The 72089-nt window shown below is 49.0% G+C and overlaps 1 protein-coding gene, 1 long non-coding RNA gene and 1 pseudogene across 3 annotated transcripts; 2 read left to right on the top strand and 1 right to left on the bottom strand.

The window, feature by feature from the left end:
* Positions 1–10876: 10876 nt before the first annotated feature.
* Positions 10877–11374, top strand: LOC123050408 (uncharacterized). Its single transcript, XM_044473210.1, has one exon. It carries the CDS (start codon positions 10978–10980, stop codon positions 11218–11220), a length of 243 nt encoding a protein of 80 aa, XP_044329145.1. The 5' UTR covers positions 10877–10977; the 3' UTR covers positions 11221–11374.
* Positions 11375–43945: 32571 nt separating this feature from the next.
* Positions 43946–52840, bottom strand: LOC123054969 (uncharacterized). Of its 2 annotated transcripts, none has more exons than XR_006426421.1 (9): positions 52659–52840; positions 50792–50884; positions 50236–50681; positions 46432–46651; positions 45161–45253; positions 45012–45062; positions 44640–44814; positions 44450–44509; positions 43946–44338 (listed from the first exon to the last, which is right to left on the bottom strand). It is a non-coding gene; the product is annotated as an uncharacterized lncRNA (long non-coding RNA). The 2 variants fall into 2 exon arrangements; XR_006426422.1 differs by having other exon boundaries at positions 46432–46631; positions 52659–52822.
* Positions 52841–53362: 522 nt separating this feature from the next.
* Positions 53363–60523, top strand: LOC123056056 (uncharacterized; annotated as a pseudogene).
* Positions 60524–72089: the final 11566 nt, after the last annotated feature.

The following is a 72089-nucleotide window of genomic DNA, read 5'->3' as shown; positions in this document are numbered from 1 at the left end:
TCATTCCCATTTTTGAAGGTGATGTCTTGTTCACTCATGGCATCCCCTGTGTCGGATTGAAGACCTTGGTTATCGTGTTGGTTTGAGCTGCTTTTAGATCATGACCGCGCGCACTTTTAGATCATCCCAGCGGCCATGTCGTGGCCCTTGTTTTGGCGCTCCAGCGCGCGGGAAAGGTTCGTGCGCGGGGGAAAATCGGCCTAGCGCGCGGTGGCTTTGGTGCTCCAGAGCGCGGGAAAGGTTCGCGCGCTTGTTTTGGCGCGCCGCGGCCGGCACTCGTTATAAGAAGGCGCTCCCTCCACACTCAGTCCACCGCCCACTCGTCTCGCCCCCTCTCACTAGCCTCGCCGCCTCTGCGCCACCATGTCGATGCGCCGCCTCGGCACTTCAGATTTTCGCGGAGTCCGCGAGCGCCCCTTGTCGGTGTGAAAACCAGCGGATCTCGGGTAGGGGGTCCCGATCTGTGCGTCAAGGCCGATGGTAACAGGAAACAAGGGACACAATGTTTACCCAGGTTCGGGCCCTCTCGACGGAGGTAAAACCCTACTTCTTGCTTGATTAATATTGAAGATATGGGTAGTACAAGAGTAGATCTACCACGGGATCGTAGAGGCTAAACCCTAAGAGCTAGCCTATGATGGTATGATTGTAATTGTGATCGGCCTTCTAAGGACCAACCTCTCCGGTTTATATAGACACCGGAGACGGCTAGGGTTTACATGGAGTCGCTTACAAGGAAGGAAACACAATATCCGGATCGCCAAGCTTGCCTTCCACGCCAAGGAGAGTCCCATCCGGACACGGGCCGAAGTCTTGAGTCTTGTATCTTCACGCTTCAATAGTCCGGACGTTGTATACAGTCCGGCTGTCCGGATACCCCCTTATCCAGGACTCCCTCAGTAGCCCCTGAACCAGGCTTCAATGACGATGAGTCCGGCGCGCAGTATTGTCTTCGGCATAGCAAGGCGGGTTCCTCCTCCGAATACTCCAAAGTAATTATCGAACACTTCAATCGTGTCCGATCTGCAAGAAGATCTTCACATGCCACCGTAGAGAGAATAATATTTCACAAACACAACCTGCTGACAACTTTTTGTGTAACGCGACGTGTCATTACGGTCGGGTGATCATTCGAACCGCTTTCCTTCAACCAACCACAACACACATTGCGAGGCGGTTTCTTTGACATGTCTTGTCAAAGCAGAGATCATGCCCCCTTATCACGGGATTCTCGTCAATAAGATTTCCCCATTTTCACCCACACCTTCTTCCTCCTTTGCCCACTCTTGACCCCTCGAGCTCCAGCGCCCAAGCCCAAGTCTTCTCCGCACAGCTAAACACGTCCGGAGCAGGAGGCAAGTGGGTGGCTTCCACCGTCAAGGAGAAGCACATCACAAATCTTCGGGCGGCCGGATACTTGGCCGCAGACATAGAGCACCGGCTACCGGACGCCGGGCAGGTCATTCCGACCCCAGGACCCCACGAGAGGGTCGTGTTCGTTGCCCACTTCGTCCGTGGACTGGGATTTCCACTCCACCCCTTCGTCTGTGGGCTCATGTTCTACTATGGGCTAGATTTCCATGATCTAGCCCCGAATTTCGTCCTCAACATCTCAGCGTTCATCATCGTATGCGAGGCCTTCCTCCGCGTCCGGCCTCACTTCGGCCTGTGGCTGCAAATCTTCTGCGTGAAGCCAAAGGTTGTAAGCGGCCAGCAAGCGGAGTGCGGAGGGGCCATGGTGGGCAAAATGCCTAATGTCACCTGGCTGGACGGTTCCTTTGTGGAAACCGTAAAAGGGTGGCAATCGGGGCGGTTCTACATCACCGAGCCGCGCAGCACCAACTGGGCGGCCGCCCCCGAGTTCTGATCCGGAGCCCCCGTGCGGCTCACCTCCTGGGAAAAGAAGGGCCTGTCCTGGGGCGATTCTACGGAGCTGACCGGACTCCAGACCTGCATCAAGAGCATGAAGGACAAGAACATCAAGCTTGTCAATGTGATCCAGGTCATGCTCGTTTGCCGGATTCTGCCCTGCCAAAGGTGGGCATTCAATCTGTGGGAGTTCGTCCCGGCCGAACACCAGACGCTCCGGAAGCTCTATAACATGACGCACAAGGGCGCAGGGAAGGTATTGTTCAAGGCCTCCGAAGTACCTCCTCGCACATCCGAGGACCGCGGGCTTCACACCGCGCGGCCTCCTAACCAGGTGAGTACTCAGACTATCACCGGATTTGGTCCACCCCAATATATTCATGGGGGGGCCTTAAGCAGTTATGCATATTTGTTCAGGATTACGTGGAGACAGCGGAGCTGATTTACTGTCCGGCTCCGCTGCCAGAAGGCCCACCTGATGCTCTCCTGACGGAGATGCTGGTCCCGGCACCGTACGAGGTGCCGGAGAAGAAGGCCGGAAAGAAGGCCCCGGGGACCCGAAAGGGTCTCAGGCGCAAGGTTGCGCCAGCAGCCTCATCCGAAGACGACGAGACACACTCCTCCCATGAAGGGGAGGAGGAAGAAGAAGAAGATGCCCCGTCCGGGAAGGATGAGGGGCTTGAGGAGGCGGACCAGGGGGTCGGAAAAGGCCGTCGGCGCAAGGCTGTCATACCCACGTCGTCTGACGACGACGAGACGGATTCCTCCCGCGGAGGCGGGGGGAAGCAAGAAGAAATTCTGCCTCCCCGCACTGGGGAGGAGAAAAAGAGAAAGGCCATCCCGGAAGGGGAGGCTGAGACGTCCAAGAAGGGAAAGGTGTCCCTTCCGGACTATTCCGCCACGGCCGCTCTAAGTGAGGAGGAGTGGCTGCCCAGGGGGAAGCCCCTAGTGCGATCGTAAGTGCCCGCACTCCATCATTACTTTACTTCATAGTTTTTGTATTTATAATGCCGAACATGTATGCAGTCCGGCCAGGGATCATCCTGAGGTATCCTCCTCCAGATCCCTGAGCGATTCGGAGATGGAATCGCTTCTAACGGCCACTACTTCCCAGCCCGCGGATAACACGGAGGTGTTGTCCCGAAGGCTCCCAGAGCGGTGGGACATGACTCTGGAGATATCCCAAGGCGGGATTCCAGGTGTCGAACATGCGGGGTTCAAGATCCCCGCGGATCGTGTCAATGAGAGCCACAACAGGTCTCAGCCGAACACTGTTCCGGAACCTTCAACGGCTCCGGGCTCCGGCAGGCAGCCCCTCGTCAAGGAGGGCGAGCCGTCTGCGTCGAAGACTTCCCTTGCGCATGAGGCACCGGATTGTGTGAGGGAAGTGCTTCTCGGCGCTTCCATGGATGAAGAGCACCGTACTCTTATTAGTACGGTGATTCAGAAGGTTTCGTCCGCCAAGAGCGGACTAATCGAAGCCTGCACCAGCCTACTAACAGGCTTTGAGGTAAGTAATAAAAATGTATAAGATTACCACCCGATAGGTAGTAGCCCCTGATACTCTATTTGGTGTTCGGAAAGAAAAACCAAACGGAGGGTCAATTATAAACCGCAGGAGTCTAATAATGAATATTCATGTGAATAAGCAGGCTGTGCTGCTTGCCGCTGCCGCCCGCACAGCCGAGGTTGCCGAACTAAAGCGGGACCTGGAGCAGGCGCAGGGAGAGCTCGCCCTCACTAAGAGGCAGCTCAAAGAGAACCAGGGTAAGTAATGCCCCGCTCTTATGTATTTAAGTATAAAAAAGGATAGTCTAACGCCAAAGCGTCGTGACTGTGTGACAGGGACCACCGCCGAAGTGGCGTCCCTGAAGAAAGCGTTGTCCGAGGCCGAAAACAAATCGGCCTTGGAATGCAAGGAGCGCGAAAAGCAAAATGCTAGGGTGGACGAGGTACAGCAAGAGCTCCAGGACCTCGGCAAGAAGTACGAGTCCATGGAGCATGATCTGAAGGCAGAAGAGGCCGAGCTTGCGAAGGCCCTTGTGAGTATAAAGGATGCCAAGGCCGAAGCCGAGAAGGCTCAGCAGGAAATCCAGGAGGCCAAAAGGATAGCAGCGGGTAAGAAATTCTTTATGCAAAGCAAACATGTGGAGGAGGCGTTTCTTTTACTTACTCGAATTCGGAGCTCTCCAGGGGCATTCGCGGATCTGCCATGCAGCGTGTCCGACGCTGCAGAGTTCTATCATGCCCAGGAGGGGAGCTCTACGGAGAAGCTGTTCTGGTCCCAGTATGCTGGGGCCGAATAGCCGATGCCTCTGAGTGACCAACTGAAGTAGTTGGTCGAACTCCATAGGGCGGCCGAAGTGGCTATGAAAGATTTCATAGTCCGGCTATGGCCTGGTGAGCCCCTGCCGACTAGTTACTTTGGCCCGATCAAGCGGATGGTGAATGCCTATCCGCGGCTTGAAGTCATCAAGCGATCTGTTTGCATTGAGGGTGCCCGCCGGGCCTTTGCCCGCGTGAAGGTGTATTGGGGCAAGCTGGATGCTGAGAAGCTGGTGAAGGACGGTCCACCAGAGGGCAAGGCGCATCGCCATCCCGAGATGTATTATGATGGCGTTATGAAGGGTGCTCGTCTCGTGGCCAATGAATGTACCAAGGACACTATTTTAGAATGAATTCACTTCTGTCATGGTTGTAATTTGAAGACGAAGTTACTTGTGCTATGTAGCACTTTTGTTATTTAAAATATTACCCTCTGTGCGGCTGTTTATAAAATTCTGAAAGTAGGCCAGTCGTCGGCTTCCACCCCCACGTAACTAGTACTGGGGTGTTCGTGGAAAACCCGGACACTCCTTATCCAAATGTTTGGTCCCTTAAGGAGGTGTCCGGCGCAGCGAACAAGGCACTCGGACTATTGCGGCTTTATAACTTTCACTTAGCCATAGAAGTCTACAATTTTAAATTTCGGCGAAGCCCCTAGAATCCGAAAGGCCGAATTGGGGCGCTATACACGCCTAGATCGGACGACACCGATTTATCGCCTAAAGCGGAAAATCTTTAAGGATTTTAAGACCTCTCGAACAGCAACCAGCTCTCGCCACATCATGCCGGTCAGTTTCGGCTTTCTCTACTGAGGTGCTCGTCCGGAAGAACCGGGACACAATCGCAGTAGTTCTCCCTGCGCTACCTTAGCCGATATAACGGAACGTAAGGTACCAAAACAAGGGAGCCGGGCTAACCCACTGTAGACCCAAGACATGATTCGGAGCTGATGCATATAGTGCTATAAGTTCGGGGTGCCGCACTATTGAAAGTGTTCGGACTTCAATTGCCATATGACGGGGCGCCATGAGGAGCCCATGGTAGACATACCGTACCAAGATGTACGGGTGCAATATCAAATAAACATTTATAAGAAAAAAATGCTCAAATAAGAATAGTAAGCTGACGCTATATGTGATCTCCCATTGAGGAATAATACGTTTAAGCGTATGTTTACAATGGATGCATTACGCGGAGATAAATAGGACTATTTGACATGTCCTATCAAGGGGCAAGCTGTGTGCAGATAGATAAAGCAGGTATAACGATCGTAAATAGATGCCACCTGGGTATTTCCTTCTGTGTGCAACGCCTGTTGCCTCCTTGATTGTCTTTCCTATATAAGTCCAGCAATCCGGCTCTTCTAAGGATGCTGCACTAGAGCGATGTCCTGAAAGGTAAAAAGGAAAGATTATGAAGGTACTTGGCGGTTACCCGCACTATTGACTGAGTCGTTGTTGCGCCTCTGCCTATGCCCATGGTATCTTGAGCGCGTGATTATGTACGCGTGGCACGAATGCTGCTTTGATGGGGCTTGAGCGGAGGCCGGACTGCTAATCATGCTCTTGGCGTTTCTGATGATCCTGTTGCATGGTGCCCCGGACGCGCTTGACGGTGCTTGGGGTTGTCATCGCCGGATTGATGTCCTGGCGAAGGAGGCCGCATTGTACTTCTGCCGCGAGGGCTGCAGTATGCTCTTCTGTACGGAGAGAGCGGTCCATGTTTCCGTTGACTGTTATGACCCCGCGCGGACCTGGCATCTTGAGCTTGAGGTATGCATAATGTGGTACCGCATTGAATCTGGCGAATGCGGTTCGTCCGAGCAGTGCGTGATAACCACTACGGAAAGGGACGATATCGAAGATTAAATCTTCGCTCCGGAAATTATCCGGGGATCCGAAGACCACTTCCAGTGTTATAGAGCCCGTGCAGCGGGCCTCTACTCCAGGGATTACACCTTTAAAGGTGGTTTTGGTGGGCTTGATCCTTGAAGGATCAATGCCCATTTTGCGCACTGTGTCCTGATAAAGCAGGTTCAGGCTGCTGCCGCCGTCCATGAGGACTCGCGTGAGGTGGAATCCGTCGACGATTGGGTCTAAGACCAATGCGGCTGAGCCGCCGTGCCGGATGCTAGTGGGATGATCCCTACGATCAAAGGTGATCGGACAAGCTGACCATGGGTTGAACTTGGGGGCGACTGGCTCCATCGCATAGACGTCCCGTAGTGCCCGCTTCCGTTCCCGCTTGGGGATGTGAGTGGCGTAGATCATGTTGACCGTTGTCACCTGGGGGGGGATTTCTTTTGTCCCCCCGTGTTCGGACGCCGGGGCTCTTCGTCATCGTCGCTGTGTAGCCCCTTGTCCTTGTTTTCGGTGTTTATTTTGCCGGCTTGTTTGAACACCCAGCAGTCTCTATTGGTGTGGTTGGCTGGCTTGTCCGGGGTGCCATGAATTTGGCATGAGCGCTCTAGTATGCGGTCCAGACTGGACGGTCCCTGGTTATTCCTTTTGAACGGCTTCTTCCGCTGACCGGACTTAGATCCGCTGAATCCGGCGTTTACTGCCGTGTCCTTAGTGTTGTCGCCATTGTTCCGTCGCTTATGTCTGTTGCGTCGTGGCTTGCCGTTGTTATCGCGGACATCCGAAGTGCCGGGATGTGGCGTGGTGCCGCTACGAGCTAACCAGCTGTCCTCGCCCGCGCAAAAACTGGTCATTAGTGTTGTGAGGGCTGCCATGGACTTGGGTTTTTCCTGGCCGAGGTGTCGAGCAAGCCACTCGTCACGGATATTATGCTTAAAAGCCGCCAGGGCTTCGGCGCTCGGACAGTCAACTATTTGGTTCTTTTTAGTTAGGAACCGAGTCCAGAATTTCCTGGCTGACTCTCCGGGCTGTTGAATGATGTGGCTCAGGTCATCAGCGTCCGGTGGTCGCACATATGTGCCCTGGAAGTTTTTGAGGAATGCGTTTTCCAGGTTTTCCCAACTGCCAATGGAATTTGCTGGCAGGCTGTTTAGCCAGTGCCTGGCTGGTCCTTTGAGCTTAAGGGGAAGATACTTGATGGCGTGTAGGTCATCTCCGCGGGCCATGTGAATGTGGAGAAAGAAATCCTCGATCCATACTGCGGGGTCTGTTGTGCCATCGTATGATTCGATGTTTATGGGTTTGAACCCTTCTGGGAATTCATGATCCATCACCTCGTCAGTGAAGCAAAGGGAGTGTGCGGCGCCTCTGTGCCGGGCTATGTGGTTACGCAGTTCGGATTGGTCTGGGTTGCTGCGTTCGGCCCAGCCGGACTTGTTGGTAGTGTATCCAGCGTGACGGGCATCGTCACCTGCTGAGGCGCGCCCCCGCGATCCGTAGATCTATCTTGGCTGTCCTGCTTTGTTTTCCAGATTATCTCGCAGGTCTTGCATGTTGCCCCGAGCCGTAGTGTATCGGCGTGGGGGTGCTGGCTGGTATTCGGGCTGATATCCCGTTTTATCCCGGCCACGGGGTGGCCGGTCAGCCGTTTGGCGCTCGAGTCCGTTTTCCTCGGCTGCCAGGACTTCGGTCCATCTGTCTGTGAGCAAGTCTTGATCAGCTTGGAGTTGCTGCTGCTTCTTCTTCAGACTCCTCGTAGTGGCTATAAGCCGACGCTTGAAGCGCTCCTGCTCCACGGGATCCTCGGGCACGCCAAACTCGTCGTCACCGAGGCTAATCTCGTCTTCGGAGGGGGGTATGTAGTTGTCCTCCTCCGAGTATCCGTCCGTCTCCTGTTCCTCTGCGCTGACCTGCTCATTTTCCTGTTCGGCCTGCTCGAAGGCGGGCTGTTCAGGGTTATATTCTTCTTCGGCGCCATCCGGATTGCTTTCATCTCCGGGGCCGGTATTGCTGTGGCGGGGCTTGGAGCGGCGCCGACGACGCCCATGCTTTGCTTTTCTCTCCGAGGGGTTATCCTCCGTTGCCTCCTCGCCATTGGTTTCCTTCGGAGTGTCCGCCATATATATATCATATGATGAGGTGGCCGTCCACCGTCCTGTGAGCGGTGGCTCCTGTAATTCTCCTGCATCGTCGTCCATACCGTCGATGTCTTCAGAGTCAAAGTTAAGCACGTCGGTTAAATCATCGACCGTGGCAATGAAGTGGGTGGTGGGTGGGCAACGAATTCCGTCGTCGCCTGCTTCCCACTCTAGCCGGACATAGTTCGGCCCAGAGCCTCCTGACAAAGAGAGAGACTTTAATGAATTCAGCATGTCGCCAAAGGGCGAGTGCTGGAAGATGTCCGCAGCGGTGAATTCCATTACCGGAGCCCAACCAGGCTCGGTGGGCTCGGGAACGCGCAGACTGGAACCTCCAACCGGATACGAATCCGGGGGTCCGGAGTCACAGGCTTCCTCAGAAGCGAGGCCCGTGTTTGGCTCCACCGCCGATGAGGGTACGGCCTGCGGGGCGGGATCCATCCCTCCGTCCCTAGGCAACGCAGTCTGCTCCGGGTTTAAGTCCAGGGCTACTGCCGGGGTGACATCCCGAGTGTTGTCCGACAGCAGGTCTAGGCCATGCTCGTCGTGACTGTCCGGTGCTCCTGGCGCGGGCCCGAATCCGTCGAAGATCAAGTCTCCGCGGATATCCGCCGTGTAGTTCAGGTTTCCGAACCTGATTTGGTGGCCAGGGGCGTAGCTGTCGATCTGCTCCAGATGGCCAAGCGAATTGGCCCGCAGTGCGAAGCCGCCGAACACGAAGATCTGTTCGGGGAGAAAAGTCTCACCCTGGACTGTGTTGTTGATGATGGTTGAAGGAGCCATCGAGCCTTACGGTGACGACACAGAGGAACTCTCAATGAAAGCACCAATGTCGGTGTCAAAACCGGCGGATCTCGGGTAGGGGGTCCCGATCTGTGCGTCAAGGCCGATGGTAACAGGAAACAAGGGACACAATGTTTACCCAGGTTCGGGCCCTCTCGACGGAGGTAAAACCCTACTTCCTGCTTGATTAATATTGAAGATATGGGTAGTACAAGAGTAGATCTACCATGAGATCGTAGAGGCTAAACCCTAAGAGCTAGCCTATGATGGTATGATTGTAATTGTGATCGGCCTTCTAAGGACCAACCTCTCCGGTTTATATAGACACCGGAGAGGGCTAGGGTTTACATGGAGTCGGTTACAAGGAAGGAAACACAATATCCGGATCGCCAAGCTTGCCTTCCACGCCAAGGAGAGTCCCATCCGGACACGGGCCGAAGTCTTGAGTCTTGTATCTTCACGCTTCAATAGTCCGGACGTTGTATACAGTCCGGCTGTTCGGATACCCCCTTATCCAGGACTCCTTCACTCCTCCGTCGCCTTCTCCGCCGAGATCTTGTTTGGCGAGAACGCCTCATCCTCGGCACCTTCGACACCGCAGAGCAGGCGGCCCGCGCGTACGATATGGCGGCGTGGCGCCTCCGGCGGCCTAGTCGAGAGATGAATTTTCCCGACGTGTCGAGCCAGCGGGCGCAGGATCTGGCGCCTCTCCCGCGGCTTGTCACCGACGAGGATCGTCGCGTCCACCGGAGGCGGCAGCGTCGCCTCGCCATCGCCGAGATGGACATGCAAGCCTTGGTGGTGTGGCGCGAACGCTTCTCGCACGACATCGTCGACGAACGTCAGTTCTATGAGCAAAGGAGGACGGAGAGGAAGGCGAGGAGGACGGAGCGAGCCGCCTATCGGGAGGGCAAGCGTGCACGGAAGCAGGCCGCTCAATTGAGACTGAAGCTGCAAGAAACATCGGGGTGGGACTTCGAGGACGAGCAGGCTGCTGACGCCTACATTCGGACGTCGGAGGAGGACATTACCGAGTCAGAGTCGGAAACCGACGAGTAGTTGAACTTTTCTTTTATCTGTGTACGCAAGAACTATCTATGTATCCCTTTTCATCGGAAAAAAATGACCGGCGATGTCGGCAACGAAGCAGGCGGTGGAGGGTGTGCGTGCGCGGAGAGGAGAGAGGGCGAGCGCGCACGTTTCCGTCTTGTGTCCGCGCCGACGCAAATCCGGCTCAAAAATGGACCGGGAATGGGTCGGCGGGCGCGCCGACCCAAACGGACGCGGCGGACGAAATGGGTCGCCCATTGAAGTTGCTCTTATGAACCAAACAGGCCTGAGTTATGGCGTGTTCACTTGGTGGCAGCCTAGATTAGCAGGTTAGGACGCACCGTCGCCTCCACCGGCCGGCGTACGCACGCACGCGTTGCGTTTGACGAAATGCGCGGTGAGCCGCCCACGTACGGGAGCGCATCGGAGCCGCGTTTTCCACCTGCTCCCTCCATCGGACGGCACTCGGAGAGGGAGGGAGCATGGAACGACCGCGTCCAACGACCCTCGATCGGCACTCACTCAAGTCGCGGTCGCGGTCGCCGGTGCGCGCACATACCACCGACCGACCCTTCCCTTCAGTCAGCCGGCCGGCCGGCCGTTTCCACCACCCATCTTTTTCACGTTGGCGCCGGCTGAAATGAACGCAGCCCCTGCTCTCAAGTCTCAAGTGGTCTAACAAATTTCCACCAGAGCAGAAGAGGCAGAGTCATCCTCTCTTCTGAGAAGATTCCCAGGCCCTTCCACTTCAGCCTCCTCGTTTGACCCCTTCCACTCAACACTCACCTCCACCCATCACTTGATCCCTATATATGAGCAGCTCCACACCCAACACAGATAAACACAAAAAGCAGACCCTCTTCCTTTCTTCTCAAAGAAAGTTCTCTCCTTGCTCAGGCCTCAGCTCACTGCAAATTCCCTACATCGATCCTCTCCCCATCGTCGCTTGCAAAATGGCTTCTTCTTCCAGCGCTCGAAGCAGCTGTGTGGCCACATGCCTCGTGCTGCTTCTCCTGCTCGTCAGCCTGCGAGAAGCCTCCGCCGCGCGCCCGCTACGGCCGGCCGGCGACGTGTCCAGCGAGGTGAAGTACCCGGCGGTCGTCGACAAGTACGCGCCCCTTCTGCTCGCCATGCTGCCGAGGGCCCCGACTCCGCCGTCCGCCCCGAGCGGTGGCACGAACGAGGCCAGGAACTGATCGATCTATAGCACAGAAATCGTTAGGCATACCTACGTATACTCAGTGGTTGATGGTTTGTTCTGTTTTGCAGTACAAAAACTTGTACAGGATTGTTAGAGTGGGAAACGGACGTATAGTGTAGGATATTACCCCAAAAATTATACCTTCATTCTTTCGTTTGTCCCTTGAAGTACTACTTGTTGATTGAAAGAGTTCTGTCGTGATCCATTCTTTGAAGAATTGACTGTTCATAGTCACCGATGCAAGATGATACTCACAATAAGAATATCCCAGCTCTTGACCTCTGCAACAACTCTCAGAGGTAAGTTTTACAACCCACACAGATAATTAGGAAAAAAACAGTAAGGCCGACATTCTTACATGATGAGTTGACCTAAATCAGTAACAATTAATATGGAAAAAGGTGAAAGAATAGTTCGCTTTGTGCTCACCACGCAGCTGTGCCGGCTGGGTTTTCCGAACCGCTTCCGTGATTGGGCGGCGGTCTTGCTCTGCACTTCCTCTTCATGCGTTCTTCTGAATGGAGTTGCCGGGCCTCCCATATTCCATGGCCAGGAGCTTCGACAGGGGACCCCCTTTCCCCCCCGCTCTTTGTCCTGGCAATTGATCCACTTCAAGGGGTTCTTGGACGCCGCTACTAGACACAACCTTTTGCGCAAGATTATAGGGAGGCGCCCGGTTGTTCGTACTTCACTATACGCCGACGACGCTGCGATTTTCATCACACTGACAAAGGAGGATGTCCACAACCTTGCTATCATTCTTAAATCATTCGGCGAGACCACCTGGTTGACCACCAACTTCCAGAAGAGCTCGGTGGTCGCCATCCGCTGTGGCCAGTTAGACCTTGATGACATTCTCCATAGCATCCCTGCCGCACGGACGTCCTTCCCGATGAAGTACCTTGGGCTGCCCCTCTCCATCTAGAAACTCAAGAGGGTGGACTTCATCTTGATGACAAGGTTGCTGCAAAACTGCCTCCCTGGCAAGGAAAAACATTACCACGGTCGGACGTTCGGCTCTGGTGAAGTCGGTGCTCACTTCCCAAGTCATCTACCACATCACACCGCTAGTGATCCACCCAAGTGTTCTGCAAAGTGTTAACAAGATTGAGTGTGCCTTCCTATGGTCAGCCAGAGAGAAAGCACACCATGTTCAAAGGTGGTGCTTCGGGCAGGCCGGTAGGGCAACTCTGCATACACTTTTTAACATAAATAAATCGATACAATTTTTTTGCCCCGCACTAGCATCACGATGACAAGCGTCCATAATAAATTTTATTGAGTTCTGACATTTTATGCATTTTTAGGGTTTTCCCGGTGAAAACCCTAAAACACTAGCGGAACATGACACAACGTGCGTTGGGTGTCCGAATTCCTTTAAATTTTGCATGGAGGCTTTTCATGATGATGCCCACATGCTGGCAAAATTTAGTGTCATTTCATACATGGCAAGAAGAACACCATGTTCAAAAAGGGGTGGTTCACGTAGGCCGGTATGGCAAGTTTGGATGCATTTTTTTCACATCAATAGAATGGACACAAACTTTTTCCACACACTAGCATCACCATGCCAAGCATTCATGATAAATTTTATTGACTTAGGACATTTATACATTTTCTAGGGTTTTCTAGGTGAAAAAAATCCTAAAACACTAGCCGAACGTGACGCAATGTGCGTTATGTCTCCGAATTCCTTCAAATTTTGCATGGAGGCCTGCCATGAGGATGCACACATACTGGCAAAATTTGGTGTCATTTCATGCATGGGAAGAAGCACACCACGTTCAAAGGTGGTGGTTCGGGAAGGCCTTTAGGGCAAGTCTGGATTCATTTTTTCACATCAATAAAATTGACCCAAATTTTTCACGCACTAGCATCACCATGCCAAGCATCCACGACAATTTTTATTGAGTTCTGACATTTCATGCATTTTCTAGAGTTTTCTCGTTGAAAAACCTAAAACATTAGCCGAACGTGACACAACATGTGTTAGGTGTCCGAATTCCATCAAATTTTGCATGGAAGCCTGCCATGAGCATGCCCACATGCTGGAAAATTTTGGTGTCATTTCATGCATGACAAGAAGCACACCATGTTCAAAGGTGGTGTTTCGGGTAGGTAGTAGGGAAAGTCTGGATGCACTTTTTTCACATGAATAAAATGGACCCAAATTGTTTTTACACATTAGCATCACCATTCCAAGCATCAATGATAACCTTAATTTAACCCATAAAAACTAGCCGAACTTGATGCAACGTGCGTTAGGTGCCCGAATTCCTTCAAATTTGGTGTCATTTCATGAATGTCAAGAAGCACACCATGTTCAAAGGTGGTGATTCGGGTAGGTCGGTAGCGCAATTCTGCATGCACTTTTTTTCAATTCCCAAATGTTGATGTTGTACACAAATTGTAAACCATGTACTTTTTAAAAATTTATCAACATTTTTAAAGCACAAACATTTATTAATTTTTGGAACAAAAAATTCAAAAGTGGGAACTTTTTTGAAATTCCAGAACATTTTTATAATTTGTAAACGATATTAGAAAACAATAATGTATTTTTGTATTACAAAAAAGTACAAATTTTAAAACAGGTTTTAAAATGAATAATAAAGTTCAAAAGGAAAAAAATGAAATTAACCAAAAAAGAAAAGAAAAACTAAAAAATAGAATAGAAAAAATACGCTTAGGCCTTCCCCAACCGGGCGACAACCTCGCTTTCGTCGAGTGTCTGCTGGGCCGGCCAAATATTCGTCGATTTGAATAAAGTTCATCAATTTTGAAAAGCAATGATCAGAAATTTTAGTTTTTCGTTTCTATTTAATAGATGTTTAGAAATTTTAAATGTGTTTGATTTTTTATGTGAGCATTTTTCTATTTAAACGAATAATAAATGAATAATTTTGTTTGAATGAACAATTTTTCTACTTAATAGATATTCATAACTTTAGTTATATTGATGTGAGCATTATTCTATTTAAACGTACAATTTTTTGACATATCTGTACTATTTTATTAAAATGCGAATATTTGTACTTTATGAACAGAATTTCCAAAAAGAAAACTTTTTTTTAAAATTTTGAACAAAATTTTATATGTCTGATCAGTTTTTGAAAAATAAAAAGGAAACATAAAAGAAAATTAAAAAAATTCAAAGGAAATAGTGTGAAAAAGACTGGGCCAATAATGGGCCAGCCCAGCCGAGAAACCAAGAAGAAGACAAGCCAAAAAAGAAGTTAATAGGCACAAGCATTAGGATGTCCTAATTGGTTAGTGTGGTTCTTCTTAGACCAAGAGGTATTGAGTTTGATTCACGTTGCCTGCATTATTTTTATCTTTTAAAAGAAAGTGAGAAAAAGCTAAGGGCGCCGCGTATATGTACGCAGTCTGCGTATCGGCGCGAGTGAGAAGACCATCCTACCCTTTATTATGAAGGGGTATAGAGAGATCTCAGCCGTTAATGTGTTTAAAGTCCACAATTTTTCCCCAAATTTATTGATATATTTAAAGTTCACAAGCATTTTTAAAGTGTGGATTTTTAATTTGTGAATAGTTTTTTAAAATTTGTGAACATTATTTGAAATCCAGAAATATTTTCAAATTCGCATTCATTTCTATCAATTCATGTTTTTAACCTGCAATCATTTTTTAAATCCAAGATTTAAAAAACCATGTTACTGCCCCCGGTTCATATTAATTGTTGTTGAATTACTATAGTTTTGGTAAAAAGTTGTACCAAGTCAAGATCATTAATATGGATCGGAGGGAGTAATAAAACCTTTTTCAAATAAATAACATGCTATCCGTTTCTTTCTGAGCTAGCAGTGGATAGAGCGTAAAAAAAGGTAAGTGATTGAGAGCTTCATTGGCTGGCCCATGAGAGCATTATAGTAGCAATTCCACAAGTTTTAGATTGAAATAAGAGCTCCCAACGGGCTCACACAACCACCACTTTCTGACACAGAAACCAAAACGTATAACGGCAACCACACACCGAAAAACTCCATGCCCCCCTTAGAACAAATACCATCTTCAACAATGGTCCAACGTGATATACGAACGAAAAAAAACACCGGCAGAACATAACTAGAACCCAAGCTAACATATATAAAACCAAAATGAAATAATTGACCACAATAACCCGTTACAGAAAAAGAGTTGATCCCATGAGTGGAGAACAAGCGGCGATATAATCCCACGAGTAGAGTTGGTCCTATTGTAGTTCATGCGAAGGATGTTTGCCTTTTTTTAGCTAAAGAGCAGTGCATGGCCCACCCATGTTCTGTTTCTTTTCTCTGTTGCCTTTTTTTTTATCTTTCCTCACATTTGCCCTATGATTTATTTATAATTTTTATATATGTATGATGAACTACATATGATCATGCATACGTTCCATGAGTTGTGAGGGCTTGGAAATAGGGGGCGTGGTTTCCTAGGCAGACAATTGGGAGCCGCTCCGCTCCTGTCCGTGGACGAGTCCAAATCCGCGAAAACATAGAGGGTCAAATTTTCCCAATATTATTGTAGTAAATGTTCTAAAGAAATGAGGTGCGCGGACCTCGACATAAGACGTTATTTGACATGAAAGGATGGGACGGCCGGCCAATCCGCTTGGTTAAGTTACCGGATAGAAAAAACGTACTCTTTCTGTTTTAAATATAAGTCTTTGTAGAGATTTCACTATAAACTATGTGCGGAGTAAAATGAATAAATCTACACTCTAAAATACATCTATATACATCCGTATGTAGTTTATAGTGGAATCTCTACATAGATTTATATTTAGGAACGTAGGAAGTATTAGCTAAGTTTCATGTACTTCGCCTTCTTTCTAGGCTGCATTTAATCTTTACGCCGTAAATGCAACAGGTCATCCAGTCCTACATAAACTTGGGAGTATCTGAGCTCAATGCGGGATGGTAATGCAAGATGCTGGATTATCCTGTTGGAATAAGCCACGGTATGGGTGGTGATCATGTGCGTGCGTGCGCGATGATCGAGCCAGTCACCGGTCCGTTGCCGCATCGCGGCCGTGGCAAGGTGTACGTATGGGCGTACGTGTGTAGCGTGTGTGCGTGCGTGCGCATGCATGGGGCGTGTAGGTGCACGAGTACGTGCTTGTGTTTGCGTCAAGGTAGATCGAGTCGGGACGTTGGTTTGACCATGTACGTGCTTGTGTTTGTAGCTAGATCGGTAGTGTAACAACGGCGGGCGCAGGATGGCGTCCAGGTCAAGCGGAGGAGTGGGCAGCTCACGTTCGATGACCGGATCGCCAGGGAAGCGTACGTGGGGTGACCGCGGCGAGCGTGGGCGCTACGTCCTGGTTAGCTACAAATACGGCTGTATATCGAGTCAGTTGTAACAGTTCGAGCTGGAAAAAATCGCTGTTTGGCAGCGAGGCGTTCGCCGCCACAAAATCTCTGTGTGCTCACTTCTTCTTCCACCTCCGTCTCTAGAGAGCTAGCTAGGTTAGACACCAACAATTGATATACAGAGCTTCGGTTCGGGCGATCACCGGCGACCATGGCGTTGGTTCCTCACGACGGTGGCACAGGCGGATCGGCGTCGATGGCAATGCCGAGCTCATGGAGGACAACTACACCGTCTGAGCGATCAAGGCGCAGGCCATCCTCGACGTGCACACCGTATGGGAGGCGGTGGCACTCGGCGACGCGGCGGTGAACGCGCGGAAGGACAAGACGGCGTGCGCGTTGTTACTCGGGGCTTGCCGGAGGACATGCTGCTGCAGGTGGCGATGAAGCTCACCGCCAGGAAGGTATGGGACTCCCTGAAGGTGAGGTTCGTCGGCGCCGATCGGGTCCGCGCGGCGAGGCTGGGGACGCTGCACGGCGAGTTCGACCGCCTGAAGATGGCGGACGGCGAGGAGCTCGACGTGTACGGCGGTAGGCTCGCGGCGATGGCGGCGAGGTACGCCAACCTCGGGGAGACGCTGGGCGACGCGGCGCTCGTCAAGAAGCTGCTGGATACGGTGCCGGATCGGCTCTTCCCCATCGTCGCCGGCATCGAGCAGTTCCACGACGTGACGACGATGGCGTTCGACGAAGCGCTCGGGCGGCTGCGCGCGTTCGACGAGCGAGTTCGGCGTCGACGGCAGGACGGCGGCGAGCGGGCTGACAGCCAGCTCATGTACACGGCAGCGCAATGGCGGGAGAGGGAGCGGCAGCGCGGCGGCGCTCGGGATGACGACGACGGCAGGAGCGTGGCGTTAGGAGGACGAAGACGCCGCGGCCGGTGCTACAACTGCGGCGTGCGCAGCCACTTCTCGAGGGAGTGCACGAAGCCGAAGAAGGAGAAGAACGAGCAGTCTCTCCTCGCCGGCATCGAGGCCGAGGGGCCGGCACTCCTGTAGTTCGTGGCTTAGGAGGGGAGTGTTGGAATAAGCCACAGTATGGGTGGTGATCATGTGCGTGCGTGCGCGATGATCGAGCTAGTCGCCGGTCCGTTGCCGCGTCGCGGCCGTGGCAAGGTGTACGTATGGGCGTACGTGTGTATCGTGTGTGCGTGCGTGTGCATGCATGGGGCGTGTAGGTGCACGAGTACGTCACTACTAGAGAAAACCTTATACACAGAATCTTAGCAGCAGCGCGGCTAAAAAAGAAGCGCTACTGCTAATTAGCAGTAGCGCGGGTGTGCAAAACTCGCTACTGACAAGGGTTTAGCAGTAGCGCGCGAGGTATAACCCGCGCTGCTACAAATATCGACCGACAGTGTCCACCAACCTAAATTTAGCAGCAGCGCGTTGTCGCGGGCTGCGCTACTGCTAAAGCTGTAGTAGTAGCGCGCTTTTCTGAGGTCGCTGCCGCTAATTTTCAAATTGGGCACACTGTTGGTCCCGATTAGCATTAGCGCTTGTGCGGAAAGCGCGCTGCTGCTACTTTCTCATCAGCAGCGCGTTTTATGTCCCGCGCTACTGCTAAGCCACACCAACCCACCACCTTTCCCCACCCGTCCTCCCCTCCCCCATCTCCTCTCTTCCCTGTCCCCTACCTCCCACATCCTCCCTCTCTCACTCTTCTTCTTCCTCAATACTTCTCCCCCATTACACTCCCTCTTCTACCTACCTTTCTATCTCTTCATTACTCCTACCTAACTACACCACCTCCATTAATGCATCTCCTTTCTCTTTTTCCTTTCCCCTCCATTAGTTGAAGTTGTCTCCTCCCAAATTAGCCAGCTAGGTAGATGTAGCATTTAGTTAAGTGACCTATTTGCCCCCTAACTAGATCTATCTTTGTCAAGAAGAGCTTTGTGCACTTTTGATCTCCCTACATCATCATCTCCACCGTGTGCTCGATCCCGAGATAGAGGTGATTAAAATTTCATGCTTTTGCAAAATGGAAATATGTTTATGTGTGTGTGATATGATAATTGGGAGATATGATGGAAATTGTGTGTGTGGCATGAGTTGACACCAAATTGTGCTTTTGAGTTGCCTATGTTTTGCCGAAATGTTGATTTATTTCCGTTTCGGCGAATTCCGGGCAAACTCTAGATCTATATATGTCCTATTTTTAGGGAAGGTCATGCCGAATTTTTGTATGACTTTGATGCATGCACGCATTTTTATAATCAATTTGTTTATTATTACCGTGCAGAGTTCACGATGGTCAGTGGAACGATGGTGGACAGGTGGTTGTGGTCGGCGGTGCAGGACATGAAAGAAAATAACCGGACAGAGGTTTTATGTCCGTGTCGAAAACGCAAAGGAATAGTTTGGCTCGACCCCCATGACGATGGTCGTGTCGAAGCGCACCTGCTCATGACTGGTTTCATGGATGGCTATACTCGGTGGATAATTGAAGATGTGGATGACAATGTTGAGGACGTGGACGGGGCAGGCAATGATGACACGGGGCAAGGTGAAGAGATGATCGATAATGGCGGCGGGGAAGAGGCCGGACATGGCGGCGGAGAAGGGGCCGGACATGGAGGAGGAGAAGGGGCCGGACATGGCGGCGGAGAGAACGACATGGACTGCACGCAGCAGAGTTCGTCGGTACTAAGTTCAATCGTGCGGGACCCTCATGTTCAAGCATTGCTTCGCAAGGAGATGAGTACTAAGAGAGCTGCTTCTAGAGAGGAGGCTAAGCTGGAGCAAGTGGTGGTAGACTCGAACACTCCATTGTATGATGGTTGCAATCCTGAGGTGACCCGCTTGAGTTTCACGCTCCAACTCCTGAAGACGAAGGCTAAAAACAAATGGACCGACACTAGCCTCGATGAGCATCTCAAGTACCTAAAGGATGTTCTTCCCGCGGGGAGTCTATGTCCTACTAGTGTTGATGAGGCCAAGAAGATCGTGTGCCCTCTTGATCTGCCACACGTTAGATACCATGCATGCATCAACGATTGCATAAATTTATCGGAAGGAGCATGCGGAAAAAACAAGCTGTCCGGTGTGCAATGCTTCTCGATACAAGAAGGCCGGGAAGAAATGTCCACAGAAAGTTGTATGGTACTTACCGATCACTCCCTGTCTCCAGCGGTATTTTGTAGATCCCAAGGAAGCAAAGCTAATGCGCTGGCACGCGGAGAGGAAGAAGCCCGACGATGGAGGTGATCCGAAGCTGAGACACGTCAAGGATGGAAGCCAGTGGAGAGCGTTGAACAGCTTCTATCGGTATTTCGAATGTGATGCAAGGAACATCATGCTCGGCGCGTGTACCGATGGCATGAATCCATTTGGCAACCAGAACACCAACCATAGCACATGGCCCGTGTTTGTATGGATGTACAACCTCCCCCCTGGTTGTGCATGAAGTCGAAGTACATTCACATGAGCATGCTTATTCAAGGACCAAAACAACCAGGAAATAATATTAATTTGTATCTGGGGCTACTTCAAGAGGAGTTAGACACGTTATGGAAAACACCGGCCAAGACATGAGACGCCAGCAATGGCGAGTATTTCTACATGAGAGCCGCGCTGATCACGACGGTGCAGGACTATCTTGGTTACGGATATGTCGCGGGCCAGATGTGCCATGGATATTGCGGATGCACGCGGTGCATGGATGATACGACGTCTCAGCAGCTAACGTCAAGAAAAGATGGTGGGTCTGGGAAAATCGTGTACATGGGGCATCGAAGATGGCCCGAACAGGACGACCCGTGGAGAAACCGTGGAGATCTATTCAATGGTCACGCTGAGCATCGAGGACCTCCACGTAAGCGGAGCGGTGCCGAAATCGATGAGCTGTTGAAAAACTGGAAGGAGTGCCCCACGCCGGGAAAGACGATGAGAAAGGCGCCGGAGCCGCTGCTGAAGGTATGGAAGACGAGGTCTGTGTTCTGGGACTTGGAGTACTGGCACAAACTCGATACACCTCATTGCCTTGATCAAATGCATATCTGTAAGAATGTCCTTGAGAGCTTGCTCGCAACACTGATGAACATGCCGGATAAGACCAAGGATGGGCCGAAGGCAAGAAAAGACATGCAAGATTTGAAAATCAGGGAAGATCTACACATGCCGCCCCGTAAAATGTCAGACGAGACAGAGGCACGGGAGAAGAAGGGAAGAAAATAAAGAAAGAGGATTATTGCCCCCTTCTTGCTTCACCTTAAGTCAGGCTAAAATCGATCAATTCTTTAAGTGCCTTACCGGAGTCAAAGTTAGTTCCGGTTACTGTGGCAAGATAAGCAGATATCTAGACACGGACAAGAAAAGGTTCAGCGGGATGAAGTCCCATGACTGTCATGTGATGATGACGCAGATACTACCTGTTGCCCTTAGAGGGATAATGGACAAGCACGTCCGTGACACGCTTATTGGTCTTTGCAACTTTTTCGATGTCATCTCTCGAAAGTAGATCAGTGTGAAGCAGCTCCGAAGGCTACAGGCAGAGATCATTGTGATACTGAATGAGCTTGAGATGTACTTCCCGCCCGTGTTCTTTGACATGATGGTGCATCTGTGTGTCCATATTGTGGACGACATAATAGACCTGGGGCCGTCATTCCTGCACAACATGATGCCGTTTGAGAGGGTGTATGGGATCATCAAAGGATTCGTTCGTAACATGTCCCGTCTGGATGGAAGCATCGTCCAGGGCTATGTGACACAAGAGTGCATCTCTTTCTACGAGAATTTTCTATATGGCGCAAACCAGCCGCCTGGTGTTAGTGTTGGTTTGCCCGTTAACAAGCACGATGGGAGGCTCGAAGGAGAAGGTCACTGCAATGGTCGCAGGGAACTACACGTGGCATACTCAGATCGACACAGCGACTTTGACAGAGCAAACTTGGTAGTGCTACAACACCTAGACGAGGTAGATCCTTTTGTGGCACTACATAAAGAAATTATCGCAAAGAAGTATCGTGACCGGGGGGTATGCAGGACGGACGCCGAAGTTACTAGAGAGCACAACTCCACTTTCCCGCGTTGGTTCAAAGAGCATATTATTGCTAATCCCCCGAAGGAGGGCTCTAAGGACGGATTGCTCATATACGCCTTAGCACATGGCCCCTCGCCCAACCTCGTAACCTATCAGGCATATGATACCAACGGATACACGTTCTACACGGAGGCCAAAGATATGGACAGTGATGATCAGAACTCAGGGGTGACGATGGAATGCATGACCGGCAGCGACAACGGCGCAACTGAACGATTTTATGGAAGGGTCGAGGAGATCTGGGAGCTTGACTACTCTGGACTGCACAACACGACGATGTTCCGTGTCAGATGGGCTAAGAATGTCGAAAGAGAAAACCGGATTTTCACTACCATGACTATACCCGACGCCAAGAGCGCTGAAGTGAACGCTATCGCAAAACACGAGCCATGGGTACACGCTAAGCACGCGACACAATGCTTCTTCATAACCGACCCGCGCAATCCTAGCCGTGTTGTCGTGAGGAGAGGCAAAAGGAACATCATTGGAATGGATGGAGTCGCCAACGAGGAAGACTACGATCAGTACGACAACCCAATGAGGGAAGATGACGATGATGATGAAGTATACGTCAAAAGAAGAATCAATACTACATTACCTAAGAAAAATCATACTCCATGGAAAAGGCAAAGTCACAATGAGGGGCTCAATTATTCTTCGACGAACAAAAGGGAAAGAAGCTGACTCAAAAACGAAAACGTCAACGCTGAGGAACCGTATGTCATCGGTCAAATAATGTAATATATATATATATATATATATATATATATATATATGTTCCTATTTTGTATACACACTTAGCCATTATTATGCATGGGTCCAATGATGTAATATATATGTTCCTATTTTGTATACATATTTAACCGTCAAATGATGCAATATATATCGCCTTCCCTTCGTTCACTGCTCTCGGAAAAAAAGTAAGAGAAAATAAAGGAAATGAAAAAGGAAAACTGGTTATAGTAGTAGCGGTTTACTGAAAAAGAGCTACAACTAGTCAAGCTAGCAGTAGCGATTTTCGTATAAAACCGCTACAGCTAGTCAAGGTAGTAGTAGCGCGTTTGGTCTAAACGCGCTACTGCTACGTCCACTTAACCCAAAATCCGCACTCTCCCTGCTTCATCCCGCCTCTTTTCCCCCCAAATCCCGTCCCGGCGGTCGCCCCCGGCCCCGGCGCTTGCCCCCGACCCCGGTGCTCGCCCCCGACCCCGGCGCTCGCCCCTGACCCCGACGCGCCACGCCTCCCTCCTCTGCTTCCTCCCCTCCCAATCTCGGCCGTCGTCGGGCCTGCCTCCTCGCCCCTGCACCCTTTGTAAACCCCCTTGTCTCTCTCTCTCTGCTAGCTAGGGTTCTTCGGTTAATTAACTTAGGTTTTAGTTAGGGCAGTAGGTTAATTAGGTTATCTATTTAGTTATGAATTTAGCTAGGTTTTAAAATAGGATAGAAATTTAGGGTTAAGCAATTGTAGTTAAAAGAAAAGGCAGCATTTAAGCAATTGTCCAAATCAACATCCCTTGTTAAAGAAAATTTAGGTAGGCTGAATTTATATGCAAATTTGAACTGGACATGTGATATGTGGACATGTCATGTTTTGGACATGTCATGTTTGGAATTTGGACATGTCATTTGGACATGTGATGTTTTGGTTCAATTTTGGTAAATGATCCGAGTGGCCTATGTTACGCCGGAATGTTGATTCATTTCTGTTCCGGTGAATTTCAGGCGCTCGATATGTCCATTTTTTAGCAAAGGTCGTGGCGAAATTTTTCGTGAATTTTGGCATGATTTGTGCTAGATAGTAGGCATAGCGAGTGCTGGCACATAGATTTCTTTTTTATGTCATTTCTCATTTTTTCATACTTTTAGAAATAAACGAGGAGACTTAATCATAGGAAACATGTCGAACAACGAAGAAACTGGGCCTTCTGACCAAGATGCAGACGAGATGGATTATGAGGGTGAACAAGAGTACCTCGACTATTTGACTGCTAAGCAAGGTTTGCAGGTCGGCTTCAATGATGGTACTGGCCCCGACATCGACACTGACAGCACCGGCACCGATGGCGGCGCCGAGACCGGCGGGGAAGGTACCGGCGGGGAAGATACCGGCGGGGAAGGTACCGGCGCCGATGCCGCTACCGAAAAGAAGAAGCATAAGAAGTAGAGGATACGAAAACCTAACAAACTAGGGATTGGACGACTAGTGATCACAAAGATGGCACCTGGCCAGTTTGAGCCATTAGAGCCGGAAGAACCTCGCAAGTGCTATGGGAACCAAGTAGGATGCATCCTACGGGAATGCGCGAGCATCAACGACGATGACTTAAGGAGTAAAGAACATTTGATGCAGTTGCTCCTAACGAAGTTGCACAAGAGATTCAAGTTCCCCGACCGGGATGATAACATAGAACAACCGTGGGATGATCCGAAGATGAAAAAGATTAACAATCACGCCATGGGCATGTTCAGCAATGATTTGGCCTCCTAGAAAGGGAGGGTGAAACGAGCTATTGAGGCTGAGGAACCCCTGTCCAAGATTCTGGAGGAAAATCCGACACTTAGGGAAGAGGAGTTCGAAAAGTTCAAGGACACTTGCGCTACCGAGGCAGCCAAGGCTAAGGCTGCGAAATTCAAGAGCCTTCAGCAAAGGAACACGGGGAAGCATCGCCTCGGAAGCCGTGGCTAGCTCGGTAAAAGGCCCATATGGGATAAGGAGGACGCGGAACGTGAAGCCGCGGGTCTCCCAGACCCCTTCGCGAAGTTCACCAACCCCTTGGAGCGTGACTTCATCAAGGCCCGCTACAAGTGGAACAAGGAAAAAAAGGTTTTTTACACGGACCAGATCACAAGGAAATTGATTAGACTACTGGAGAAGCAACACCAACTTGCAGCCGAAAGCCCTACTTCTCCGATGAGGCCCAAGTGGGACACCCCTCTCAACCGGGCCTTGAACGAACTTAAGGGACTCCCTTTGGGCCAGCGGCCGCAATATGGTCGTGTGCACGGCGCTGGAGACGGCGCCACGTGGAAGGTGTTTTACAACGAGGACCCAGAGGCCAAGAAGCAGAAAAAGAAGTTTAGTCAGGCGGACATCGACGCGAAGGTGAAGCTTGCGGTCGAGAAAAAAGCAGCTGAGGACGCGGAAAAACAGTCGAGGAGAAAAATGAGTTGCTACAGCAGGCAGTCAATGCAGCTGTAACTGCCTGCAGAAATGATTTCGCTACTAACTTGGTTCCAGCTATCATCAACTGGACGAAGGAAAATCCAAACAAGACGGTACATGATTTCCCGATGCCCAGTTTCGTCGGGAGCAACTCCATGAACAACAACAACACAGCACCATCACTTGCTCACGCAACCGGGCCTCCTCTCATTGTCGCTCCCGCTCATAGCACCCCGTCCTCAGTCCCTGGCGCGCTAGGTGGGCCTTCGTCTTTGGCTGAGCTCGACGCCGTCACGGTAATTACATGTCGCACCAATATATATATATATATATATATATATATATATATATATATATATATATATATATATATATATATATATATATAGAATATTCCATTTTCGTTGCCTTTCGGATGTTTTACGCCACAGACATATGTGTTTGCAGGGCGAAGAAACCCCGTGCACCATACTCTACTTGATCAAAGGCCAGAAGGTGGACGTGGGAAAGGGGATGATATGGAACCCCTTGAAACCCACGTTCCACAACCAGCCGATCCCCGCTGGGCAGATCAGGGTTAGCTTGTCCAGTGTGAAATTAGGGCACGAGGCTTTGCCTCCTCCAGTACAGCATGTGGGAGAGGACGACGAGACCCCACCGCGGATTGGAAGCTGCAAGGGTTGGGTGCTGCTATGGCCGAAGAATCTTAATCATGTGGTGCCGGCCAAGAGCACACCAATAACCAAACATCAACAAGCATGTGCGGAGACCACCACCCCGCCTACGCAATTACTAGCTCCTGTAGTGCCGAGTGAGAGCGGCGGACGACGTGATGAAGGGGGTGCAATAGTACTGGCTGATGTAATCGGTCCTGTAGAACAGAGAATGGATGATGAGACGGAGGTCGACCCTATGGGTTTGCTCAATACAAATGCGTATGACTATGACATAGATATGATGAGTCAACCATATGACGAATCGGGCTATCAGCATGCTAATGAGGATATGGATGATATGCCTGGGCAGGAAGGTCGTTGGAAGGATTGCAAAAAGTCTCTCTTCATGAATTCCTCACAGGACACACCTGAAGATGCCGCCTCAACACAGGCTCAACTAGCCGAGGGTCGTACAGTGCTTAGCCCGGGAACCCTGGTGTAAGGGCATATTTATCCCTAAGATGCTTTGGTGATTGATGACAATGCCTTTGCGGACTAACCGTGTGCATTGAGTTTTTCAGAGATTCATCCTTTGGCACGAGACGATTCCCTCCCCTTAGAGTTTGAAGCGAAGACGGTGTAGTCCTTTAGATTCAGTCTGGTGGACTAGTTTCGTAGGAGTCACCGTACTATCAAGAGGGGGTCCGCTTTGGAAAGGCTAGGGTGGAATCATCATGTACACATCCCTTGCACACCCTCCGAGCCTTTCCGCTTCAATGGAGAGCTCGTTCCTGTCCTCTTTGTGCCTGTTCTGGTCCCAGCGGTAGTACCGCATGTCGGAGCGGTAGTACCGCTTGGGAGCTACAAGCGGCAGTACCTATCCCGAGGAGTTGCTGGAAACTGGAGAGTTGGTCTCTCATGAGATCAAGCGTCTGAGGAAGAAGGATAATTAGGGCTCCTCCGTTCCTCAAACTGGGGTTCCATCTTCTGCGGCTGCCATGGAGACCGAGGGCGAAGCTGATGCTGGTGATGACCATGACTCTGAGCCTTCTGAGGCAGAGCCCTCTTGGGCAAAGAAGCTCAAGCTCAAGATGAAGAAGCTTTTCTACATGGAGTCTCACGGTCAGTACATGACACATGTGGCTGAGAAGAAGGCAAGGGGACGTCACAAGGAGCTTATGCGTCAGTTGGGTGCGACTGTCACCAGCGGCTCTGAGGGTCAGATCACTGAGGAAGAGGAGTGCGTCCAGCAGCATTGTCCATGGACCGATTCAGATGCCGAGCAGTTTCCGACTGAGGATGGAGGTGCAGACGTCTGATGTTCGAGATCTTCAGCTTGCTCTCACCTGGAGCCGTAGGATCGCTCTTTGCCCCTTTTGGTGTCTCGATGCCAAAGGGGGAGAGAGTTTAGAGATTTGTGTCGTTGTGTTGCGAGTGTGTCTTTGTGGTCTTTGTGGTTTCGTTGTGTTTGCTCGCCATTTGCTTTGTTTGGTTTTGTGTCAGTGAGACATAAGTTCCAGTCATATAGTGTGAGACATATGCTACCTTATCTTTATCTTATCATTATCTATGTCTCTAGTCAATTGGTATCTTATGAGTCGCATGCTTATTATGTTATATACCCTGCTCTCATGGATAGCGCTTAGGTTGTTGGTCTCTAAAATATAGGGGGAGTGTTGATCCTAGTATGTGTGCCGTGCAGTCCAACGCACTTATCTTGATGGCACACATCTAGGGGGAGCCCGTCTATATTTTAGAGATGTGGGGTTTGCTTATGCTCTTTGTCATTTCCCGTTTGTGCAAATCCCGTATTGTCATCAATCCACCAAAAAGGGGGAGATTGTAAGGGCATATTTATCCCTAAGATTTTTTGGTGATTGATGACAATGCCTTTGCGGACTAATCGTGTGCATTGAGTTTTTCAGAGATTCATCCTTTGGCATGAGACGATTCCCTCCCCTCGGAGTTTGAAGCGAAGACGGTGTAGTCCTTTAGATTCAGTCTGGTGGACTAGTTTCGTAGAAATCACCGTACTATCAAGAGGGGGTCCGCTTTGGAAAGGCTAGGGTGGAATCATCACGTACACATCCCTTGCACACCCTCTGAGCCTTTCCGCTTCAATGGAGAGCTCGTTCCTGTCCTCTTTGTGCCTGTTCTGGTCCCAGCGGTAGTACCGCGTGTCGGAGCGGTAGTACCGCTTGGGAGCTACAAGCGGCAGTACCGCCCTACATCGGTAGTACCGCTTGGAGCCCCCAGCAGTAGTACCGCTGCGGCTACGTGCTTCTACCGCCTCGACTCGGGCGCTCTTTTTTCCGTGTCGGGTTTTACGGTACTTGTTGCGGCAGTAGAGGCGGTAGTACCGCCCCTACCACCGCGGCAGTACCGCTCTTGGTCCAGCGGCAGTACCGCGAGGGGGAGCGGTAGTACCGCTTAGGTTGTTAAGCGGTAGTACCGCTAGCCTAGCGGTAGTACCGCTCTCTGCGGGGCTGGTGTGGGGGGTAACAGTTGGATTGTTCCCCCCACTATAAAAGGGGGTCTTCTTCTCCATAGTTGACCTATCTCTTCCCCCCAAAGCTCCATTGTTGCTCCAAGCTCCATTTTCGCCCGATCTCTCTCCCTAGCCAATTAAACTTGTTGATTTGCTCGGGAGTGGTTGAGAAGGCCTCGATCTACACTTCCACCAAGAGAAATTTGATTCCCCCCACTAATCCCTAGTGGATCTTGTTACTCTTGGGTGTTTGAGCACCCTAGACGGTTGAGGTCACCGCGGAGCCATAGTCCATTGTGGTGAAGCTTCGTGGTGTCGTTGGGAGCCTCCAATTAAGTTGTAGAGATTGCCCCAACCTTGTTTGTAAAGGTTCGGTCGCCGCCTTCAAGGGCACCAATAGTGGAATCACGGCATCTCGCATTGTGTGAGGGCGTGAGGAGAATATGGTGGCCCTAGTGGCTTCTTGGGAAGCATTGTTCCTCCACACCACTCCAACGGAGACGTACTTCCCCTCAAAAGGAAGGAACTTCGGTAACACATCCTCGTCTTCACCGGCTCCACTCTTGGTTATCTCGTGCCTTTACTTGTGCAAGCTTATTTGTGTTATATCCCTTGCTTGCTTGTGTGCTTGTTGTTGTTGCATCATATAGGTTGCCCACCTAGTTGCATTTCTAGACAACCTACTTTGATGCAAAGTTTAATTTGGTAAAGAAAAGTTTAAAATTGTTAGTTGCCTATTCACCCCCCCTCTAGTCAACTATATCGATCCTTTCAATTGGTATCAGAGCCTCGTCTCTTTATTAAGGACTTTGCCGTCCAAAGAGTATGGTTGACACCATAGACGGAGTGGAGGAGCACTCCGGTGTGAATCCGGTCTCGTCTACGGCCGATGGGGGAACCTCGATCTCACCGAGGAATTCAATGTGGCTTTGGACACATTGAAAACCTCCATGACGGACGAGGCTGAAAGCATGTTTAATAAATTTCTTGAAGGGCTTAAACTATCTACCGCACCGTAGAAAGTGGGTGATCCCACTAACAAGGTGACGGATGCTAACTCCGACAAGGGGGAAGCTACTAGTGAAAAAGCTCCTTCTTCTAGTGGTAAGAATGGCACCGGCATCTTTGGTCATGTGGAACCTCCACCGGTGTGTGGTGGACCAATTCCTTCTACTCATTTGAATCATGCCGGTCCTCCTCCTAAGATTGTGAAAAATGAGGATTTTGATTCTTGGGTCTATCGCTTTAAGCGTCATTTAAATCATGTGAATACTAATCTTTGGAGAATCATTGAAGAAGGTTTCTATCCGCATGACCGAAGCAACTTCACGCCTAGAGAAGCCGCGGACAATCAATTCAATGAGAATGCTCTCTTCATCATCCAAGATGCAATTCCACCCGAAGATCTTCCTCACCTTCGGCCCTACGCTATGGCCAAAGATGCTTGGCACCAAGTTGTTTCCCTCTATCGGGGAAGGGCAAGCATTCAACGCTCCAACTATGAAGTGGTGCAAGATGAAGCCGACGAGTTTGCCATGAAAGAAGATGAAGAACCTCGTGAGCTTTATAGGAGAGTAACCAAGCTTGCGGTCTCTCTCCGAGATCATGGGAGCAAGGACACAGATGACAATTGGATCAAGTGCAAATTCCTCAAGGCAATGATGCCTTACCACAAGGCCATGTCATCCGTCATTCCTCAACGGCCGGACTTCCACACCTTGTCCTCAAGTGAAGTGTTGGATGAGTTTGTGGCTATGAGCATCTTGGACAAGACCGCCGACAATGCGGTGCTTCGCTCCCAAAGAGCAAAGAAGCCCAGCCATGCTTTGAAGGCCAAGGTTATTATGGAGGAAGAGGACGAAGAGGAAGAAGAGGAGAGCAACCTCGAAGATACAAAGTATGCCTATCATGAACACATGGCTCTTGCTTCAAGGCAATTTTGGAGCAAGAAGAACTCAAGGCCCAACTTCAACAAGAACAACTCAAGTGGCACCAAGGGCAAGCAACGCATGAGGACTTGTTTTAATTGTGGCAATGTGAGCCACTTTGTCGCGGAGTGTCCGTATGAGAAGAGGGAAGACAATGGTGGCAAGCTCATCCGAAAGGACAAGGCCAAGTCTTTCCCAAACAAGAACAACTGCACCAAGAAGACTCCTCCAAGGGCATTGGTGGTACAAGAAGAGTACAATGAGGGTGACGATGATGACGAAGATGGTGAGTCGATTGCCGTGGCCTCCGTTGCCATTGCATCAACTCCACGAGCGTCTCTCTTTGACTCACCCAATGAGAACGTCGCCGCCAAGTGAATCATGGCTAAAGCCACCAATAAGGTAACCCCCAACATCAAAACTACCATCATTAATAATCCTTCATTGACGGATTGCATTGATGAACATGAGGGGTCTAGTGTGGAGGAAAATGAGTTCGAGTCCTTTATGGGTAAACTCAAGGGTAAATCCAAGAAGCACTTCGTTGCTCTCTTGGAACAACTTGGTGAAGCCAATGTCATGATCGAGGCTCACGAAGAAACCATCTCTAAGATGGAGGGGCATAGTCGTGACTATGCCGATGAGATTTCGGACCTTTCCAATGCTCTTGAGGAAGAGCGTGGTCTTCGTTTGGCTTTTGAGGAGTCATACAACGATGACCATGCTAAACTAAAGAAAGATCTTGATCATGCTCTTGTTGTGTCTCGTGTGCTAAATTCCGAGAAAGCCAAACTTGGGATTGATCTTGCTAGACTCAAGGAGGAGTTTGATATACTTGACAAGGCTCACAAGGCCTTGAAGGGTATTCATGCTAACCTTAAAGAGTCTCATGATCAACTCCAAGTGAAGCTAACCAAGGAGAAAGCCACCTTTCCTCATATGGTTTTAATTGATAATGCAAATGCTACTAACCCTTGTTGTGAGCATGAGCATCTTATTGAGGAGAATGCTAAGTTGAAGGAGCAACTTGAGAAAGGCCTTGTGTCGTGCATACAAGGTGAGAATAACCTCAACGACCTTTTGAGTCATCAAAAGGAAGTTGTTGCCAAGGAAGGGATTGGGTTCGCACCCAAGCCCAAGAACAAGAAGAAGAATGACAAGACCAAACGACCTCCTCCTCTCAAGCAAACTTTTGTGAAGGAAGGAGAGGGTGCTCCCAAGGAGAAGAAGAACAATGCGAAGGGTGGTGATTTCAAGAAGGGCAATGCCACCCCTTCCAACCAAGCAGGCGACTTTAACCCTTCTTATGTGTTGTGCCGTGCTAGTGATGGGCATGTCTATGCCAAATTTGTTGGTTCTCCTTATGAGTACATTGAATGGTCTATTTGGGTTCCTAAGACCCTTGTTACTAACATCAAAGGACCCATTACAAAATGGGTACCTAAAACCAAGCATTGATCTCTTGTAGGTGTTTGCTTCCGGTGGGGGATCATGGTTGCTCGATAGTGGAGCTACAAATCATATGACCGGAAGCAAGGACTTGGTGGTGGACGTTCACAAGATTCCATCCATGCCCACCAATGTCGAGTGGGGTGATGCCTCGTCTTCTAAGGTATTGGGACTTGGCAAGGTTGTCATTTCTCATGATCTCACGATCGAGAAGGTCATGCTTGTTGAGTCCCTTGCATACAATTTACTTTCCGTTCGTCAACTTGCAATCATGGATTTTGCCACCTTCTTTGATATTGATACCGTGGCCCTCTTGTGGAGCAAGACTCTTAAAGTAGCCTTTGTTGGGCATGTCGAGAACGGTCTATATGTGATTAACTTCTCGGAGCGACCCACTAAGACCGCGACATGCCTAATGGCTAAAGTTGACGTGGGATGGCTTTGGCATCGCCGTTTAGCCTATGTCAATATATGAGATCTTTGCAAAGTCTTCTCAAGTGGGACCATTTCCGTGGACTAACAAATGTTAGTTTTGCCAAAGATTGTGCTTGCAGTGCTTGTATCGAAGGAAAGCTACATGAGAAGGCTCACCCCCCACAACTATCATTTACTCGAAGAGGCCCTTGGAGCTCCTTCACTTGGATCTCTTTGGGCCTCCATATTTTGATAGTCTTTGGGGTAGAAAATATTGCTTGGTGATTGTGGATGACTATTCAAGATACACTTGGGTATATTTCTTCAAGAGGAAGGGCGAGACCCAACAAACCATCATTGACTTTGCGAATGAAGCCCAACGTCAACACAATGCAAAGATCTTGACAATAAGGAGTGACAACGGCACCGAGTTCAAGAACTACACCTTGGATGAGTTCCTTAGTGATGAGGGGATCAAGCATCAATATTCCGCTCCATACACCCCTCAACAAAATGGTGTTGCGGAGAGGAAGAACTGGACGTTGATGGATGCGGCAAGGACCATGATGGCGGAGTTCAAGTCTCCGTACAACTTTTGGGCCGAAGCCATCAACACCGCGTGTCATGCATCAAATCGGCTCTATCTTCGCAAAGGCTTGAACAAGACCCCTTATGAGATACTCACCGGTAACAAGCCCAACCTCAAGTACTTTCGGGTGTTCGGGTGCAAGTGTTTCATTCTCAAGAAAGGTGTTCGTTTGTCTAAATTAGAGGCTAGAGCTCATGAGGGCATATTTGTTGGTTATGCTACAAACTCCCATGCTTACCGTGTTCTCAATAAGTCCACGGGACTTATTGAGGAGACGTGTAACGTGGAGTTTGATGAGAATAACGGCTCCCAAGTGGAGAAAAGTGGTATTTGTGATGTAGGTGATGAAATTCCTCCCCAAGCCATAAGAAGAATGGGTGTTGGTCATATCCTACCCATTGAGGAACCCCTTGTGGCCGAAGGAGAAGGACAATGCTCCACTCAAGTGGAGCCATCACCAACCCAAGACCCATACGCTTCCGAAGAACAAAGTGAAGGCCCTCAACCTCATGAACAAGATCAAGGGCAAGATCAACCTCTTGAACAAGATCAAGGGCAAGATCAACCTCAAGATTGTGATGAACCACCAAATGATGTCCAAGGTCAAGTTCTCCCCCTCGAGCAAGTCCAAGATCATCAGCAAGCTCAAGATCAAGAACAAGCTCAAGACGGCGCTCAAGATGATCAAGTTACCCCTCCTCGTTTCACTTCCGAGGAGGAATTAGAGCGTCGTGCCGCGAAGATTGCTTCCAAGCTCACCACCAAAGGTCATATCATGGAGAATGTGGTTGGAAGCCTAAGAAAGGGGGTAAGCACTCGTAGACAATTAGCAAACTATTGTGAACATCATGCGTTTGTCTCTTGTGTGGAACCCCAAAAGGTCTATGAGGTGCTCGAAGATCCGGATTGGCTCAATGCCATGCATGAAGAACTCAATAACTTCGAGTACAACAAGGTGTGGAGGTTGGTGCCAAGGCCAACGGGGAACCACAATGTCATTGGAACCAAGTGGATTTTCAAGAACAAGCAAGATGCTGATGGGACCATCGTTCGCAACAAGGCAAGATTGGTGGCACAAGGCTACACCCAAGTCGAGGGTATCGACTACGGTGAAACCTTTGCTCCCGTTGCTCGCCTTGAATCCATTCGTTTGTTGATTGCTTATGCCTCTCATCACAACTTTAAGTTGCAACAAATGGATGTTAACAGTGCTTTTCTTAATGGTCCTATTAATGAGTTGGTATACGTCAAGCAACCCCCCGGGTTTGAGGATCCCTACTTTCCCGATCATGTGTATCAACTCGATAAGGCACTCTATGGACTTAAACAAGCCCCATGTGCGTGGTATGACCACCTTACCGAGTTGTTACAAGACCATGGATTTGAAGTTGGGCTAATTGACCCCACTCTTTTTACTAAGAAGGTCAAAGGGGAGTTGTTTGTATGCCAACTATATGTTGATGATATTATCTTTGGTTCCCCTAACAAAGCTTTCAATGAGGAATTTGCCGCTCTCATGACCTCCAAGTTCAAGATGTCTTCGATGGGAGAGTTGAAGTTCTTCCTTGGTTTTGATATCAAGCAAAGAAGAGAAGGTACCTTCATCAACCAAGCCAAATACACTCAAGACATGCTAAAAAGATTCAAGCTAAGTGATGTCAAGCCGGCTACTACTCCAATGCCTACCAAGTGCCAACCTGACATTGATCCTAATGGTAAAGCGGTGGATTAAAAGGTATATCGCTCCATGATTGGCTCCTTGCTTTCCCTTTGTGCATCTAGACCGGATATCATGTTGAGTGTGGGAATATGTGCACGGTTTCAAGCCGCACCGAAGGAAAGCCACTATGTGGCGGTCAAAAGAATCTTTCGATATTTGGCTCATACCCCAAACTTTGGCTTATGGTACCCAAGAGGAGAAAATTTCAAGCTTGAAGGATATACGGATTCCGATTGGGCGGGAGAAAAAGTGGATAGGAAGTCAACTTCCGGAGGGTGCCAATTTCTGGGTTGCTCTTTGGTGAGTTGGTCTTCCAAGAAGCAAAGTTGTGTGTCTCTCTCATCCACCGAAGCGGAATATGTGGCGGCCGGTAGTTGTTGTGCACAACTCCTATGGATGAGGCAAACTCTAAAGGAGTACGGTGTCATTTGTGACAAAGTGCCTCTTTGGTGTGACAATGAAAGTGCCATCAAGATTTCTCTCAACCCGGTGCAACACTTCAAGACGAAGCATATTGAGATTCGTTATCATTTCATCCGGGGTCATATTAGGCGAGGGGAGATCGAGCTCAAGTATGTCAACACTCATGATAACCTTGCAGATATTTTCACGAAGCCCTTGGATGAAGCAAGATTTCGCGAGTTAAGGCATGAGCTAAATATCATTGATTCGAGCAATGTGGTTTGAACCCTTGCACAACCCACCACACTCAACTTGATGTCTAGTTTAGATGTAGGCATGGACATAGGGGGAGTGTTGTTCTCTCAATGAACTCCCCCCCCCCCATTATGCATAAATTGATCAACTATTTCACATTAGCCATTTTTGATGGTATTTGTGCTTCAAAGACGAGTTTTGGTCATGGGCCCAAGGTTAAAATCTTCATGGTGCCATACCTCCTGACTCAAATATAGGTGGCCTCGGCCACCGCCCCTCTCTTGAAGGGTTGCGTCTTCTGTCCTCTTGCTAGTGTTCTTTGGTTGTATCTTGGTTTCCTCTGCTTGCCGTTGGTTTTTCTCTTCTTTTTGAGCCGAGCTTTTAATGTCTAGTTTTGAGTAGTGCTGGGCGGTACTACGGCTGGTGACGCGCGGTACTACCGCTTATGTTGATAAGCGGTACTACTGCCCGACACCACGGTACACTGCTGAGGGGTGGGACCAGGGGGTTAAGTCGTGGGCAGGGGTGGTTTCTTCCCCATACCCATTTGCTTCGTCCCCTCGTTCTTCTTCGTCTCTCCAGCGCCTTCTCGCCGCGGGAGGGCTCCGACGGCTCTCCGTCTCCGGGCCGTCCCTCTCCATTTCCTTCGGTGGAGTCGATCCCCACCTCGTCCTCTTGCCATGGATGCCGGTATTGCCCTCGTTCCTCTTCTCTTCTTGCCTAGATTTCAGATCTAGTGTTTAGGGGCAATAGTGGATGCATCTCTAGTTTTTTGGCTAAAACTAGGCTTGAGTAGGTTGGAGAAGGCAACTAGACTCTTTAGATTGATGTTTGGTAGGTTTATTTTTGAATTTGGCATCTCCGGTAGTGCCGGATCCGTCCACGGCAGTAGGGAACTGTTGTTCCTCGTCTCGAGCGGTACTACCGCCCATGTTGAGCGGTACTACCGCACGAGCGGCACTAGAGCGGTACTACCGCTCCAGTGCTACTGCCGCTGAAGGGTCGCGGTACTACCGCTTGATGCCCGTTTCCATCGTATCCTACCACATATTGATCTTTGTTTGGTGTGTTTGTTGGTGTTTGATCGTTCTTTCTGGTTGTTTCGTGTGTTCGTGTGTTTGGTTCCAGGTGATGAACATCCTGAGCAGCAAGCCCGCCGTGCTAACCCCGGGCGTTCCACGTCAAAGCGCTACCGCACTTCTGAGTCTGCAGGTGGTTCCTCCAGTGCTCCACCGCCGCCAAGAGCTAATCCTCCTCCCAAGAAGATGCCAGCCAACAGACCAAAGCCTAGTGGGAAGAAGGTGACTGAGATGTCTTCCAAGGAATTCTGGGACAGGCGTCGCCGCAACCCTTATGATGAAGACCAAGAGCCCAATTTTGTCAATCGCCCATTCTGGAACCGGTTTCAGTATGCCACCTACTTTGAGGTGATCAAGACTAAGAAGAACCTCTTTGTCAATGTTCATTCCATCAACACGGATGCTATGGAGAAGGACCCTGAGTACTTTGGTGAAGCCCTTCAAATGTGCTCTTAGTTGAACATTCTCAGGATCATGCAGTTCAACAAGGACTTTGATTCAGATTTGGTGGCTCAATTCTATGCCACTGTTCATCTAGGATCTGATGGAGACAGGACTCTGACGTGGATGACGAATGGGAAGTTGCTAGCTATCAAGTGGAAGGCCTTCATGGAGTTGCTTGAGGTGGTAGATCAAGGGCTTGAGACTCCTGTCGGTTTCCGCCCTCACCGCAATGTCACCTCCACTCACAAGCAAGCTCTCTGGCCGTACTGCACTATGAAGGTCAATACTGAGACTAAGAAGACAACCTATGAGCTGCCTGCCTTTCTGGACATCCTTCACCGTGTCTTCCGTGAGACTCTCTTCCCTCGTATCAGGAATCTGGACCAGGTTCATTCCTATCTTGTGGACATGCTTCTCTTCTGCCAGCATGAGAAGGAGGCAAACACTGGCGAGTCCTAGGACATCTCTCATGTGATGTGGTCTGAACCACTGTCCAAGATTCTGTAGGAAAATCCGACACTTACGGAAGAGGAGTTCGAAAAGTTCAAGGACACTTGCGCTACCGAGGCAGCCAAGGCTAAGGCTACGAAATTCAAGAGCCTTCAGCAAAGGAACACGGGGAAGCATCGCCTCGGAAGCCGTGGCTACCTCGGTAAAAGGCCCATATGGGATAAGGAGGATGCGGAACATGAAGCCGCGGGTCTCCCAGACCCCTTCGCGAAGTTCACCAACCCCTTGGAGCGTGACTTCATCAGGGCCCGCTACAAGTGGGACAAGGAAAAAAAGGTTTTTTACACGGACCAGATCATGAGGAAATTGATTAGACTACTAGAGAAGCAACACCAACTTGCAGCCGAAAGCCCTACTTCTCCGATGAGGCCCAAGTGGGACACCCCTCTCAACCGGGCCTTGAACGAACTTAAGGGACTCCCTTTGGGCCAGCGGCCGCAATATGGTCGTGTGCACGGCGCTGGAGACGGCGCCACGTGGAAGGTGTTTTACAACGAGGGCCCGGAGGCCAAGAAGCAGAAAAAGAAGTTTAGTCAGGCGGACATCGACGCGAAGGTGAAGCTTGCGGTCGAGAAAAAAGCAGCTGAGGACGTGGAAAAAACAGCGGAGGAGAAAAATGAGTTGCTACAGCAGGCAGTCAATGCAGCTGTAACTGCCTGCAGAAATGATTTCGCTACTAACTTGGTTCCAGCTAGCATCAACTGGACGAAGGAAAATCCAGACAAGACGGTACATGATTTCCCGATGCCCAGTTTCGTCGGGAGGAACTCCATGAACAACAACAACACCGCACCATCACTTGCTCACGCAACCGGGCCTCCTCTCGCAGTCGCTCCCGCTCATAGCAGCCCGTCCTCAGTCTCTGGCGCGCTAGGTGGGCCTTCGTCTTTGGCTGAGCTCGACGCCGTCACGGTAATTACATGTCGCACCAACATATATATATATAGAATATTCCATTTTCGTTGCCTTTCGGATGTTTTACGCCACAGACATATGTGTTTGCAGGGCAAAGAAACCCCGTGCACCATACTCTACTTGATCAAAGGCCAGAAGGTGGACGTGGGAAAGGGGATGATATTGAACACCTTGAAACCCACGTTCCACAACCAGCCGATCCCCGCTGGGCACTTCAGGGTTAGCTTGTCCAGTGTGAAATCAGGGCAAGAGGCTTTGCCTCCTCTAGTACAGCATGTGGGAGAGGACGACGAGACCCCGCCACGGATTGGAAGTTGCAAGGGTTGGGTGCTGCTATGGCCGAAGAATCTTATTCGTCTGGAGCCGGCCGAGAGCACACCAATAACCAAACATCAACAAGCATGTGCGGAGACCACCACCCCGCCTACGCAATTACCAGCTCCTGTACTGCCGAGTGAGAGCGGCGGACGACATGATGAAGGGGGTGCAATAGTACTGGCTGATGTAATCGGTCCTGTAGAACAGAGAATGGATGATGAGACGGAGGTCGACCCTATGGGTTTCCTCAATACAAACGCGTATGACTGTGACATAGATATGATGAGTCAACCATATGACGAATCGGGCTATCAGCATGCTAATGAGGATATGGATGATATGCCCGGGCAGGAAGGTCGTTGGAAGGATTGCAAAAAGTCTCTCTTCATGAATTCCTCACAGGACACACCTGAAGATGCCGCCTCAACACAGGCTCAACTAGCCGGGGGTCATACAGTGCTTAGCCCGGGAACCCTGGTGTAAGGGCATATTTATCCCTAAGATGTTTTGGTGATTGATGACAATGTCTTTGCGGACTAATCGTGTGCATTGAGTTTTTCAGAGATTCATCCTTTGGCACGAGACGATTCCCTCCCCTCGGAGTTTGAAGCGAAGACGGTGTAGTCCTTTAGATTCAGTCTTGTGGACTAGTTTCGTAGGAGTCACCGTACTATCAAGAGGGGGTCCGCTTTGGAAAGGCTAGGGTGGAATCATCACGTACGCATCCCTTGCACACCCTCCGAGCCTTTCCGCTTCAATGGAGAGCTTGTTCTTGTCCTCTTTGTGCTTGTTCTGGTCCCAGCGGTAGTACCGTGTGTCGGAGCGGTAGTACCGCTTGGGAGCTACAAGCGGCAGTACCTATCCCGAGGAGTTGCTGGAAACTGGAGAGTTGGTCTCTCATGAGATCAAGCGTCTGAGGAAGAAGGATAATTGGGGCACCTCCGTTCCTCAAACTGGGGTTCCATCTTCTGCGGCTGCCATGGAGACCGAGGGCGAGGCTGATGTTGGTGATGACCATGACTCTGAGCCTTCTGAGGCAGAGCCCTCTTGGGCAAAGAAGCTCAAGCTCAAGATGAAGAAGCTTGTTTGCATGGAGTCTCACGGTCAGTACATGACACATGTGGCTGAGAAGAAGGCAACGTCACAAGGAGCTTATGCGTCAGTTGGGTGCAACTGTCACCAGCAGCTCTAAGGGTCAGATCACTGAGGAAGAGGAGTGGGTCCAGCAGCACTGTCCATGGACCGATTCAGATGCCGAGTAGTTTCCGACTGAGGATGGCGGTGCAGACGTCTGATGTTTGAGATCTTCAGCTTGCTCTCACCTGGAGCCGTAGGATCGCTCTTTGCCCCTTTTGGTGTCTCGATGCCAAAGGGGGAGAGAGTTTAGGGATTTGAGTCGTTGCGTTGCGAGTGTGTCTTTGTGGTCTTTGTGGTTTCGTTGTGTTTGCTCGCCATTTGCTTTGTTTGGTTTTGTGTCAGTGAGACCCAAGTTCCAGTCATATGGTGTGAGACATATGCTACCTTATATTTATCTTATCATTATCTATGTCTCTAGTCAATTGGTATCTTACGAGTCGCATGCTTATTATGTTATATACCCTGCTCTCATGGATAGCGCTTAGGTTGTTGGTCTCTAAAATACAGGGGGAGTGTTGATCCTAGTATGTGTGTCGTGCAGTCCAAAGCACTTTTCTTGATGGCACACATCTAGGGGGAGCCCGTCTATATTTTAGAGATGTGGGGTTTGCTTATGCTCTTTGTCATTTCCCGTTTGTGCAAATCCCGTATTGTCATCAATCCACCAAAAAGGGGGAGATTGTAAGGGCATATTTATCCCTAAGATGTTTTGGTGATTGATGACAATGCCTTTGCGGACTAATCGTGTGCATTGAGTTTTTCAGAGATTCGTCCTTTGGCACGAGACGATTCCCTCCCCTCGGAGTTTGAAGCGAAGACGGTGTAGTCCTTTAGATTCAGTCTGGTGGACTAGTTTCGTAGGTGTCACCGTACTATAAAGAGGGGGTCCGCTTTGGAAAGGCTAGGGTGGAATCATCACGTACACATCCCTTGCACACCCTCCGAGCCTTTCCGCTTCAATGGAGAGCTAGTTCCTATCCTCTTTGTGCCTGTTCTGGTCCCAGCGGTAGTACCGCGTGTCGGAGCGGTAGTACCGCTTGGGAGCTACAAGCGGCAGTACCGCCCTACAGCGGTAGTACCGCTTGGAGCCCCCAGCAGTAGTACGGCTGCGGCTACGTGCTTCTACCGCCTCAACTCGGGCGCTCTTTTTTCCGTGTCGGGTGTTACGGTACTTGCTGCGGCAGTAGAGGCGGTAGTACCGCTCGCGCGGTAGTACCGCCCCTACCACCGCGGCAGTACCGCTCTTGGTCCAGCGGCAGTACCGCGAGTGGGAGCGGTAGTACCGCTTAGGTTGTTAAGCGGTAGTACCACTCTCTGCGGGGCTGGTGTGGGGGGGTAACGGTTGGATTGTTCCCCCCACTATAAAAGGGGGTCTTCTTCTCCATAGTTGACCTATCTCTTCCCCCCAAAGCTCCATTGTTGCTCCAAGCTCCATTTTTGCCCGATCTTTCTCCCTAGCCAATCAAACTTGTTGATTTGCTCGGGAGTGGTTGAGAAGGCCTCGATCTACACTTCCACCAAGAGAAATTTGATTCCCCCCACTAATCCCTAGCGGATCTTGTTACTCTTGGGTGTTTGAGCACCCTAGACGGTTGAGGTCACCGCGGAGCCATAGTCCATTGTGGTGAAGCTTCGTGGTGTCATTGGGAGCCTCCAATTAAGTTGTGGAGATTGCCCCAACCTTGTTTGTAAAGGTTCGGTCGCCGCCTTCAAGGGCACCAATAGTGGAATCACAGCATCTCGCATTGTGTGAGGGCGTGAGGAGAATACGGTGGCCCTAGTGGCTTCTTGGGGAGCATTGTGCCTCCACACCGCTCCAACGGAGACGTACTTCCCCTCAAAAGGAAGGAACTTCGGTAACACATCCTCGTCTTCACCGGCTCCAGTATTGGTTATCTCGTGCCTTTACTTGTGCAAGCTTATTTGTGTTATATCCCTTGCTTGCTTGTGTGCTTGTTGTTGTTGCATCATATAGGTTGCCCACCTAGTTGCATTTCTAGACAACCTACTTTGATGCAAAGTTTAATTTGGTAAAGAAAAGTTTAAAATTGTTAGTTGCATATTCACCCCCCCTCTAGTCAACTATATCGATCCTTTCACCTGGGGCAGGGGTTAAGGAAGGGTCTGGAAGGTGTGCCCAAGAAAAAGGAGAGGAAGAGATCGGGGAAGATAACTGCCTCCAAACAAGCCAGAGCACATAACAGCCAGACGATGGATTCTGAAGAGCGTGTACCCGTGAAAGGTGCGGCCATGTTCCATCTCACGGGCGAACCGATGCTACCGCCGAAACCGCTGGAGGCACTATCAGGGGATCTCAGGAGACTGCACGACCATGTGCTGTCGACTGAGAAAATCCTACTAGCCTCAAAGGATCCAGGATATCCGACATACGCGGCTCGTGTGCCTGAGGGGAAGTGCTACGTCGAGACACGGCCCGCGGAGGTGTTCTTCCTGCGGTTTGACCATATCTTTGAGATGTTTCTGACAAGGCGGCTCGATTTTACAATCATCCGCCTTTTTGCACTACATATGAGCTCCATCATGAAGAGTGAAGAAGTCTCGCAAATCTGTGTGGCGGATCCATACTACATGCACGAGTCTTTCTTGAGTCTCGGCGACTTTGAGCGTGAAACCGCTAGGGACTACCTCCAAAACTTCATGGTACAGAATAAGGACCGGGAAATTGTCCTCGTGCCTTATCATCCAAAGTAAGTCAGTTCCGGACAACCCTTTCTGTACATTTTCAATCATTCCTTCTCGCTCATATGGGGAATAATTTAGGGTGTCTTTTCCCTGGAGCAACGGGCGCGCCGTCCTTATCGTTCTTTACCCGCAAGTCTCCCACGCCGTGTATTTTGACCCTTCGAGAGACTACGAGAAAAAGGACTACACCCACATAATGAATATTCTAGATGATGCTCTCCAAGGCTTCAGCATTAGAGGTGGCCACATGCAGATCAGGAAACAAAGGACCAAGAAGATGGGTTTCGCGCATAAAACTAACTTCTTCTGCATCCATGTCCCAAAACCAAGCAAGAAGGATGGATTCTACATCGTCCATCTCATGATTCAGGTCAACACGGATCACTAAAAGCTTCGCATGACAAGCAGAAATGATGATCATATCCACAAGTGGCTAGAATCTCATGGAGAAGCAGATTATAAACTTAGAGATGACTTCTTTCGCATCCAAAGGGACATTGCGACAATCATCATGAAAGAAGTCGTCGATGAGTAGGGGATGTTCCACCACGGCCCTATATCGCGAGCTGACGTCCGAACTCGCATAGGCATGCAACGTCTAGACCTCACGCCGTTCAAGAAGCTAGGGTCCATCCTCGATGATATGGAAGGATGGAACTTCTAGTGATTTATGATGCCGATGATGATGATATGTGTCGGTTGAACTTGTATACTTTTTGTAGCGATGAAACTTTGTGATGTCCACGGTCCCTGCCAAACTTGCGTAACGCTACTTTGTTAGTTTGCGTACGATGACCTACGTACCTCTAGTTAATTAGTTTGCGTACTGTATGTTGCATCTAGTTGCTAACGCTTTCTTTTTCGTGTTGCTCTAGTATATTTTGTTGCATATGATTGTACATCCTCTTCATGAAGATGCATCTCTAACAGGTACCTAGTTTCTTGATGGCGAGATGGAAGTGCTATGTCGTGTACAAAGGGAAGGTTCCGGGGGTGTACAACGAGTGGCCTGAGTGTCAGACGCAAGTGAATGGGTTCTCGGGCGCCAGCCATAAAGGCTTCAAAAGCAGACAAGAAGGAGAAGCTAGTTACTTGAGGTTCACGCTAGCGTGAGAGAGGCCTCGTAACCGCCGCCTTATGTACTGCATAGTTCCGCTCTCACTCATAGTGATAGCTCTTCTCGCGTATACCTTTGTTTAGATGGATGACGTTGTAGTTGCAAGTATTCGAGACTTGCATGTATCGCTATTTTCGAGATGATGACAAGATAACACTTTGTGTTGGATGATGATTATGATGAGACTATTTATATGTATATGCTATGATTACATTTGTGGTCTCGCAGGCATTTGTATGTGTATCATGATGACATTTGTATGTGCTAAAGATTCTTCTATAAAGCCTATTCAAACACAAAACAAATATGAAGAAAAAAAACAAAAACTATTAAAATTAGCAGTAGCGAGTGGAGAAAAGTTAGCAGCAGCGCGATAGTAGCAGTAGCGCGCACAGGAGAAGCGCGCTATAGCTATTAGCAGTAGCGAGCTCCACGGAAGAACGTTGCTGCTACACTTGTATATCAGTAGCGCGGGCGCGCACGCGCTACTGCTACGGGTTAGCTGTAGCGCCTTACTAGTAGCGTCGCCTCCCGCTCTACTGATATACCTAGAACCCGCGCTGCTGCTAGGCTTTTCCCTAGTAGTGCGTGCTTGTGTTTGCGTCATGGTAGATCGAGTCGGAACGTTGGTTTGGCCACGTTCGAGGATAGATTTGTGTCAAGCCAGGTTTGTAGCTGGATCGGTAGTGTAACAACGGCAGGCGCAGGATGGCGTCCAGGTCAAGCGGAGGAGTGCGCAGCTCACGTTCGATGGCCGGATCGCCAGGAAGCGTACGTGGGGTGACCGCGGCGAGCGTGGGCGCTACGTCCTGGTTAGCTACAAGGGACTTTCTAGGTCTCAGTCGACTGAGACTTCGCGAAGTCTCAGTCGGCTGACGTCACCCTTGGCAGATTAGGCCTGCTTAGCATGGGCTTGTGGTGTGGGCTTGCTTGTTTGTTTGTTTTTTATTTTTGCTGTCTGTTTGGCCCGTTGTACCTGTAACCCTGCCCATGAACGTAGCAAACACACAACAAAAAAGCAAAAAGCCCATGTATAGCTAAACAAGAGGAAAACTTTTGCTCCTCTCCCAGTTGTACGTTCTCTCTGTCAGGTAAAACCCTGAAGGAATCCCCAACACAAACTCCACTGACTGAGCGTTGAGTGGAATGCTCTTGTTCAAAACAGTTGCTTCTACTTGTGTGTCCACATTATCAGCAATCCACTGCACAAACCCCTGGGTACAGGACAGTCGACCAGCTCCAGCAGATAGCCAAAACCACTATTCCTAACAAGCTGGGCCCTGCGGTGGCTCTTCCACACGAGATTGACAATCTCAAAGAAGTATGGCACACTGCACCGGCTGTAAGCTTTAGTTGCAATCTCATCAATGGTGGCCTTTGTTGTGGTTGGGTCAATCCTTGCTCTTTGCTGCAAAAGAAATATAGAAGGTAAAAAGGTGTGTGAATTTATTTGAGCTGGAAAACTATAAAAAAAATGGAACCCCAACTGATGAAAAAAAAAGAAAAAGTAGTGATGTACCTTCTTTTTTCGTTCCAAAAGAGCTTCCCGTCGTTCTTTCCTTTGAGCACTCTTACTCAGCTGGCGGAGGGAAAAACAAAAAAAAAATCCATTAGGTTGGGGCAAGAAAAAAGAGGCAACATAGTTCATGCATTATCTTTTTTTTAAACAACAAAAAAAAGTGGATATTTATAGATAAAGTGTTACACACCAATGTCAGAACTTCTTCGTATAGCAAACCTTCTGATGCTTCATTGTGAGTGATCTCGACATCATAGCCTCTCTCTTCTAAATCAGTATCTTTAACACAACTTATCTCCGCCTTCTTCATTTCTATCACTCTCAGGTTTCCCTCCTTCAACTTCAAAAGCTGTACCTGTGTGCGGCTGTGTTAAAAAAATGCATATGATACATTAGTGTTGCAAGTAACTTGTATCTCTTGGAACATACTCTAGGCCAAAAAAGATAAACAGCAAATACAACACACATATGTTGCAGGTAACTTCCTTGTTCGCTCATGCTTACAGAAAAACAAAAGTAGCAGACATTGTAAGCATACAAAGGGTGATTGCATTTAACATACCACATTGTTTAGGCAATCTCTTTTTAAGTCTTTGGACTCCTTCATATGATCCTGTGTGAAAAAAAAGAAAATGATGATGAGATCCAAAACAAACTGTGCAAAAAATAAGGGGTTAAATCAAAAACACAGAAAAAAGACTGAGTACGTACAATTTTAAGCTGTTGACCTAACCCTTCTTTCAAGGAGGACTTGGTTTTAGTTTCGATCTCGCGTTCAATCTGCATGCGGGCATCCATCAGACCCTGCTCATAAAAAAAAGAGGCACTAATTTATCTAAATATATATCACAAAAGTGGATTAACACAGAAACAAAAAAGGACAAAAATACCACTGGATACCCTCTCAAACTTTGCTGTGCCAGTGAGCTAAGAAAAAAAGAAAAACTGCACAAAAATCATTCAATAAAGTTATGCATCAGAGAGTGTTGTGTTGATCTTAAATCTAAATTCAGATTAGGGGAAATCAAACATAAAGGTTGAGATCATTTCGGTTAGTAGGGCGGGCTTGAAAAAAGGTAATGCTCAGTGAGATGCAGGAGGCCCAAGACAAAAAATCCATATAAAGAATCTGGGAGTGTTTGTTTTACTAGTTACGAGTACATTAACAAAATCCCAAACGTGCTTTTCTTTGGGCTTGCTTCATCTTAGCCAGCAGCTTTGGGATGATGATAGTTCCGATGTTGGCAATATTACGAGATGCCCTAATTAGCCATGATGAATAGCGGCAATCTCCTATCTCTAGAGAGACAGCAGGTAGTTGACTAGAAAAAAGGGTAAAAACTATCAACTACAGTGGGATTAAAAAACACTTGCGAATGATGTTGTTTCCCTTCCTGCACTGGTCTCTGAATGATGTAACGTATCTTCAGAAACCAGTGAGAGAAAATGAAAAAGCATGTCTCACCCTCGACTTGAGTGAAGGAACGGAGTCTGGCTAGAAATGACCAGCAAATCAACTATGACATACTCTCTCTTTAGTACAAAGACATTTTTAGAGTAAAATAGTACTACGTATAACCCCACACTGGCGCAGCCTGATGTATAACACCACACTGGCCCAACAAAATCAATTATCTCAGTATGCCGAATGCCTCAGAAAAATTCAAACAAGCATTGGCAATGCTCGGTGCAAGCACGCAACTGAGCAGACATCAGTAACAACTAAGTACGAGTACATCACAGCAGAATTCAAAAATAGTTACCTTTGAAAAAAATACGAGGTCGAGCTAAAACAAAAGCACTAATACGCTGCCCTCAGATTCCTGATTCGCACCAATAAAAAAGCAGGAAAAAATATACTTCTAACTAGTGAGGATGGTTAATCCGTTCACATATTTCTACTTGTAACTAGTAAAAGGAAACACTCCCAGATTTTCTTATGAAAAATGTAAAACATCAATTGTCTGTTTTTGGCAGTTCACCTCATCAGCAGGGCGCGAGGACTCTGGAGGGGCGCTCGGATCGCCGAGCATCTCCTCACGGGCGTCGCCGAGCATCTCATCGCCGGCGAGTTCCGCCGCGGAAACCCCACCCCCGTGATGTGGCTTCCTTCCTCTCCCGTTTTCTCTCTGTGTCTCAATTCGAACAGTGCCGTTGGGTGGCCTCTAGAAAGATGTTGAGCCTGGATCCACATTCCAGTGACTTAAAAAAGGAAAAAGGAAAAAACAGCACACCGTGTAAAGTCACTCCTTTCCTTCACAAAAAAGCATTGGAAAAATGTATATGAATTAAAAAAATATGAAAAAAAAGAAAAATACACAAACTAGTTGTGAGATCAGGTGCTTGATTTGTGTTTGCGGGCATGGCGGAAAACGGCGGTATTAGGGTGCTCGTGCGAAACATAGTGAGGGTAGAGGATTCGTGGGGGAGCTGCCCCGTTCCGACCAAGAAAAAAAGTCTACTTGTGAAAAAAAATGTTTGTAAAACGACATGCAACTGCCCCATGTCTCTCGACGCGCCCCCTTCGACAAAACAAAAGTCCCCCCTAGTTGCTACCAATCTAGAAGACATGTAGTTGCGTGCCTAGTATGAGACATGCAATTAGGCCCCATGTCTCTCGACGCCCCCCCCTCCAACAAAACAAAGCCCCCTAGTTGCGAGCAAAACTAGAAGACATGTCATTGCACGCCTAGTGTGGGACATGCAACTGGTCCCCATGCCTCTCGACGCCGCCCCCTTCTGACAAAACAAAGACCCCCCTAGTTGCAACCAAACTAGAAGACATGCAGTTGTGTGCCCATTGTGGGACGTGCAAACTGTCGCCTCTCCCCGTACAAACAAGCAATGGAAGTCGGGTTGCAACCAAGTTATAAGGAATGCAGTTGCAACTAAGTTAGAAGACATGCAGTTGCGTGCCTAGTGTGGGACATGCAACTTGCCCAATCTCTTTCGACGCCGCTCCCTCCGACAAAACAAAGCCCCCCTCGTTGCGAGCAGACTAGAAGACATGCAGTTGCATGCCTAGTGTGGGACATGCAACTGGACCCCATGCCTCTCGACGTCGCCCCCTCCGACAAAACAAAGACCCCCTAGTTGCGACCAAACTAGAAAACATGCAGTTGCGTGCCCATTGTGGGACATGCAGCTGACGCCTCTCCCTGTACAAACAAGAAATGGAAGTCGAGTTGCAACCAAGTTATAAGGCATGCAATTGTGACCAAGTTAGAAGACATGCAATTTCATGCCTCCTGTGGGACATGCAGCTGGGCCTCATGTCTCTCAATGCCGGCCCATCCGACAAAAGAAAAGCCCCCCCAAGTTGCGACCAAGTTAGAAGACATGCAGTTGCGTTCCTAGTGTGGGACATGAAACTGGGCCCCATGCCTCTCGACGCCGCCCCTCCGACAAAACAAAGACCCCCCCCCCCAGTTGCGACAGAACTAGAAGACATGCGGTTGCGTGCCCATTGTGGGACATGCAGCTGGCGCCTCTCTCCGTACAAACAAGAAATGGAAGTCGAGTTGCAACCAAGTTATAAGGCATGCAGTTTTGTGCTCCTGTGGGACATGCAGCCGGGCCCCATGTCTCTCGATGTCGTCCCATCCGACAACACAAAAGGCCCCCTCTCTCCCCGAGTTTCAACCAAGTTAGAAGACATGCAGTTGCGTTCCTAGTGTGAGACATGCAACTTGCCCGATCTCTCCCGACGCCGCTCCCTCCGACAAAACAAAGCCCCCCTAGTTGCGACTAAACTAGAAGACATGCAGTTGTGTGCCTGGTGTGTGACATGCAACTGGGCCCCATGCCTCTCGACGCCGCCCCATTCTGACAAAACAAAGACCCCCCCCCCAGTTGCGACCAAACTAGAAGACATGCAGTTGTGTGCCCATTGTGGGACTTGCAAACTAGCGCCTCTCCCCGTACAAACAAGAAATGGAAGTCGAGTTGCAACCAAGTTATAAAGCATGCAGTTGCGACCAAACTAAAAGACATGCAGTTGCATGCCTAGTGTGGGACATGCAACTGGGCCCCATGCCTCTCGACGTCGGCTCCTTCGACAAAACAAACACCCCCTAGTTGCGACCAAACTAGAAGACATGCAGTTGCGTGCCCATTGTGGGACATGCAACTAGCGCCTCTCCTCGTACAAACAAGAAATGGAAGTCGAGTTGCAGCCAAGTTATAAGGCGTGCAGTTGCGACTAAGTTAAAAGACATGCAGTTGCGTGCCTTTTGGGGGGCATTCAACTAGGCCACCTCTCTCCCTTGCTGTCGCCCCCTCCGACAAAACAAAGGCCCCTGCAGTTGCGACCAAGCTAGAAAGACATTGCAGTTGCGTGCCCATTCTGGGACATGCGACTAGCACCTCTCCCCGTATAAACAAGAAGTGGGAGTCAAGTTGCAACCAGGTTGTAAGGCATGCAGTTGCGACCAGGTTAGAAGACATGGAATTCCGTGCCCGTTGTGGCACATGCAGCTGGGCCCCGTGTCTCTCGATGCCATCCCATCTGACAAAACGAAAGGTCCCCCCTAGTTGCGACCAAGTTAGAAGACATGCAGTTGCATGCCTAGTGTGGGACATGCAACTTGCCCGATCTCTCTCGACGCCGCTCCCACCGACAAAGCAAAGCCCCCCCCCCGAGTTGCGACCAAACCAGAAGACATGTAGTTGCATGCCTAGTGTGGGACGTGCAATTGGGCCCCATGCCTCACGATGCCGCCCCCTTCCGACAAAACAAAGCCCCCCTAGTTGCGACCAAACTAGAAGACATGCATGCAGTTGCGTGCCCATTGTGGGACATACAACTCGCGCCTCTCCCCGTACAAACAAGAAATGTAAGTCGAGTTGCAACCAAGTTGTAAGGCATGCAGTTGCGACCAAGTTAGAAGACATGCAGTTGCGTGCCTACTGTGGGACATGCAGCTGGGCCCCACGTCTCTCGAAGCCGCCCCATCCGATAAAAACAAGGACCCCCTAGTTACGACCAGGTTAGAAGACATGTAGTTGCGTGCCTAGTGTAGGACATGCAACTAGGCCCCATCTCTCTCGACGCCGCTCCCTCCGACAAGACAAAGGTCCCCCCTCCCCCCCTCGAGTTGCGACCAAACCAGAAGACATGCAGTTGCATGCCTAGTGTGGGACATGCAACTGGGCCCCATGCCTCTCGACGCCAGCCCCTCCGACAAAACAAAGACCCCTCCCCCCAGTTGCGACCAAACTAGAAGACATGCAGTTGCGTGCCCATTGTGGGACATGCACCTGGCACCTCTGCCCGTACAAACAAGAAATGGAAGTCGAGTTGCTACCAAGTTATAAGGCATCCAGTTCCGATTTTTCTGAATCTCCCACCATCCACACAAATACCGACAACCCCCTGTTCTTCAAACGGCGTGGCAACAACAACTTTCTTAGGTATTTTCTATGCATCATGGAAAAAACACAAAAACAAAGACAAGTATGTGAGTGTTTTATCAAAACCATGAAACTTCCTTTTGTCTCTGAATCATTTAAAAAAATGGTAAAAAACACAATTTAGATTTTTTTTGCTTGATAAGCGTATTGAAAAAAAAACTGAGCATGAATACATGTTCAAACATACTTGCAGATACTAAAAACTCCTGCAAACAAATCTTATATTTTTACTTATGCAATTTCCAATTCATAGATCATATTACCCCACCCCTTCTCTTCCCTAGGAATCAGATTTGCATTATGTGTTCAGATATATATACTTGTAGCATACCCATATAGAAGAAAAAAATAAAAAAGGAAAAAGAGATACATACCATCATGCCCAAACAATTGTCTGTCCTTGTGAGGCGGTGAACGAAAGGAAACCCGATGAAATCATCACTGAGAGGCAGCAACCCTTGTAGCTGAAAACACTCTGTCTCATTAAGTAGAAGCTCCCTGATGCGAACAATGCCTTCACCATCATCGCTTGAAGCTTCAATGGGATCACCCTCTTCCATAGGCTGTTCATCTTCGGAGCCGCTGCCCACTTGGATCACACAAATAGCTGCCCTAGGCGAAGGTTCATCCAGGAAGAACACCACCATCTGACCCTTCCCTAGCTTGTTGTCATCATAGAACTTCCTCCAACCGCTCCCATACATAGCACTCTTTGTATGACCCTTTTAACACTTTACAGTGTATGTCCTTTGGTTTGCCACAAAGTCACCTTCTCTCTAGTCACATTATTGAAACGGACCCTTTCATTGCAAGGCACAACCTGATTTGAACACAAAATAAAATAAAAAATACAAAAAGTTAGGAGTGATGTCACGACAAAAGTTATGAGTATTGTGATGACATTAGTACAAAAAGTTAGGAGTGAGTTACCCCTGCATTGTTGAACTCCTCCCATGCAAACATGCTGAAACCACTTCCCTTGCTCTCATAGTTGCAATGGTTGAAACAAACTCCACAAACCTCCTGTGCACATCCAAAAAGAAAGCAAAAAATAAAATAAATTAGAATGGATAACTCACTAAAAATAACAGTTTATAGTGTCTTCTTTGATCTCAGAAACAAATATATATTTCACCATGTATTCATGCAACTTTATGACTGTGAAAAAGCCCAAAAACTACTTACCAGATGGTACAACCAAAAAAAATTACATATTAAAAAAGTGCTTCTGCCGTAAAAGGCTAGTGGTTCAGTTTTGGGAAAAGAGAGAACGAAAAGTATTGTTGTACATGTGGTTACGATTACACTCTTCTGAAATAGGAAATACAAACAAAAAGTAGTTTTCAAATAGCTTCACACATGGTCCATCAGGTTCCTGGAGTTAAAAATCCCTGCCCACCCAAATGACAAAATCTTGCTTTTTAATGTTTATGACTAAAATTAATTCACAATACGATGCTAATCCAGGCTAATATATTTCATTTTTTGCTACTCGACATATCAGAAAGTACTCCTGTGAGGTCATGAGTCTAAACTCTGAACTAAAAGTACCTACATAGAAATTGGTGGTGCTACTAGTACTACTTCCAGTAAAAAAAATACAAAAAGGTACTAATCACTCTGTTATAGCTACTTGGCTTTACTGCTAGTTCTAATCAGTGCCACAGAAGTAACTGGGTTGCGCTTGAAAAATCTAGAAAACAAAAGAGAAAGACGACACCACATACGCTGCTAGCGGATTTGAATCAATCAACTGATCGTTAGTTGACTATCTACAATACATCCTAGCAGATTTGATCAAGCAAACTTGGTGCTAACTTTGAACGTGCATATTTGGATCAGGTGCTCTAAGACTAAACAAAAGTGAAAAATGTACAAAGACATACAGTGTTAGTCTCAAGTGCAACCAAAAATCAGCAAACAATGCAATGAAAAAAAAAAGAAAAAGCTATGAAGATATAAAACAGCACTAGCAATATGCCTATACTAACTACCACTGGAAGTGACACTATGAACATAGAAAATGGTAAAAATGAAAACTATGGTCAGTAAGATGAACATACCAACAAGTCTAAAACTATATTCAGTCGTATGAACGTACCACTGCAAGCCTGAAACTATGTTCAGCAAAACCAACATACCACTGAAAGTCTGAAACTATGTTATGTACCACTGAAATTCTAAATATTAACTATGGACATGGCAATCATCTATATATCATGAAAATGTATAAAAAGCTATGAAAGTCTGAAAGTCTGAAACTACTAGTCACTGAAAGTCTGAAACTACTAGTCAACTGAAAGTACTAGTCACTGAAATCCTTTATGAACGTATCACTAGAAGTCTGAAACTACTAGTCAACTTCCTCCGGTGATAAAAGATACATCATCCTCTACTTTCACTGGGAATGATTTTCAGCATTCTATTGACACACAAAAACAAAAATACAAAACATCTTAACGATAGAAATGCTATAAACAAAAACAAAAAATCCTCTAGATTACTTTAATCAAACAACTATCCATGAAAAAAGAAAAAAGGGATCTACATATATGCATACGTGCAAACCCTAAATATACCACTAAAATTCAGCATGCATCTTGATACACACGAACACAAAAGAAAAATGAGAAAAAAAAGATCTAATAAAAATACAAGTGCTGCACACTGGGGGGCGATTCTCTACTTGAAACTACTATGCCGTATTACTTGATACAAAAAAACCTAAAGCCCCACTCAGATCTATGGGGGGCGTGTGCAAACAAAAAAAAACACAAGCAAAAATTCTGGGACTCACTTGACCAGCAGCATCGGCCATCTTTCTCTCTGTCTGGTATTGCAGGAGCGGTCGGATCTGAACGTCAAAAGAACCCCTCCGGAAACACCAAGCACTTGTACAGATTTGGGAGAGGGAGAAAATGGAGAGAGTGGAGAGGATAGAGATGAAATGACTGTGCCCGCTCCCCTCCTCATATTTACCACGGGGTAGCCTCTTCCCCTTCCCCTCTTAGTTACCCCGGTGCCCGCTCCCCTGGCTCCCCTTCCCTCCCAGCGGCCCGAGAAAAAAAAACAACGGAAGAAGCCCATCCCGAGACAAACTGCCCAGCCCACAAAAACCACAAACGCTCGCCCGTGGCCAAGCTTCCACGTAAAAAAAAGAAACGGGCCGGTCCGCGCCTTAGACAGGCCAAAAAACGACACAAAAGTGACTAGCGTGAATCTACAAGCAAGAAACAGATCGGATGGCTAACCAGTCGACTGAGACTTCGCGAAGTCTTAGTCGACTGATTTTTAGCAGCGCCGTAGCTACAAATATGGCTGTACATCGAGTCAGTTGTAACAGTTCGAGCTGGAAAAAATCGCTGTTTAGCAGCGAGGCATTCGTCGCCACAAAATCTCTATGTGCTCACTTCTTCTTCCACCTCCGTCTCTAGAGAGCTAGCTAGGGTAGACACCAACAATTGGTATACAGAGCTTCGGTTCGGGCGATCACCGGCGACCATGGCGTTGGTTCCTCACGGCGGTGGCGCGGGCGGATCAGCGTCGATGGCGATGCCGATGCTCACGGTGGACAACTACACCATCTGGGCAATCAAGGCGCAGGCCATCCTCGACGTGCACACCGTATGGGAGGCGGTGGCGCCGGGCGACGCGGCGGTGAACGCGCAGAAGGACAAGACGGCGTGCGCGTTGTTACTCGGGGCGTTGCCGGAGGACGTGCTGCTGTATGTGGCGACGAAGCTCACCGCCAGGAAGGTATGGGACTCCCTGAAGGTGAGGTTCATCGGCGCCGATCGGGTCCGCGCGGCGAGGCTGGCGACGCTGCACGGCGAGTTCGACCGCCTGAAGATGGCGGACGGCGGGGAGCTCGACGTGTACGGCGGTAGGCTCGCGGCGATGGCGGCGAGGTACGCCAACCTCGGGGAGACGCTGAGCGACGCGGCGCTCGTCAAGAAGCTGCTGGATATGGTGCCGGATCGGCTCTTCCCGGTCGTCGCCGGCATCGAGCAGTTCCATGACGGGACGACGATGGCGTTCGACGAAGCGCTCGGGCGGCTGCGCGCGTTCAACGAGCGAGTTTGGCGTCGACGGCAGGACGGCGGCGAGCGGGCTGACGACCAGCTCATGTACACGGCGGCGCAGCGGCGGGCGCGGGAGCGGCAGCACGGCGGCGCTCAGGGCGACGACGACGGCAGGAGCGTGGCGTCAGGAGGAGGAGGACGCCGCGGCCGGTGCTACAACTGCGGCGTGCGCGGCCACTTCTCGAGAAAGTGCACGAAGCCGAAGAAGGAGAAGAACGAGCATGCTCTCCTCGCCGACATCGACGCCGAGGGGCCGACCCTCCTGTAGTTCGTGGCTTAGGAGGAGAGTGTTAGAATAAGCCACGGTATGGGTGGTGATCATGTGCGTGCGTGCGCGATGATCGAGCCAGTCGCCGGTCCGTTGCCGCGCCACGGCCGTGGCAAGGTGTACGTATGGGCGTACGTGTGTATCGTGTGTGCATGCGTGCGCATGCATGGGGCGTGTAGGTGCACGAGTACGTGATTGTGTTTGCGTCAAGGTAGATCGAGTCGGGACGTTGGTTTGGCCACGTTCGAGGATAGATTTGTGTCAAGCCAGGTTTGTAGCTAGATCGGTAGTGTAACAACGGCGGGCGCAGGATGGCGTCCAGGTCAAGCGGAGGAGTGGGCAGCTCACGTTCGATGACCGGATCGCCAGGGAAGCATACGTTGGGTGACCGCGGCGAGCGCGGGCGCTACATCCTGGTTAGCTACAAATACGGCTGTATATCGAGTAAGTTGTAACAGTTCGAGCTGGAAAAAAAATCGCTGTTTGGCAGCGAGGCGTTCGTCGCCACAAAATCTCTGTGTGGTCACTTCTTTCCACCTCCGTCTCTAGAGAGCTAGCTAGGGTAGACACCAACATATCCTGTGTTTTACACTATTCTTTCACTAACACAAAGCCGAAATCAAATTAGGCACCTGTTGGTGCCCTGCTTTGTTCAAAAAAAAAGAAAAAGGAAAAAAAAGAAGGGAGCTTTAATCTGAGAAGGAGGAAGATCGAGAGATTTTTCTGAATGATCAGACGTTTTGACTTGAATCTCCTGAGATCGAGGCCTATAAGCCAAAATCAATCGTGTTTGTACCCTGCAAAAAATAAAAATAAAAAGATCAAGAAAAAAGTCCATTTTACTACCTTGAAAAAAGTTGATGGTTCACATAACCCCTGATCTCTATTTCTGCTCCCTTCCCTCCTAAACAATTCCATACCGGACAAAATTGGTCCCTGGATGGTTTGAATCGACTGGATGCTGATCGTGGCAACGGTCAATGGTGGTTTTGACCCGCTGGTGGACCTGCATGTGGTTTTGACCTCGCCTACCTCCTCGTGCACCGTGCCCTCGTGTCTGACCCTGCCGACGACCCCGCGCCGCACCGCAGGTCGTGGCCGACGAGCCAAGCCAGACACCCCACCCCTCACCGCCGTTCTTGCTCCTCACTCTTCTATTCTACCTCGTCGCCTGGCTTATGCCGCGTGATGCGTGACGCCGTGAGTCTCCTCCGAGCCGCCCGAGAGTGCTAGTTCGCCGCTGATTGTAGCCTACGTAGCCACCGCCGATGAATCTCCACCATACCGTGTCCCTGAGCTCCGCCTCGCGATGATCTCCCTCATCTACGGGTTCGTGCACTGATGGTCGGAGACGACTGAATCGAGCATTTCTCAGCTGCTAGCGCTGGCCGCTCCTTGCCGTCGATTCGCCGCCTCCAAGCTTGGCCCGAGCCCGCTGAACTCCTCCACCGCATCTAAGTGAGCTCAGCTTGATTTTCCTCATCTCCTCTGCTTTAATTTGAACAGTAGCGTCATCCCCCGCGAGCTCTGAGCACGGACGCCGCCATGGCCGACGAACTCAAGCAGTTCGAGCTCCCCTGTTGCATCCAGTCGCATGCGCATGCTCCAGGAGCTCATATGATTCTGCTGGGCACTCTTAGTTAGCCCAGACGTGTTCTGTAGCTCCAACCCCCGTCCAGCCCGTGCCACTGTTGTCGCCAACCTCGTCGCCGGCTTCGATTCCGGGGACCATTGGACCGTGTCCACCACCGTTCGTTGCGCGCGAGCCTTAGCTTCCTTGTGCCGCAAACCGCGCATAAAATAGTGCCCTATAGTGAGCACACGGTGAACCTGCGTCGCCGGTTGAGGTTGCCGGCAACTAAATCCGGCGAGCTGATGTTGACGTAATTAGCTTAGTCCTAATTGCTTCTGTTTCACCTAAAAGACAATGACAGGTGGGTCCCCATGGTTAAGTAACTGACTATTGTCTGGACGCAGGTGAAGAAAAGTCACAGAGACATTCATGGTTACTGACGAGGGGGCCCCACTGGTCAAATATCACTTTGACCTCATCCACGTCAGCATCTGACCTGGGCAAACCAGCCTATGATGTTTTTGACGGGTTTGAGATAGTTGAGGGGGGTAAAGGAGCAGAAAAAAAGATCAAGGGATTATGTGAACCATCAACTTTTTTCAGGATAGTAAAATGGACTTTTTTTAAAAACCAATCGTGTTTCTAGGTTGTTCGTGAACCGTGGCAGAGACTAGTCAGATATAGCTAGAAGCCACCAGACTACTCTACCACAACTACTCCTTTTGTCATGTGAAAATTTTGTCTGTGATATTGATACACGGAACATACTTTTGTAACATATTAGATTTTCATAAAGAATTCATCTATGTTTAACTACTGAGATTTTCTCATAAATCTTAACTGACGGTGCTGATGGCTGATCTAATCTTCACTCTTCTCACTCTTTTGAGGGCATTCTTCACAAATTTTCAAAAAAAACACCGTTCCACACACGCAGCTGAGCTATGACATCACCGCGTCAGTTTCGCCATGCACCGCTTTAAAATCTGTTCCTGGTTCAGAGAATGACAAGTTCCCCTGTTCAAATATGGAATCATGTATTTGCAAACGTTGATAAAGAATGGTTAGTCAATCTCGAACTGCTGCAACTATCATGATCTGACGACGGTTATGCCAATTCAGTTGTTGTAGCAGGGTATTAATCTAATATACTCATATGTAAATCTTTTTTAAATCTAATAAGTGATTTTTCAACTATCATGATCTGACGATGGTTATGCCAATTCAGTTGTTGTAGCAGGGTATTAATCTAATACTCATATGTAAATCTTTTTAATTGTAATAAGTTATTTTTTTAACTATCAAGATGTGAACTCATTTCTTGGTCTACTGAAGTGTTCTTCCGAAGGTGATTATATGGAGCTTGTGAAGGAAAAAAATAAACCAAGAAGCTTGGGCGATTGTCTATTGGCATCCACCTGGTATACATGACCTCCCTAGAGCTATTCTTAAGTTTCCAGCTCTCACTTTTTAGGTGTACACTTGTCTTTCTATTTTGTTCCGGGGGAAAAGGGGTTGTTGGGTTTTAGCTTGATTTTGTTCCGGGGGAGGGGGGGCACAAATTTACCATGGGAGCAAAGTGTGACAATGTTAGGCAAATTAGAAAAACATGTATCCTTCTATGAACTATATAATATTTCTAGAGCCTGTATGCATGTCGGTTTTGAGAGTCCGGTTTCTGCTATTGTGGATGCTACCAGTTCCAATCGACAACAATTTATTTTATCTTTTTTAGGATGCAAATCCGGATCCTGTAATTTGCATTCTTAATCCTTTTAGTTAGTCTTTTTAGTGATGACCGTTTTAAGGGCGTCAATGTTGATCTATGCCATAAAACCCACAGGATTCTTGTTGGCTCTTTCATGAATGATGTTTGCGCTTCTTTTGTACTTCCGATTCTTATGGCAGGAAGTCTCGGTATTGCGCTACTCAAGCCTCTGCCAAATATTCTAATCATTTGTATTTTTTAACTTGTTGATAATTAGATTTTCAGCTAATTTTCTGTTGCATACATAGAAATGCAAGCTGACACTGACAAGCAGAAATCGGACGCCTCAAGTTCCTGAAGTTCATGGCAAATAAGAGAACGTACTAGACTTATTTGTAAGCCTTGGAGCTTGCCCATTGGCACGAGACATCACAAGTTACAGGAATCAGTGACGCAAACATTTATGATCAGAGTTTTCTTGTTGTTGTGATGTAATATGGATATACTTGATTCCATTGTGTGTGCATAGTTAAGGATTTCGTGAATGGAATATTGTACTTTTTTGCAATCAAAGGAAACATTGTACTTGTATAATCAATTTGCTTCACATGAATATATTTTTATCTGATGCTTGAGATGATTATAGAACATTCGAGCTATTAGATTTTTAGATGACCAAGCATTTATTAAAACGATTTGATGTTTCATTATGCATTTCAATTTGCAACTAGAGAGGTTAAAAAATCTTACCGAAATATTTTCTCTGCAACTATTCAGCTGAATCTTGCATGTGGAAATTTATATATGATGTTTTTTTTTGTTTATTCATAAGTAGATGAACGAGATTTTTTTTATTGTGTAATCATGCGTTGCACGTGCAAGCTTACTAGTCCTCACAAAAAAGCGGCCGCGGCGACGGCTGCCGCCTGGCCCGGCGCTGGCGCTGCCGTTCCTTCGCCACCTTCCCTTCCTGAAGCAGCCGCTCCACGCTACGCTCACGCGCCATGGCCCGGTCTTCTCCCTCCGCCTCGGCTCGCGCCCCGCCGTCGTCGTTGCCTCGGCAGAGGTCGCCAGGGAGTGCTTCTCCTCCGAGCTCAACGCCACGCTCGCCAACCGGCCGTGCTTCCCGTCCTTGAAGGAGGTCTCCTTCGACTACAGGGCGCTCACCCTCGCCAGCTACGACGCTCATTGGCGCGCCGCGCGCCGCGTCGCCGTCGTGCACCTCCTCTCCACGCGCCGCGTCGACCTCATGGCTCATATCCGACGCCGTTGTCGCCCGAGAGCTGCGCGCCCTGCTGCGCCGCCTCGCACGCGTTGCCGCGGCGAGTGTGGAGCTGAAGCGGCGGCTGTTCGACCTCTCCCACAGCATGCTCATGGAGGCCATCGCGCGGAGCAGGAACACCTACTCCGACGACGCAGTGAGTCTCTCTCGCAGCATCCAACCTCTCTGTTATTGTTCAAGCTCTCTTGATTATTTGACACTCCTGTAATATTTTCGTGTTTGGAATTGGATGGAAGAATCTTCTTGGCGCCGGGACAGAGACGACGTCGTCGACGACGGAATGGGCGATGGCGCTGCTGCTGAACCACCTGGCGGTGCTAAAGAAGGCACAGGAAGAGATCGACACGCACCTCGGCCTCAGCGGCGAGGAGTAAATTGCAGAAAACCACCAGTTTGAAGGTTAGGTTTGCAAAAACCACTACAATGCATTTTTTTGGCACAAAACACCATGTCTTTAGTAATCCTTTTGCAAAAACCACTGATTGGCGGATTAGAGTCGTTTGAGCGCGTTTATGACAGATGGTCCCTGTTTTTGCTTACGTGGCGTAACGGTTTGGGTTTAAGGCAAAAAAGTCCCTCAATTTTCTTCCTCCATGCAGCCCAGACCCTAAACACGGGCTGGTCCCAATACTTCCTCCACACCCGACTAGCATGCCCGCCGCCGCTCCCTCCACGGGCCGTCGCCGCCCCTTCCTCCGCAGGACGTAGGCCACCGCCGCTCCCTCCACGGTCGCTGCCGCTCCCTACGCAGGACGCAGGCCGCCGCCGTCGCTCCCTCCGCAGGATGCAGGCCGCCGCGCGCCGTCGTCGTCCGGCACCGTATCCGGTCAAATCGGTCTCCAACGTCCCCGCCCGACACTGGATCCAGCGGGAACGCCTCGGCCAGATCGGCGTGGTGAGCGCGTGGGGCAACAGCGTCCACATCCCCGTTGGTCATGGGCCGGCACCAGACCGCGGCGACCATCTTTGCCGGCTTGCGACGGCCACGCCGCCCGCGACGGCCATCCCTGCCCGCGAAGAAGAGCCGCCGGCGCTGCCACGCCACCTGCGAAGAAGAGCTCGTCGTGGAGGCCGCGTCCTCGAGGAGTTGCAGTTGGCCGGCCGAGGAGCTCGAGGTGGTTGCGCTCCAAATGATGCTCTAACCCTCATGGACGTCCGTCCTGTTCTGTTCCCATACCCCGATAGCCACCCTCTCGCCGGCGACGAGCGTCCTGTTCTGCTCGGGCGTTGTGCTGCTGGTTTTGTGCACACGGGGCCTAATTGCATTTTCATTTTTTGATTAAGGGGTGTCCATATAAAATTGTTGGGACTAGTTTGTAAATATAGATAAAACCCCATTTGGCATGAAAAGTTATGCCACGTAAGCAAAAACAGGGACCCATTTGTCATAAACGCGCTCAACTGACTCTAATCCGCCGATCAGTGGTTTTTGCAAAAAGATTATTAAAGACATGGTGTTTTCTGCCAAAAAATGTATTGTAGTGGTTTTCGCAAACCTAACCTTCAAACTAGTGGTTTTTTGCAATTTACTCCAGCGGCGAGCCGAGCCGCCTCCTCGACGAGAAGGACCTGCCGTACCTTCCTTACCTCCACTGCATCATCAGCGAGACACTGCGGCTGTGCCCGGCCGCGCCGCTGCTGCTGCCGCACGAGGCGGCCGCCGACTGCAAGCTCCACGGGTACGACGTCGCCGTGGGCACGATCGTGCTCGTCAACGCGTACGCCATCCACCGCGACCTGGCGGCGTGAGAAGAAGGTGCAGTTCTCGATCGAGTTTGGACGTTGGCGACATCCTCCTTTTCTTGGTTTACATTTTACACGCGCGCGATTGAGTTTGAGCAGACGGCATCTCATCCATCGGGAGATGGACACGCCGTGCACCCAAACACATGCACATGTACACGCGCGCACAAGTGAACAAGTTGAGTCGGTCGAATCGAATCCATCGGGAGCGCGCACACAAACATGACCTCTTTTTAAACATCTTTTTATTTTCAAAAATTGTTTCAACAAAGAAAACTTCAACACACGCCAACTTCTTTTTATTTTCAAAAAGATGCTTGTACCATTTCTTTTTTTCATTCGTCAGCCAACAAAACATTGAGCTTCTTTTCTTAACACAATTTCTCAAATCGACGCCGCTTACATACACAAGCATTCACCCATATCCGTATGAACATACGCCCTACCCCTACAAGCACCTGAGGGACTGAGTCGCAATAGCATCGTCAGATTGATAAAGTCATCACAGCCGACTCATAGTCGACAAGAACGTCTTCGACTACTGAACGAACATCTATGGGAAAGCCTCAAATAAACCCACAAGCTCGTGCTTGCTCCTGTACACGTTGCTTACTATTCTTCCTCCACCCGCCACAACACGCCCCGTGCCAACCACCAACGCCACCCCCTCCCTCTGCTACATGTACAGTTAGGGATGGCCTGAAGTGGGGAAGCGTCTGTCTTTGCCGAACACGCTGACCCCGCTGCGCCCATCCAACAATAACTGCTATCCACATCACCACTTCGCTCGGAGGTCACCTAAAGTCGGCGACACGATACATGTGTCACGATTTTGCGCGGGGTATGGCCCCTTTGAACTCCATCCGCCAACTACTCCAACTAACACATAGCATCTCACCATGTGTTGATTCAAGCCTACTATTCTGGCCAACACAGGCCGTCCACCGTGTGCCGATTCAAGCCGAGATATTCGGCGCGCGTGTCCCTCCACAATTTCACACCCCGCCGAGACATCTGAAATCAGACTAAACAGTGTACAAAGGAGGAGGCGCGGCGCGCGCCGAAATATTTTTCGCCCCATCCAAAATAAAATTTATTGCGTTTGTCCCGCTACAATTTCAATTTCATGTCCCGTCGAAATATCAGAAATCAGAGCGGAAGACGTATTTCGCGGCTCTATAGTTCAACCGAAAAATCTACGGAAGTTGTCGTGGAATAGTCACGGCAGATGTCCTAGTGAGAGGACTTAGTCGTGAGGCCAACGCATCTATGTGGTAGCTTGAGAGGGGTTGATCGGGATGAGAGACGCGAGGCGGATGAACACACAAGACAAGGATTTAGACAGCTTCGGGCTCCGGAAAACATCATCCGATAATAGCCTTACATGCTGTTTGTGGCTAGGTCTTATTATGCTCATGAGGGAGTCGCCGCATAGCCGGCTCTCCTCTTGTTGTGTCTAGTCCTAGAGATTATTTTCTTCTGTCCCTCTTGGGGTGCCCTGCCCCTCCTTATATAAGTTGAAGGGGCGGATTACATGACTAGTCCTAATAGGATTAGGATTACTCTATTACAAGTGGAGTCCTAGTCTTGCTTCCTTTGTAAGGGAATATTCCTTACGCTTTCCTCTTAAGCCGGCCCACCATAATATGAGCCGGCCTTCCGGGCCTTGGGCCTAGTCCTCTAACTGACCCGCCGTCAGGGCCATTAGTGAGTCGCCAGGCTCGTGAATCGTCAGACCAGTGAGCCGCCAGACTCGTGAGTCGCCAATCTTCCGGCGGGTTACAATGAAACGCCAAGTCCTAGCCGGGTCATATATCCGGCCGGGTCATACCACGGGGTATATCCCCGACATTAGCCCCCAGTTTAATTTGGATTTATCCATGTTAAACAGATCCTGCAGAATAACTCAAGAACAAATTTGACAGGTTGTGCTCCGGGTTAAATATTCTTGTAAGCCGGCACCTGATCATATCCTTAAGTCCTTGTCATTTCCTTCTTCTAAAAAATCCGGGTCAATAAGCCAGCTTCATAAACAATTTGCTGACATTGGTTTTCTCACAGAAATATTGTGAAGATAATTCATTTGACTCAGATCCCAATGCTTAACAAAAATATTGGTCTTTGAAATATTCATCTGGTCTTCAGCTGGCGTGAAGATGTAAAACTTGCCGGTTTATCCAAAATGGCCAGCTTGTAAATATTGATGGCACCGGGTCATATTTGTTGCTAATCATCGAGCTTGAAAATATACCTCCCTTATATGCATATCACTTGTAGCCCCCAGTCTTAAAAAGGGAGCGTAGTAACCGCTTAAGACTTGCTTCAATATAAATGTTACAACCTTGAAGAAATCCAAGTTGTTCATCTTAGTCACTAGTCAAAACTGAGTATTCCAGATTGTAACCCCCAATTGCCGGGTTGTCATGCTTGCAGCAACCTGGGACTTGTAATTGCCTTATGCTCATAAAAACTTCAACCAGTGTAGCCCCCAAGGGCCGGGTCATTATGCAATAATGAGCAGTGACTTTATGGATATGATCATGTAGACTTGAACAGCGACGTGTAGCCCCTAAGGGTCGGCTCAGTAAGATAATACTGAGGTGGGACTTTATATATACTTCATTGAAAATAACATCATATGATGTAACCCCCACCATGGGCTTGAACCCACGTCCACAAGGTTAAGAGCTTTGTACTCTACCAACTGAGTAGTGACCCTTTAATATAATGGATTAAGGCTTGTGTACCTTGAATTTTTGACAGGAGCAATTGGTAGCCCCCAAAGGCCGGCTCATTACAATGTGATGAGTCGGGTCTTCAATAAGACAAGCAAAAAATGACTTTGCATTAGCCCCCAAGTGCCATGGTGCATGCTGGCAGTGACATGAGACTTGCATATTTGATGTAACCTCAATCTGAATAATGTAGCCCCCAAGTGCCGGGTCGTAAGCCTGCAGCGACTCGGGACTATTCCTTGCATTGTAGAATAAATCATCTCCATTGATAAAAATAATAGCCATTGCGCTGAAGCGACTTTGAAAACCTCAATCATAACACTGGTTATTGATGACAATAATAAAAATCCAGCCATGTTGGATATTCAAGATTTGAATAATATAATACGGTATAAAAACCTCCATCATTCAATATCATGATGAAAATCCAGCCAATTTTGGCTATTAAAGATTTGAATACCTCATTGGTTGACAAGTAAATCCGTAGTTTAAATACCCGGCGGCTCTTGGCCGATGGCGACTTAATGTGCATTCATTGTAAGCCGGAATTTTTGTAACGCAGCGGCTTATAGCCTTTGAGAAAATCCAGAATGGATAACCCTTTTGAAACATCAATTTTGGTGATGAGCTTGAACTTAATCATTTATATAAGTCATAGTTCTGCAAATCCTACAGAGTTTAAACAAATATACGCCCTCGCGACACTACAAAAAAATACACTTCCGTGATGATACGTGTTTGTCACAGTAGGTCGCGTTTTCTGTCATGCATGTACATCCATGCCGATTTTATGACAGAATCAAGATAGTCATACCTGTGCTGTCGTAGAAGTGTCCCATGACATTACCAAAATTATCATCACGGAAGTGTCCACTTCCATGACGATAAATCGCGCGTCATAGAAGTGCTTTCGTCAAGGGTGACCGACACGTGGCATCCACCGTAACGGGACGCCGTTAACCACCGTTAAGTTATCGGGTCCGGTTTTGGATCCGATAACCCGCTGACAGCCACGACCAATGCCGATTTTCCACGTGTAAAATTCTCATTGGCTGACGGATCCACGCGTCAGCTCCGCGTTGGCACAGTTGTCACTCATCCAACGGTCGAGATGGGCCTATGATATGTTGACACGTGGATGGGCCCAAAAGTGGCCCATAAAGTTTAAATGGGCCGGCCCAACTGAAGGCCCATAAGATTTAGCGGACCATAATGGGCCGGCCCAGCTAAAGGCCCACAAGATTTTGCAGACCATAATGGGCCGGCCCAGCTAAAGGCCCACAAGATTTAGCGGACCACAATGGGCCGGCCCAGCTAAAGGCCCACAAGATTTTGCAGACCATAATGGGCCGGCCATGCTAAAGGCCCAACATTCTCTATCAAATTGGCCCGTCAATAGCCTATTCTAAACTTGTCATCATCGCGGCCCATGGTCACTTCTGGCTCGTTAACAGTCCGCTAAGTAATTGGGCCGAATTACGGCCCGGTGTATTTCCGGCCTGTTAAAGGTCCTGCTTCATTTGGGCCCATTTACAGGACATCAAAACCTTCGGCCCATAAACGACCGTGAAGGATTTGGGTCATATTCGGCCATGTCTGACATTCGGCCTATTAGAGGCCCACTATAGATTTGGGCCACTTTCGGCCTGTTGTCATTTTCGGCCTGTTAACGCCGGATGAAAACCATGGGCCATATGTGGCCCAACGTCATATCGGGCCCATTAACGGCCCATATAAAAATGACGATAATCTAGCCCGACTGAAGTTCCGGCCTGTTAAAGGCCAGTGTATTTGGTCGGCGCATTTACGGCCCGTCCGAATTTCGGCCTGTCAAAGATCCGCATCGTAAATGGGCCACCATTTCGGCCTGCTAAGACAAGTGGGTTATTTGGCACAATCTCACCTTCGGTTATTAAAGGCCCATGTTTTTATGGGCTCGAGATATTTACACATGTAAACGGCCTATTTTTATTGAGGGCCCAAATTATGTTTAGGCCTGTTACAGGCCCAGTATGGGCACAGACCTACCAGAAAAATATGAAAGCTTATGCTGATTTAGGCCCAGATATTTTTAGTGGGCTACATGCCAATTTCGGTCCGTAATCGTTTTTAGCCCAATTGGAATGGGCCCGACGAATGTTGGCATGTTGGGCTCCTACGAAGCTTTCGGCCGAATACATTACTAAGATAAACCTACACTATACAAAAATAGCGTCGTAATTACTGCAGCCTATGGCGGTATCATAAATGTTGTATCACAACAAAATAAATTCCAGCCATACAACAAAAGGCCTGTTGGCATAAAGTTTACAGTCCTTCTAGATAAAAGCACCATCAGATGTATAGAAGCACAGATCATTTGACCTGAGTGCTAATGTTTCAGGCTGTAGAATCTGATGGAGCAGCACGATCTTCACCTTTTTTCCGCCATTACTCTTGAACAACGAAGCGAATGTCTGATAGTCTGGTTTCAAAACCATTCATATCTTGACGACATTTGTCAACCAATATTCTTGTTTCCGAAACGACGTCCATTAGGGATTGGACTTGTGTCTGGAGCACAGATATATCACTCTGTCTGGCAGGAAGATTTTGTTCAGTAGGCGATTTGGACGAGGTTACCTTGACAACAAACCCAGAATTACGCAGGAAGGTGCTTTTTGCACTGTTAGTGGAGAGATACTGACGCACTGCAGCAAGAGGTGACATTGTGCCTGTGGTAGCCTCGTCACCTTCAGGTGGTTGTGGCTGTTCAATCATTTGTTCCATAGCTTTCTGAAAGTTTGAACTTGTAGATTAGTGTACCAGATAAGTTACTAATGAGACAAAAACAAACAAAGTAGGTTAAGCGTTTATACATAACTTATTTTGGTGAACTACTGTAATACATTAGCATGTATTGTAGTGCCAACTACATAATAAAATCACTTTCGGAACATATGTCCATGTAGCATGCCTACTATATTGTCTATTTCCTCACATTTGTTGACATCTAAGGATAAAGAGACATGGTTTAAAGTAGGATGAACATAGTATGACATCATTCATATCATGGCCAAACAGATATAAAACAAACAGGCTATTTTATCATTGTGTGCGCACGTGAACATAACAACTAGAATACAGATCAAGAGCAAAAGAATATCCTTCATCTCTTTTAAACCATGTAAGTGAAAGGATACATTAAGACAACTGTGTATAAAAGTGAACCACTACTGGAATCAGCTAATTTGCCATCTGCCAGCTCTTTGCCGTCTGCTAGCTGACGGAAAAGAAGCTCTTTGCCATCAGCTACCCAAAAGCAGACGACAAAGAAACGGCAGACGACAAAACAGGCCTTTGCCATCTGCCGGCTCTTTACCGTCAGCCAGCTGACGGCAAAGAATCTTTGCCGTCCGCTGGCTGACGGCAAAGAGAGAGGTGGCCCCCACCCCCCCGCCCGTTTAGAAAAACTTAACGCCCCACCTCTTTGCCGTCTGCTAGCAGACGGCAAAGAGAGATAAAGGCGGACGACAAAGATTGGCGGACGGCAAAGAGCAGAGTAACTAACGGCCCCCCACCCCCCGTCCGTTACTCTCTCTTCTCTCCCACTCTCCTCCCCGACGCGCCCCGCCACCAGATCCCACGTCCACCGCTGCCGCCGCCGCCCGCCGCCAGCCCTGCCCCCCGCCGCCCGCCGCCGCCCTCGCCCCCGCACCCGCTTGGCACGTCGCCCCACCACCCCTCCGCCCCCACCCCACCCACCGACGCCCCGTCGCCCCGCCACCCGCCGCCCGGCGGCGCACCCACCCCCGACGCCCCGCCACCCGCCGCCCGGCGCCCCCCGCCACCGCCCCCGCCGACAGTCCCATTGCTCCGGTGAGGGACTACTTTTTTTCTTTCTGTTTTTTCATTTTTTTCTGTTTAATTGTTAGTGCTAGATTGTGTTAGTGTTAGTGTTAGAAAAGAATGAGAAGAAGTAGAAGTAGTAGAAGAAGTAGAAGAAGAAGAAAAGAGAAGAAGTAGAAAAAGATGAAAAAAGAAAAAGAAGAAAAGAAGTAGAAGAAGAAGAAAGGAAGAAAAGAAAAGAAGTACAAAAAAGATGTAAAAAGAAGAAGAAGAAAAGAAGTAGAAGAAGTAGAAGAAGAAGAAAGGAAGAAACGAAAAGAAGTAAAAACGTAGAAAAAAGATGAAAGAAGAAGAAGAAAGGAAAGAAGAAGAAGAAGAAGAAGAGAAAGAAAGAAGAAGAAGGATAGAAGGAAACACCCCGACCCCTTGACCCCGACACCCTGACCCCCTGACCCCTGACCCCGACACCCCGACCCCGACACGACACCCCGACCCCGACACGACACCCCGACCCCCTGACCCCGAAACCCCGACTCCGACACCACACCCCGACACCCCGACCCCGACACGACACCCGACCCCCCGACCCCCTGACCCCGACACCCCGACTCCGACACCACACCCCGACCCCGACACGACACCCCGACACCCTGACCCCCTGACCCCCCAACCCTGACACCACACCCCGACACCCGACCCCGACTCCACCCCGACACCCGACCCCTTAACCCCTGACCCCGACACGACACCCCGACCCCCCGACCCCGAAACAGCACCCCGACCCCGACACGGCACCCCGACACCGACAGGACACCCCGACACCTCCCGAAAAGGTGTTCTTTGGCCTTGCAGAGGCCGATGGGGTCATATATTTGTGAATTATTAGTTAGGTCATATATTTTTCGATTTTGTTATGAAAGCATCATATATAATTGTGTTGATCGGGTAGATTTAAATGTGCAGTTGTTTCATCGCTGCGAGGTTTGGTGGTCGACGACCTCGCCGTGCGTTTGACGAGCTCTGCCCCTTCGTTGGTGGGTGAGCACAAATGACATGTCCTCCTCCCCCGTTAATTATTGCTCTATTCCGGTGTTCGTGCCGATGAAACTTGATAGCTAGCTATATATGTGTCTTGAATCATCAGTATGCGTAACCAATATGTGTCTCCCGTTCAAAAGCGTCATAGTTATAAACATGCATGCATTTGCGTATTTATAACCTTGATTCTTTCGAATTGTCCAACGCTATCCATGGACAGCCCGAGTATGTTTAGATTGGGTTCGTTTTCCCATATGCTTTGCTCCGGATCTGACGCATAAGTTTCATCAGTGCCTCCCCTGTTGTTCTCCGGGTACACATCCTCTCTGTTTATTGCAGAGACGTGTATCAGGAGAACAGCGGGGAGGTGCTGCCAAAATTTTGCGTAGGATCCGGAGCATAGCATGGGAAAATGAACCCAATCTAAACATACTCGGGTGGGATTAGGACCTATCATTACCTATTAGAGTGTAGGTTGCATGGACGTAATAAAATTGACAAAGTAAATCAACTGATGAATATATACATGGTGAATTATATATATATATATATATATATTTGTTGTGTGTCTAGTAGCTCTGAAAGTCCAGATGAGTGATCGTGCGTGGATGTACACCGGTCACACTGGTCAGAACAAATAGAGCACTGAATGGTTCACAAAAACCAAGGGGTTTGTGCAAGCCGCATTTGCAAATGGCCAGAGGAAAACTTAAGTGATACACATATTATTATTCATGTCGGTCTTTTTTTTATGTTGTACTAATTTCGTTTACTGTTTGTCATGGCAGGTGTTGAAAGATGGTGGGCGCTGGTCGGGAGCGCGCCAAGGCCCCTTCTTCGTCGGCGCGTGGTGTGAGGTCTTCCATTCCACACGCACCTCTCCGCCGAGCGTTGCTGGACAGTATGGCGACACCGCCGGGCCCTTCTTCGTCGACCGCGGTGCCCAGCAGGGGACGAGGTAAGAAGAGAGGAGGTGGGGCACGTGGTCGCGGGAGAGGAGGTAGGGTGACTGCTACGGCGCCTTCCTCGCCGCCATCCCCAGCTGTTTCACCCGAGCACGTGACTGCTAGGGTGGACTCGTCCGAGGAGGAGGCTACACGGACTCCGGTCCACGAGCCTCCGGTCCACGGGTCTTGGGCCCACGAGCCTCGGGTCGACGGGCCTTCGGCCCATGAGAGTTCGGCCCACGAGACCCCGGAGGAGCACACGTCTGGATGGGGTACCTGGCCGGATCAGCCCGAGGAGCCGAGTGGCCATGCTGATGATGGCGGGGAGCCGACTGATATTGAGGAGGAGGGGGGCACCGTCTACCAGCGTGGTGCTACACGGCTCCCGTCCGTGCCGGCGACCCGCGAGCAGAGGTGGTTGATTTTCCCTGATGGGGAGAGGTAAGTGCATTTAATATTTTTGTACCTTCTGCATTCACGTTTCTTCAAATAACTAATGCGTTGGCCTTGTCATGCTGCAGGGGTTGGGACCAGCATCATAGTGTCCGCCGGCCCAACTCCGTCCTTGGAGTTCTTTGCCGGCAAAACTTCCCGGGATCTGTCACGTTGCCTGGTGAGGGTCGGCTTCCAGAGCTTGGATTGAGCTGGGAGCACTACTTGGCTGCCCCGGCCCCGCCGGATGAGATTATCGACGGTGTCTTGTGCGACACGAGGGCAGACGTGGTGATCAGAAAGTTCTGGGTAATTTCTCCTTTACACATTTAAAAATCTTCAACTAGCTAGTTATTAATTGTACTAATCAATATTGTCTCATTTGATTGCAGACATTCTACAGGTGTGAGGAGGGATACGAGGAGGACGCGGCAAATGTTATCGAGAACGTCTGCAAGCGCCTACTACAGAACTTACGGCACGAGGCTCGGGTGCAGGCTGTTCGAGACTACTACGCCTTGCGTGGTATCAAGAAGACCAAGCCGGCGTGCCGCGATAAGTTCCTGAGTAAGGAGCAGTACATGAAGGTAATTCTTAAGGCCTTCTACTTAAGTTCCTTCATTTAGTAATTCTTAGCCGTAGCGCTCAAGTTTCTATTTGCTAACTTAGGCGCATCCGAGATGGTGTGTGGATCGGATGGATTGTTGGGAGGTGTTGGTCAATGAGTGGTGCTCAAAAGAATGGCTAGCCCTCCACAACGAGGACAAGGACAAACGTGCCCAAATGGAAGGTGTGCCACACCATCAAGGCAGCTCCAACTTATATCAGTTCGGGCGGAACTGGGTATGTGGTTTGCTTCATGATTCATGCAATTCATTCATCATGCTAGCTTGAGCCCTTTAATTACTAATTTACATTGTTTCTCTCTTTCAGGCACGCTACAATAAGGTGGATAAGGTGCCAGAGGTGTACGACCTGTATGCCATGGCCCACACTGCCTCTTTCAAGAAAGTCAAGGCATTCTCTCCGTCTGACCTCGATGATGCAAACAGCTTCACCAACATCTCCTCCCACAACAAGCTCGTGAGATATAGAGATGAGGGGAAGGCGAGGAAAGGGGAGGACTTTAACCCGAGCCAGGGTCCCATTGATCCAGAGCTGGTGATGATATCTGGTGGCGGGAGGTCCCACGGCTCCATAGCCATTGGAGATGGACTTATCCGTTGTCCTAGCACTCTCCCGGAGATCAAGGCGCGCCAGTCGAGCTCCGCTCCTGAGATAAGGCCTCGTGAACGGCCAGTCCAACTCACCATCAAGGTTAGTGATACGTACTCAGCTATCTTTCTCCTGAGATAAGGCCTCGTGATACGTACTCAGAGAAACTTCTGGCGGAGGCGGCGGAGAGGCAGCGGGAGTTGGAGGAGAGGACAAGAAAGATGTTGGAGGAGGAGAGGGCATGAAATGACATGCAGGCAAGGGCCATGTACGAGCTCCTTGTGGTAAGTTTCTTCTACAGATTAGCCAAAACATTCATGTGGTGTTTGTCTCATTACTAACTAGTATGACTGAGTCGTCAAAACCAAATGTGCAGTCTGTGTGCGAGAAGACCGGTCAGACCGCTCCGCCGATGCCAGTGATTGCTCCTGGGACCACGGTGAGTTTAATTTGAATGGAAATTACTTGCTAGTCTTAACATTTGAGTGTCATCATGCTAACAAGACATTGGAAATGATCTTTGGTGCAGCGTAACTCCAGACAAGCATCGCATGATCCTTCTCCAGCTACCGACACGAGCCAGCCCGCTCCTACACCTCCTGGATCATGGTAAGTTTATCTAGTGTTTTGCTTAACACATGCATAAAGACCTAGACTTAGCTTTATTTCCTCCCATGCTTACCATAATTTCCTAGACTTAGCTTCTTCTCCTCCAAAATGACTTAATAAGCTCACTGACCTCCAAAACCATCCATTTTACCTAAGTTAGCTCTAAAACGATCTGTACTTAGCTTACTTATGTCAAAAATTGCGTAATTAGCTTAGTTAGCTCATAAACGATCCATTTTACCTAAGTTAGCTCTAAAATGACCCATTTTACCTTGGTTAGCTTATAAATGATCCAGTTCATCCAAGTTAGCTAAAAAATGACCCATTTTACCTAGATTAGCTCCTAAATGATCCATTTTACCTACGTTAGCTTTAAAATGACCCATTTCACCTAGGTTAGCTCCAAAATGACCCATCTTACCTAGGTTATCTCATAAACGATCCATTTCAACTAATTTAGCTCATAAACGATCCATTTCACCAAGTTAGCTCAAAAACGATCCATTTCACCTAAATTAGCTCTTAAATGATCCATTTCACCTAAGTTAGCTCAAAAAGATCCATTTCAACTAAATTAGCTCATAAATGATCCATTTCACCTAAGTTAGCTCAAAAACGATCCATTTCAACTAAGTTAGCTCATAAATGATCCATTTCACCTAAGTTAGCTAAAAACGATCCATTTCACCTTAGTTACCTCAAAAACGATCCATTTGACCTTAGTTAGCTCATAAACGACCCATTTCAACTAAGTTAGCTCATAAATGA

This window comes from Triticum aestivum, chromosome 2D (genome assembly GCF_018294505.1).
Source record: "Triticum aestivum cultivar Chinese Spring chromosome 2D, IWGSC CS RefSeq v2.1, whole genome shotgun sequence".
Lineage (NCBI taxonomy): Eukaryota > Viridiplantae > Streptophyta > Magnoliopsida > Poales > Poaceae > Triticum > Triticum aestivum.
Note: the sequence above shows the minus strand (reverse complement) of the source record. Positions and strands in the feature narration are given on the sequence as shown.

Excerpts from the sequence above, each read along its gene's own strand:
- LOC123050408 (XM_044473210.1), top strand. The coding sequence starts at position 10,978 with ATGGCTTCTTCTTCCAGCGCTCGAAGCAGCTGTGTGGCCACATGCCTC.